This window comes from the organism of the source record quoted next, unplaced genomic scaffold (assembly GCF_019419815.1).
Source record: "Pyrus x bretschneideri cultivar Hongxiangsu unplaced genomic scaffold, Pyrus_bretschneideri_v1 Contig47, whole genome shotgun sequence".
Lineage (NCBI taxonomy): Eukaryota > Viridiplantae > Streptophyta > Magnoliopsida > Rosales > Rosaceae > Pyrus > Pyrus x bretschneideri.
The window spans coordinates 1,548,467-1,620,555 of record NW_025999784.1 but is presented as its reverse complement, the minus strand read 5'-3'; the positions used below and the strand labels follow the sequence as shown (position 1 = coordinate 1,620,555).

At 36.2% G+C, this 72,089-nt stretch overlaps 4 protein-coding genes, 1 long non-coding RNA gene and 1 pseudogene across 5 annotated transcripts in view; 2 read left to right on the top strand and 4 right to left on the bottom strand.

Annotated features, from left to right (window-relative positions):
• Positions 1-22,309: 22,309 nt before the first annotated feature.
• LOC103955242 lies at positions 22,310-26,787 on the top strand. The gene is made up of 7 exons (XM_048567942.1): positions 22,310-22,526; positions 22,620-22,703; positions 22,949-23,107; positions 23,308-24,110; positions 24,202-24,385; positions 24,481-26,603; positions 26,764-26,787. Exons 1-7 carry the CDS (start codon positions 22,352-22,354, stop codon positions 26,785-26,787), a joined length of 3,552 nt encoding a protein of 1,183 aa, XP_048423899.1. The 5' UTR covers positions 22,310-22,351.
• A 2,733-nt stretch (positions 26,788-29,520) lies between these two features.
• LOC108867788 lies at positions 29,521-30,394 on the top strand. Its single transcript, XR_007252204.1, has 4 exons — positions 29,521-29,580; positions 29,820-29,926; positions 30,032-30,157; positions 30,368-30,394. It is a non-coding gene; the product is annotated as an uncharacterized LOC108867788 (long non-coding RNA).
• Positions 30,395-41,306: 10,912 nt separating this feature from the next.
• LOC103963646 (pleiotropic drug resistance protein 2-like) lies at positions 41,307-49,048 on the bottom strand. Its single transcript, XM_048568094.1, has 18 exons — positions 48,323-49,048; positions 47,340-47,460; positions 47,139-47,227; positions 46,942-47,026; positions 46,567-46,857; positions 46,349-46,439; positions 45,368-46,259; positions 45,103-45,272; positions 44,858-44,961; positions 44,599-44,764; positions 44,296-44,498; positions 43,874-44,206; positions 43,409-43,783; positions 43,028-43,164; positions 42,719-42,943; positions 42,460-42,631; positions 42,123-42,377; positions 41,307-41,846 (listed from the first exon to the last, which is right to left on the bottom strand). The coding sequence occupies exons 1-18, from the start codon at positions 48,700-48,702 to the stop codon at positions 41,577-41,579; spliced, it is 4,359 nt and encodes a 1,452-aa protein (XP_048424051.1). The 5' UTR covers positions 48,703-49,048; the 3' UTR covers positions 41,307-41,576.
• A 12,206-nt stretch (positions 49,049-61,254) lies between these two features.
• LOC103955217 lies at positions 61,255-63,127 on the bottom strand (annotated as a pseudogene).
• LOC103955216 (histidinol-phosphate aminotransferase, chloroplastic-like) lies at positions 62,925-67,076 on the bottom strand. The gene is made up of 9 exons (XM_009367093.3): positions 66,626-67,076; positions 65,942-66,025; positions 65,638-65,792; positions 65,413-65,510; positions 65,115-65,223; positions 64,689-64,846; positions 64,309-64,451; positions 64,081-64,221; positions 62,925-63,895 (listed from the first exon to the last, which is right to left on the bottom strand). The coding sequence occupies exons 1-9, from the start codon at positions 66,851-66,853 to the stop codon at positions 63,761-63,763; spliced, it is 1,251 nt and encodes a 416-aa protein (XP_009365368.1). The 5' UTR covers positions 66,854-67,076; the 3' UTR covers positions 62,925-63,760.
• Positions 67,077-67,431: 355 nt separating this feature from the next.
• The window catches only part of LOC103963643 (BTB/POZ domain-containing protein FBL11), a 10,595-nt gene continuing 5,937 nt past the window's right edge, over positions 67,432-72,089 (bottom strand). Inside the window, 10 exon segments of the mRNA XM_009376476.3 lie at positions 67,432-67,794; positions 67,902-67,970; positions 68,061-68,105; positions 68,235-68,315; positions 68,518-68,573; positions 68,854-69,097; positions 69,498-69,845; positions 70,210-70,355; positions 71,017-71,292; positions 71,797-72,089. The exon segment at positions 71,797-72,089 is cut by the window's right edge and continues 184 nt beyond it. Coding sequence (XP_009374751.2) covers positions 67,621-67,794; positions 67,902-67,970; positions 68,061-68,105; positions 68,235-68,315; positions 68,518-68,573; positions 68,854-69,097; positions 69,498-69,845; positions 70,210-70,355; positions 71,017-71,292; positions 71,797-72,089 — 1,732 coding nt within the window. The 3' untranslated portion in view covers positions 67,432-67,620.

Sequence of the window (72,089 nt, the reverse complement as noted above, 5' to 3'; positions counted from 1 at the left end):
GGGGCTTCAAAACAGCCCTTAACTACTAAAAATTTAGTTACACATTATTCTCAAATAAAACCAAAGAAAGACATGGGTTTGAGAAAATAAAACTGAAAGAAGAGAATGCCAAGATTTTCTCCTTCATTTCCTTCCTTCCCCAATGCAGCAGCCTTGCCTTTTTTCCTTCCTTTCCTTCTTTTTTTTCTATCTTTTTCTTCACCCTTTTTTTCCCGCCTTTTGCCGATGCAACCTACATCCTTTTTTTCTTGCTTGCTGCCCCAGTTTCTTCTCCATAACTCACCCTACTAACAGCCATTTAGTGATGACAATAAGTGAGAGGAAATGGTAAAACAATTGTAAATCTTTAGGTAGCCTTTATGCCCATTACCCCCACTTAATTTTCCATTTCCTCTGATATTTGAATAGGTGTCGGCTGGTTTGTTCTTGGCTGCATCAGTTTTGGCTGCTAGATTTATTGGATTTATTGCTTTCAATGCTTTCTTGTCAGTTACAAACTGCTCAGCCTCTTAGGAACCTTTTAGTGTTAAAACAGCCATAACTTCTTCTAGAAAAATGATATTAGCAATCCGTGAAATGCTCCAGAAAATAGACATCCGTAGCTTTCCAAGCATATAAGGCTCATTCTCAATTCATTCTGAGCTGTCCGCAACTTGCTTCCAAAATCAGCTGACCTGCACAGGCAGTTTTGACGAATTTGTTACTTAAAATTCCACTTGTGCTATTTTTCTTTTCTTTGCTTGACAAATCCTAAAAAACACAAAAACAAAGTAAATAGCTCAAAAATATAAGGAACTAACTAAGAAAAGACAAGTGAATTTGATGTAAAATATATATAAATATGAGCTTATCAGAACATACTAACCCCTCGTTGTAAAACATGTATAGTTTCCATAAAATCATACTACACATAAGTATGAAAACAACTGTAATTAAACAATAATGCCAGACTATGCCAAACTACAATATTTCAACAATAGCATAATGAAAACAGGTTGCTCATCAATCTACGCTAGCACATGAGTTCATGCAGATAGTTTCTGACATGAACATGACTGGGGTGTAATATATAAGTACACTCTAGTGCTACAATCATGTGAAGACTAGCGATAATCGTGGTCACCTAAGAGTTGGAGTTGCGTAATGCAACCTGTACGACATGACTGGCACCTACTTGGATCCAAGGCGAGTGTGCAGTGCAGAGGTGAACATACACGTGAAAGACTAGCCTTGGTCCCGGGCAAGCACTAACACCGGTGTGCAGCAATGATAAGCAGACTACATGCATAAATATAAACTTGCCATAACCATTCAATAATTCTGATCAACATAATAAACGTACATGTGCATCTTGTAGGATTATTTTGGCATTTTCACAATAATATAACATTTTTTTATAACATATTTAATCATGGCATAATAGGCGTAATATCAATCTAAAAACAATAATCGCATGATATACATAATTCGATTCAAAAGCATTAGTGGAAACTATAAAGTTTATATATATATATATATATATATATGAAAACAAATGCCCATTCACTGATACGTGGTCGGATCGTAGCCTCCTAGCTTTGCTTGACCTTGTACGTCCTCGGGATAATTTTCACCTATATGTGAAATAACTAGACTAATAAATTAAATAGGACATATTCAAAAAGGCTATGTAAATCTCTCATACTTTGCTCAAACGGAAGGTTTGAATATACGAAAATGATCTACACAAAGTCACGAATCTCTACGTGTCAAGCACTCATTGGCCGATGGCCGGACGCGCCCTCATGCGCCAGCTAGCCCACGGCCACACGCGCCTCCACGTGCAGGCCAATGACTGACAAAGACTGATGGATGTTAGGAAAATTCCGTCAAAATTGATGAAATATTTCGTTAAATAGTAACGGCGTTACCTGACGCCATTAGAATATTCCATCAACTTTGACGGAATATTCTTTGTCTTCTCCAGTGAGTCTCGCCGGTGGCCGCCCCCGTCCAGTTTGCCGATTTCTAGGAAAATTTTCAAAATTGCATAACTTGCTCATTTCTCAACCATTTTCAACGATCTTTATATGGAAATGAAGCCCATGACGAGGGCAACAAGATTTCACGTTCCACAAGTCCAAAAATGGAAGGGAAAAGAGAGGAGAAAAAAAAATAAAAAAATTGTGCGACGAAGAGTTTTGTCGCGCAAGAACAATTCGTGAGATGAATAATTGCTGGCGTCGTGTAAAGTGAGCAATAAAATGTGGGGTAATTTTGTTTGGCGCAAAAAACTTGTGCTACGAAAAGGAGAATTTGGGCAACCAATAATTCGTCGCGCAAATTCCTGTCAGTTTTGACTATTTACTGCAGGTGAATCTGAGGAATTAATACCACATTTAATATGGGTGTTTGCACGACAAAGGCTTCATCGCACAAAGGTCCTAACCTACCTATAAATATTCATTTCTGCTGTTCTAATTCTTCACAATTCTATATCCATATTCTTCAAAATTCTGTTCGTGCTAAGATGGCGGATAAGAACTAGGGTGAGAGTGTACGCGATGCCAACCCGCATGATTTAAGGGATCATTTTGAGTTTGTGCATGCAATTGCTGTAGCCATGGGGAATAATTGTCCCACTGCTAAGTGGCGTTCTTGAGAAGATGTGCCTGAGAATGTGAAGAAGACTGTGATGGATGAAGTATTATAAATATATTATTCTTGATGAATTAATAATTAAGGTTGTGAAATTTGTAGTTATATGTTGAAATTAATTATTTGCCTATATGTGTAACAGTGTAAGTATACTCTTGATGATGATACGAACGAACAGTTGATGAAGTTGATGGATAATGCATTGGAGGGAGGTTACAATCGATAGCGTTATGAAGTCTTGCGGAATGGATTAGGATCATCCAAATAGTAGTTTTAAATTTATGTTTTGTATGACAATATTTAAATTTAAGGTGTTTTTTTTAATATGTTATGTATTCGAACTTAATTATGTTTCAATTATGTATTTGGACTTAATTAGGTTTCAAATCCTGTTGGTTTTTTTATTGAAACCTAATGTTAGCCCCCTATCCTTGGTTTATATGTGTTTACAATCTTCAATGAATATCGTACTTGTCACATCCCGGCCCGGGGCGAATCACTTCCCAGGCCCGCTCTACCACCGTAGCACGATATTGTCCGCTTTGGGCTTACCATTCCATCACGGTTTTGTTTTTGGGAACTCACGAGCAACTTCCCAGTGGGTCACCCATCATGGGATTGCTCTAACCCCCTTCTCGCTTAACTTCGGAGTTCCTACAGAACCCGAAGCCAGTGAGCTCCCAAAAGGGCTCGCGCTAGGTAGGGATGAGAATATACATATCAGGATCACTCCCTTGGGCGATGTGGGATGTTACAATCCACCCCCCTTAGGGGCCCGACGTCCTCGTCGGCACACACGCGACCAGGGTTAGGCTCTGATACCAAATGTCACATCCCGGCCCGGGGCGGAACTACTTCCCGGGCCCGACTCCACCACCGTAGCACGATATTGTCCGCTTTGGGCTTACCATTCCCTCACGGTTTTGTTTTTGGGAACTCACGAGCAACTTCCCAGTGGGTCACCCATCATGGGATTGCTCTAGCCCCCTTCTCGCTTAACTTCGGAGTTCCTACAGAACCCGAAGCCAGTGAGCTCCCAAAAGGCCTCGCGCTAGGTAGGGATGAGAATATACATATCAGGATCACTCCCCTGGGCGATGTGGGATGTTACAGTACTTATGCTGAAAATAATTGTATGGATTAAGTAATTAATTATATATAGACTAAATATTTAAGGCATTAATTATTTATAGAATAATATTTCAGGTATTAATTATTTATAGAATAAATATTTAAAGTATTAATTATTTTTAGAATAAATATTTAAGGTATTAAATATAATACCTTAAATATTTATTCTATAAATAATTAATATTTTATTCAACGCGTAATATATTGATTGATGATAACTTCGTCGCGTAAGGAATCTTTGTGCGACGAGTACATGTGTTTCTCGTGCAAAGCACGATCAGCATGCGTTCAAACCTTCCAATTAATTACGCATTGATGACGCATTTTGCGCAACGAACTTGAAATTTGCTTGACAAATATGTTCGTCGCGCAAAGGTGTCCTAGTGCTATATAAACACAGTTTCAGAGCCCTAGTTTTAAAAAAAAATTGTTTAAAAAAGAATGGCCGATTATGGGGAAGGTTCTAGCAAAAAAAACTTGTAGTGCGATAAAGAGGTATCGATGGAAGCAAGTGCCGTACTTTGAAGGCAAAAATTTGGCTGAGGCGTACGCCGAATTTAAGTATGACATTGGGAATTTGGTGCGGAGGGATTGTTCTGCCGAGTTTGAGTCTTGGAAAAAGGTCCCTGAGAAGTTGAAGAAGTCCATGCTAGGAGAGTTATCGATAAGTTTGTGGTAAATAATGAACAATTATTTTTGTCAAAACGTAATATTTTTTAAATTACTAATTTTTTGTTACTGTCATTAATGTAGGTTCATTGGGATGTTGATGAAACCGATGAGCAGCAACGGATTTATGTGGATGGGCTTTTCAAGCAGAGTTTTCAGCAGTGAAAGTTTGATGTGTTGCGGGGGGAGGATTGAAGTTGATAAGGGTTGTTTTTTTATTATTTTTTTTTAAATAAGATTTTGTGGACTTTATATTTAATTTAATGAATAAATATATGTTATGTGGATGAGTATTAATATTTGCATTAATTATAATTTCTATTTGGGATAGTTAATTAGTTTTGTTAATTAATTTAATGTTTAATTAGGTTTGAGATAAAAATTTACAATACATACAAATAAATAACAAAAATAGAAAAAAAAAATAAAAAATATGCATTGTGCAACGATACATTCATGTGTTGAAAAGAATAAATTGTAAAGTAAAGGACATAAAATGAAAAAAAAATGGTAAACTTGCGCGACGAATGCTTCTTTTTTCATCGTGCAAATGACATTTGAGCGACAAATACCATATTCGTCGCTCAATGGGTGTTTGCGCGACGAAGACGTTTTTCGTCGCACAAAATTGTTCGTTCAAAAGCGAACTTTTTAATCTGGATTCAGCCATGTGCAGAGGCAAACTGCAAGAAAAATTGCAGATTGTGCCTCTGCATTCATTCCTTCGATTTTGCTCAATCCGTCATCCGTCATTTCCATTTTCTCTTAATTTCATCATCTAATACTCCATCCATCTTCTTCTCTAGGTTGATCGAGCTATCTCGATGTGTCTGGTAAAGTATTAATGTAAATTCATACTAACGCCCTTAATTTCGTTGTCTATAGGGATATTGTGTGTGATTAGCAATTGGTGGAGAATGATTGAGAAGGTATTTTCTTCGTTTTATTTTTTAAACATATAAAACTAATTAAATTATGTTGAACTTAGTTTGTTAGGTTTATATTGTGTTGTGAAATTATATTTATATTATGTTGTTAAATTTGTACGTGACGTACAAATATGTGCTGTGATGTAAGGAGTTAATTGAAATTAACTTCGTACTTGTTTTTTTATTTTTAGTAAAACTTAGTTTCCCATTCGAGGATTAGTTGGATTTCACGCATGGATGAGAAAGCATGATTGCGGTCTAATTAACTCTTGAATTGTCCTATTATTTGGACAGTTTGTGAATGCACAGTTATGACGCGTAGTTTATGGTTGAAGGATTAGGTTTCGATTGTGGAGATTTTGGTGTCATCTCTGTACGTTCTTTAGGTTCTACACTTGAAGAATTGTATCGAGATGCTGCCAAAATTCATCCACGTCGAAATCTAATCTGATGTAGCCGTAAATTACATGACATGACTATGCATTCCCGAATGGGATAAGGCCCTTACCGGAGGCATAAGGTGACATTATCATTTTGTATGAAGTTGTTGTGATTGTTGTATTGTTATTGTGGTTCCAGGAATTATGGACAAGACGTGGATACAAAACCCGAATAGATGCGGAGATAAATACGTGGATGGAATTGAGGATTTTATTAACTTTGCACGTACACACAACCCAGGTGCAACTAGAATCCGGTATCCTTGTAGGAGGTGTAACAACATGCTAAGGGAGACAATTGAAAATGTTCAATTTCATTTAGTAAGGAATGGAATGATTTAGACATATAATACTTGGAACCATCATGGGGAACAATTAGACAATGCTTTGTCTTTAAACGCCACAAGAATGGATAATGTTGAACCTATTATGGATCCTAATGAACAAGTCATGGATATTATAAATGATGCTTTTCCATTTGCATCGACAAACACAAATCAGGAAGGGGAAGATGACGTATCTACACTAATAGACAATGCAGAGTTCGAATAATATGAAAAACTATTAAAAAATACCAACCAAGAGTTATACCCGGGGTGTGAGAGCTTTTTTGTTCTCACGGCCATTGTGGAACTAATGCATGGAAAAATAAAGTATGGTATGTCGAACCAGTGTTTCGATTACTTTTTGGGGGGTTTTCAAGAGAATGCTTCCAAAGGACAATTGTTTGCCGAAAGACCATAAAAATACGCAGAAGGTGTTGAATGGTCTTGGATTGGGTTATGAAAAAATTCACGCTTGCAAAAACAATTGTATTTTATTCTTGCCCTGTATGCAATGAGTTAAGGTTCAAAATGACGTCTTAGAATGGAACGACTAACATCCCCCAAAAAAGTTATGCGTTATCTGCCCCTGAAACCTAGGTTGCAGCGATTGTATATGTCGACGCATACTGCCACAAACATGAGATGGCATAAGGAAAAATGGGTAGATGACAATGTGATGCGCCATCCTGCAGATGGGGAGGCATGGAAAGAGTTCGATAGAACATTCCCCGAGTTTGCTGCTAATTCTCGTAACATTAGATTGGGACTTACCACTGACGGATTTAATCCGTTTGCGGTTTTAAACTAACGCCACAGGACTTGGCCGATTTTCGTATTTTCGTATAATTTGTTGCCATGGAAATGTATGAAAAAAGAATACATGATGATGACTCTATTGATAACTGAGGATCTTGGTAGGTCAATCGATGTATACTTATGGCCGTTGGTGGATGAGCTAAAAGATTTATGGACACACGGTGTGCACACATACGATAAATATATTGGCATGATGTTCACTTTGCGGGCTGCAGTGATGTGGGCTGTGAACAATTTCCCCGCATATGCAATAGTTTTCGGGTGGAACGCTAGGGGTTATATGGCATGCCATGTATGCAAGGAAGATGCAACATCTAGTTGGCACGCCGGAAAAGTTTGTTACCTTGGTCATCAAAGATGGTTGCCCTGGGACCACAAGTGGCGAGAGAAGGATGAAGAGTTTGATGGGGATAAAGAGCATCGCCTCAGACCCAAAGAATAGTCCGGTGCTCAGATTTTGGAACAGCTTAACCATTTGGATTTTGCTCATTTCGAGACCAATGTCAGTACAACAAGACCTTTCTACACATATGAACTGGAAACATAAGTCTATGTTTTTTAATCTCTCGTATTGGTCCAAACTAAAATTGAGACATAAACTCGATGTTATGCATGTTGAGAAAAATGTATTTGACACATTGGTCGGCATAATTCTAGATATTGAGGGCAAGACAAAGGACACGATCAAAGCTCGTCTTGATTTGGAACGAATGGGAATGCGACGAGGTTTATGGATGAATAGGGACAATGATAAAGCTACAAGGGATCTTGCATTTTTTTCAATGAAACCGAATGACAAGAAAGAATTTTTAAAGTTTTTATTGTCTGTAAAGTTTCCCGATGGGTATGCTTTAAATATCGCACGTTGCGTGAACATTGACAGGGGTAAATTAGCTGGCCTAAAGAGTCATGACTGTCATGTGGTTTTGCAACGCCTACTTTCTGTGGGTATTCGACATCTCTTGCCAGCAGATGCAATGAAACCAATCATGTTGTTGTCCAATTTTTTTTCGCAATTGACGTTAAGGACGTTGCGAAAAACAGATGTTAATCAGCTGCACCATGACATTGTGCAAGTTCTATGCAAGTTTGAGATGATATTTCCTCCAGCTTTCTTCACAAGTATGATACACGTAATGGTTTACTTACCAGAGGAGGCATTACTTGCTGGACCAGTCAACTTTTGATGGATGTATCCAATCAATATTAAATATATTATGATTAGTAATATGTGTATCGTATCGTTTTCTTTTGGTAGGCTTCTCGGAGACTTGAAGAAAAGTGTATGAAACAAAGCAAAACCCGAAAGATCCATTATAAAAGCTTGCGTGGCATATGAGGTGCTTAGATTTTGTGGAATGTATTTAAAGGATGTTGAGACAACTTTCAATTGTCCTCCTCGCAATAATGACAGGGTGTGAAAAAGGAGAAACTTTTAGTTTTTGCCCAAATCGCTCGACCATTTGGAGATCCAATTTATGGCAAGTCATTTTCCAAGAAGGACATGGAGGTAGCACATTGGTTTGTACTCAATAATTGTGACGAGACACTGTCATACCTAGACGAGCATGAAAATATGATGAAATAGGCACATCCTTCACATTTGTATGCCAAGAAACACCATGAATTGTTTCTGCAGTGGTTTGTCGAATATGTAAGTTTAAAGTGTTTTGTATTGGGCATATATATTGTACCAATTAAGTTGCTCGAACTAACAAATTTAAATGTTTGTCTAATATTAGGTGAATTAACTGAAAGCATTGAATTCCCCCACGTATAGTGAAGAGTTATATAACTTAGCGTTTGGACCAATTCACGTTGAATTGTACTCGGGTTGCCATGTCAACGACGTCAAGTTCTTAGCGGGTGCATGAGATGACAAGTTGTGTACGCAAAATAGCGGTGTTCATGTCCCTGGGGGAGGCGAAAGTACAGACATTGAATTCTATGGTAAACTAACAAGTGTCGTGCAATTGCTTTACAAAGATGGGTGCCAAGTGATCCTATTTAAGTGTCCATGGTTTGATACAAACCCAAATAGGCATGGAAGTGTGAAAAGAGATCATGGATTACTATCAGCGAACACTACCAAAACTTGATACGATGACGACCCTTACATCTTAGCAACCATGGCAAAACAAATTTTGTATATAGATGACCCTAAAGCCGGGAGAGGTTGGAAAGTTGTTCAGACGATGGATCATAGGAACATGTATGCTATACCAGAACAAAACCATACTGACGACGACATCGACAATGTTGCTAACCAACATCTTGAATCTTTGATGGAAAGTGGTGCGGAAACACTCCGAGATACTAAACTTATCCAAGAACCATTTTAGATAGAAGGAGTATCTTCAATCGAAATACCGATTTAGTCAATCACAATTGACCTCGATAATATCCCACGATACGATGGTCCAGTGCGCACAAACGATGATGGCGACATACTTATTGATGATGAGGAATGAGACACTGAAAATGATGATAGCGACGAAAGTGAAAGTTATTATAGTTCAGATGAAGAGTAAGGCAATTTATTTGTAACTTTTTTTTGTAAAACACATGAAATGGTTAATGCATTATATAGAGTGACGGAAATAATGGTACCAATGATTCCCATTTTATATGTGAATTACTTTGTAAATAAATTTGGTATGTTTGTATTTTACAATAAATTGTAAAAAAAATAAAAAAAAATTAAAAAACCATTTTAAAACATAATTGCGTGAAGCATAACAATTTTTGGTCGCGCAAGCTAGGCCTGGCAATTCCATCTTTTTCTCCAGTCGTCGCTACTTCGTCTCCAAGAGGTAATTTCCTCTTTATTTTTTATTTTTTATTTTCTTTATTTACAAATTGGGGGTTAGAATTAGGGTTTTTTTTCTTTTTCAAATGGGTTAGATTTAGGGTTCGTAAATTGGGGGTTACATTTAGGTTCTTAAATTAGAGTTTTTAGGGTTCTTAATTGGGGTTAGATTTAGGTCTTAAATTAGGGGAACGATTTTGGGTAATGAGGTTAGATTAGGTTTTCTTAAATTGGGGGTTAGACTTAGGGTTCTTAAATTAGGGGTTCTTAAATTGGTGGCGATTGTCATACTGCAATCAAGTTTATGTCCAAGTGCTCCAGAAGGGTTATCATAGTGAGGGATAACAATAGGTTTCATAGGTTTGAGGATGGAAAGTGCACATGCGAAGATTAGTTCTATAAACTTCCATGTGCTTCCCTTTGTTTTTGTTTTCTCTGTGATTGCACGTTGCTCTCTTCATAAAATATGTAGACATGAACACATCTAGAACATGGGTTGAGCGAGTTGGCATTTTTCATATTTCAAAATTTCATTTTTTGGAGAAAAGGTTCAGCAATTTGGGATTTTTTTTCATCCAAATTTGTGTTTCCTGGAGAATGATATCGTGTTGTAAGTTCTTATATTCTAGATGGGTACTTATTTGCTCTCTTGAAGAAATTTGTTTATCTTTTTTGGATACCGGGTGTGGTTTTTTGTCAACGAATACTTTCATTGCTAATAATGTCATTCTTTAACGAAAATACTTTCATATGATAAGATTATCATTCTTGATTTTTTTCAATTTTCAGGAGAAAAATCCACTAACTTTTGGACGCACACTTTGGTCACCTGCATTACTTTATGGTAATTTTAATTACTATTTCCATAATTTTGTTACCTTCCATTGCTTTCTAGTATTGTTGTTTGACTTCAAGTTCAAGTGGTTTGCTCGAAAGTAGTCCCATGGATTTTGATATTGTTGTGGTTGACTTGCTTTTATAAGGTTCATTTGATGAGAGCTTACATGTCAGGATTAGATATTTTGGTTACTATCTTTTCATTGGTTTTCTGATTGCATTCATTGACCAATACTGTGCTTCGATTTTTGAAAATAGAAGGTTATCATCTCTGCATCTAGGGAGATGCAAAGAAGGTTATCAGTTATCCTCTAATTCCCTTTGTTTTAATTGTGTTATAGCACCTGTTGTGTGTATTGGCATGATATATTGGACTTTGTAACTCCTAATATGTCTAATGATTTCTTTTTTTGGCTATGATGCTTGTATCCCTGGTTATTGTTGAATATGTGCTATACTTTTTTGTTTCCATCCATTCAATTGGGTGCATGTTCTTGGTTTTTGCCTACCCTCGAGGAGCCAAATTACTAGCTTGTGGCTTATTTGTCACTTGAATTCCCTGACACACACAGAGCACATACACACAGATTTTGCCTCCAACTACTCATTTATGCTAGTTTCTTCTTATAAGTTATAATTGCCGGGTCTATATCCTATATGAATTGATTAGTTTGTGTATAGTATATCAGTTTTAAGTTTTGTTTCTGCCAAACTTGAATTAGGTTTAGAACTAGCATTTTTTAAATTTAAGTTGAAATTATTAGCATGTGTACGGTAAGTTAAATCTTTGTATACAAAACAAATTGATTTCCAATTTTGTAGATGTCACACCTCATTAGAACCCGGAGGGCGATGACTTCTACACCTAGTCTGACGACTACACCTATTATTGCCACCACTGCTTCGGCAGAGATGGACCATAGGCCCGTCAATCCGGTTGACCCAATTGGTCCTCTAGTCCCACAGGCGCATGCATCGTCGACTTCTTTAGTGGCGTTGCCTGTTAACGCCTGATGTACTCACTGACGCCCCGGCATTACGAACCAGATGTCGCCATCGGGATCCACAACCGATGCCTCGAGTACACGGCCAGGTATACAATCCTAATTCACTCCCCTATTCTCATGTTAACGGAATTTTGTTATTTTAGGTTCAATTTGTTATGTCATGTCATGTAAGAATTAAAAAGTTTCCATTGTTTTCTCTTTTTTTGTTTGTAATTTCTTCACTTTCAGAAATGGGTTTTGTCATGAAATCGAAATTGTGTGTATTTCGTAATTCATGTCTGTTAATTTTTTTGTTTTTGCAATTTTTTTGTTAATTTATGTGTCATTTCTTAGTTACTGAAATGTGTTTCTCACGGAATTGAAACGGTAGTGCTGTGGACGAGATTTCATGCTGAGGAAATGGCGAAAACGTTTAACTGGGAAATGAAAACCTTGGTAATTATCATGAAACAAAGTATTTAGAGTCGTAAAAGTTTCGGTTGTGACTGTCAGATTCTTACAAATATCAATGTGGATGAGGTTATATGGAATTGTTTGCTACAGCAGCTTAGAATTTGTTGCCAAGCTTATTTTCAGCAATTTCGAGAGCATGCCTATGCAAGCTCGAAAATTGGCCGTCTTGGATGGCAGTTGTCACCATTTTTAGAAGTTTGTTGTGGTAGTTGAAAATGCTTGAATTGGAAATATGTTCTAATTAGGAGAAAGGAAATAGTAGCCTCAAACAGAGAAGTAGTTGTGATGCTCAATAAGTAACTTTCAGGAGAAATAAAGGAAGAAAATGTATGTGAATGTTAATTGATCAGTTTTGTTATTTTAGGTTCAATTTGTTAAGTTATGTCATGTAAGGATTAAAAAGTTGTCATCGTTTCAAACCTTTTATTAAACCGTTGTGATCATTTTGTTGGATGCGTATATTGTTTATGTTATTTTCAGGGTTTTGGGAAATGTTTTAATTATAGGGGAGGTTATGCCGAAATTTTAGTAGGATTAGTTATTAGTTTTGGGTTAATGATTTTTTTCTTCATCTCTTTGTAACGAAGAAAAACACCCGGGGACCTTGTCGGCAATTGAAGACGACGAAGGTTACCCAGGTGACCAACGGTCGTATCCCAATAGGATACGATGAGCGACATTGGGCAACACCAACGGCGGAGCAGGCCCACGACATTTGGCATATCGTGCGGACCTTTTTCCCTATGCGGTGGAAATCTTGGAAAGTGATGCCGAAGGAGACGATGAACACAGTGCACAACCAATTGTTCGTAAGTAGCATTGCCTTTTTAATGCTTTTCATGTAAAATTTATATATTTATATTTATTACTAATACTTTAAAAATATTTGTTACATTGCAGACAATCTACAATTTGGAGAACATGGACGAGGACATGTTCGCGTACCTCAATCGGCTCTTCTCCGAATGCTACAAGCAGTGGAAGAGTAACCTGCACCAATGTTTCCAGCAATTTGATGATCCGCATGTCGCTCTTGAGGAGGGTTGTCCAAAGGAGTTGGAGGACCGACAAGATAGTTGGGTTTGGCTTTACGGTCATTTTCAGGAGCCAGGCTATGTGGTGCGTTTTTAATTACGACTTCTTTCATTTTACTTTTTTTAATTTATACTAATGTTTATTATTATTATTTTAATTTTCTTTAAGTATTACAACTAATACGTTTATTTTTTTTATAATAGAAGAAGGCGAAGGCAAACAAGATCAATCGGGAAAAGAAGACTCTTCTCCACCATTCGGGTTCGAGGCGTTTCTCCTATAGGATGGAGGTGTGACGGAAGGTATATATTACATTTTTATTTCCAATTTTAAAATGTCACTAATAAATTTTTTTTTTCTTACTAACATTTTCCTTATCTTTTTCGATTTTAGGAGGGTTCAAAATTTCCCAAAGATTGACGTCTTTGCTGATGTTTATGTTTAGCCTGGGGATTAAGTCCCTTCATGAAAGTAATTTCTTATGCATTCAACGTTTATATTAATTATTTCAAATTGTTTTCTATTAATAATCCTTTTTTTTTTTCACAAGCGACTATGGTGGAGAAGAGTCAGTCGGTGCTTTAAGAGTTCGCCTCCTAATTTCCCTTGGACACGCCAATTGAGTCAGTGGATCCCCCTGAGGATGCAGGGTTTCACATCATGACAGAGGCATTGGACTAGACTTTCGGTTGGAGGCCAGGGACTTATTGTCGGGGGATGGGAAATGCCAAGCGGCGGGAGAGTAGAGCCTCATCATCCTCGCAGTCAAAAGGGCCAGGTCGTACTTTGATGTAAGAAGTCGCTAGCCTAAGGAGTGAGCTGGCATCGTACAAGTCTCAAATGTCTATGCTTGTACAAGCCCTCAGTTCCTCTGAAATACATCTCCCCAGTTTTTCTGCACCATTGCCCTCACAGCCTTTCCACATCGAGCAAGCACAACAATCAGGCCCGTCGACCTCCGACCCCGTCCCCAACTAGCAACAAGATCCTTCGAACAACATTCCTATAGATTTTTCCGCTTTTTTTTTTTTTCCATAGTTTTGTTCCTACTTTCTATTAAAACTTTATATTTGTACGTACATTTTTATTTATATTATAAATAAAAATTGTTTTTTTATTCATTAATTATATATTTTTGTCATTAGTATGACATCTTTTTTTTTTAATTTACCTTTTATTCTATTTATTTATTTTTAATAAAAATTACACTTGTGCGACGCCGACCAGTCGTCGCGCAAAATTAAGCGCGTCTTATCGCACAAACTTTTTGAGACGAACTAGTCACAAAGTGCACTTGTACCCTTTTATATTGTACGACGAAAACCTTCATCCGTATAACTTCAGCGCGACGAGTAGTAAAGTGTCGCTCCATTTTGTTTTGTGCGACGAGTTTGAAATTGTTCGTCCCACAATGTCTTTTTTCATGACCTTTGCACGACAAAATACGCGCGACGATTTTCTAATCACCTTGTTTTTGTGCGACCTAATAGTGATTTGCACGACAAAATCTTCCTCGTCGCGAAAACTGTTTAATTTTGTAGTGAAAATCCTCAAAAGGTTTGGCCTAAACTTTGACTCCTTGAACTCGTTTGTTTTGATGTCAACTCGACTCTGAACTTAGTCTAGGGACCCTAGGGGAGTTATGTAGAAGCTTCCACACGTCCTAAAACCTTGTAACTTGGCCTGAAACTTGTTGGAGCAAAACCCACCAAGTCAGACCTTCTGAGTTGACGGATCAAAACTTGGTCATTTCACCATTGGCAGCTATGACTGGGTTTGTGAGGACGAGAGGATCATGATGATGGTGATTTGATGCTCAATCTGTGAGGTTTTGATGATGACCCTTGGTGTTGCAGAGAAGAGAGAGTCTCGGGATAGAGAGAGATGAGAGAGAGTGAGACGATGTTTTCTGATTGGTGGAAAAAGGAAGAGAGAGGGTAAGTTTGATCGGTAGAGAGATGTGAATGATGGATTTGATTGGTGGGTGAACAACAAGTCACGGTTCCAATTTTAAAGAAGAAAAAGGATAGGATTTTGTACAAATGAAGTCAGACGAAATCTAACGTACCCTATCGAAAATAGTGTTTCCAACACTGGAATATTAGTACACACATGTACAAATTTACTCGTTGTTATAACACACTTTAATGTAACATAATTTTTTCGTTACAAGTCTGATTCGAGCCTAACTCGCGCCCAAGCATTCATAACAACAAGTACTATTTAATTACGATAACGAGAAAAATAATTTAAAGCCGAAAAACCACGTCCACATCACTTTGCCAATAAGGGCACAAATGTCAAATTACATACTCGGGGATAAAATTACATGGAAAATTAGGGACGGGTCATCACAATATATATATATATATATATATATATATAATATTGGAGAGTATAATTTATATTTTAATATTTTTAATCTTACAAATTATGGGTTTTATTTAAAATCTCGTTAATATAAACAATTATAATGTTTAATTTCTAATTTAAAAAATATAGTAACCTACATAGAAATATATTATTACATTAATGTTAGGGACTTTAATAAAAAACTGAAAATCAACAAGATTTCAGTAAAAAAACATTGATAGCTATGGACCGCATCCAAAGTCTCAATTTCATAAATAACTAGCTACTCTCCTTAATTTTCTTGTGGAGATAGAGAGAAAGGGGATGGGCAAGGTTGCCAATTAACTCAATAACTTCTACCAAGTAGACCAAACATGAGAAGTTTCTTTATATTCACTTGCCAACCAAACAGATAGAAACCCACCAAATTAAGCCAAAATTAAACCCTAATAAGTGAGACAGTTACAGAAATTAACTTTAATGATTGAGCAGTGACTGTGCCTGCTCTCTCAAATAGCAATGCCCAGTTGCTGTTTAGTGGATCCAGTTTCTGAGATTGAATGTTTACATAAATTGGATGTAATATGAATTGAATTTGTTGACAATGCATGGAGGCGTACGTACGCAGTAGAAAATGATGGCACGTCTATCTAGGGGTGGAAAAAATTCCCAAAAATCTCAAACCGAACCGAAAAAATCCCGATCCCAAACCAAAAATTTCCCAAACTGAAATTCCCGAAATTTTCGGGATGCTATCCCGAACCAATCCCAAAATTTCGGTATGGGATTCAGGATTGGCTTCTCAATATTTCGGGAATCCCATACCAAACCGAAAATATATAATATTAATTATTATATATATTTATACATATATATATATATATTATTCTTTTATAATTGATGCTAGTAGTTTCTAATTCATGCTCAGCAACCTAGAATGCCCTACACCTTGCATATTTTTCATGTTCTGTTTGATATTCATGTGGATTTTATTATTACTGCTGTCATGGCTGATGATTTCAGAAGGCTTGATTCTTTTGTCTCTCAACAGATTGCAAAAAGAGTTTAATTAATTTGAATTTTGACTATGATAAAAAGAGTCAAGCATGCCAGTGTTCAATTAAATGGTAGTGTGAATGAAATGAAATTCCTAGTTCATAAATGTGTTCTTGAATTATATATTTGAAGAACAATTCATAATTTCATATTTCAATTTGGGATTCCCGATTTGTCCCAAAATCTCCAAAATATTTCGGGATTCCCGAAATTTGGGATTCCCGAAAATTTGGTTTAGGATTGGTCTTCAAATTCCCGTCCTGAAAAATTTCGTTTTGGGATTCGGGATACTAGTTTCGGTATGGTATCCCATACCGAACCACCCCTACGTCTATTTAACCCTAAATCCCTTATTTATTAGGTTAAGTATACTTCACTGCCGAGTGTTGGTGCTTCTAGCCTTTTCAAAATGTCCAGAACACTTGGCAGTACGCTGTATATTATTATACTAGTGGATAAATTTTTTTTTTTCAAGTGTCCCTTCACTTATACAAAAACATATGATGTATGTGTTCGTGTTTCGAGCACCTGCAATAACAGATGATGCTTTGCAGCTTGCCTGATAGATATAAGTCCTTCCATGGAAAATTAATAAAATAAAAGTTACTCTAATTAAATACGTTATATATTGATATGTCAATGATTAGTAAAATGTTCTCCTGTTAAACTATTACCAGATTATGATTTACAGATCTCATGTGAAGTTATGTTTATTTTATAAAATTGTAAATTAAAACGAAGTACACTGCAAAAATCAACTTGATTAATATTCAAATTCACATTATGCAAGACATTTTGGTATAAAGACGCTTTCATTAGGATTTTGAGATGTAAACCCTCGTTTTATCAATGACGGAGCCACATGGAGGCCAGTGTAAGTCCAGACCCGTCCTAAAACTTTTATAATTTATATTTGTTTTTCATAAACTCAGCTTTATTACTACCCTTCCACCAATTTGCTACCGCTTGACAATATATTATTATATTGCATGAATATAATGTAACGTCACTTTATAACAATTTCTTTTTTTATCATATAAAATCTAATTCCTTTTTTGGTTCAATTCATATTCTATCTATATATATAAAGTGAGAGCCCCAGTTTGGTGAAGCATTCGATAATCCCTAAAATACCCTTACTTAATGACTCTGCGTAAATCAAGGATTTAATACCAAAAGAAGGATAAAGAGGTAATAACATTAACTATTTGAAACCTAATGGAAAGTGAAAAGGAAGAGACAGTTGCCAGTTCAGTTATTAGTCCTACTCCAACTTCCCACGATCGAAACCAAAGAACAGTTTGACGATTCCCACGACGAAACCAAAGAGCAGTTCAACGATTCCATGATCTGAGTTTAGTTGAAGGTTCAACAACTGCCCACATACCACCGCTATATACAGATGAATATTCGAAAAGAGCCCAATTTTCGAAACCAGACTTCGGGACGTCGTCTTGGAGCCCATCCTCTTCACACCTTCGATCCCGGACGCCCACTTTCAAGAGCCCAATCTCCTGGCTGTTGCTCATCTTCCCTTCTCTCTTCCGATCGCCATATTTAAGTAAGTTTTCCATTTTGTACAAATCTCTAACCCCAACTTTCCTTTCCATTTAGCTTTCGATTTCAACCTTTGATTCAAGATTTTTTCCAATTGCAGTTTTTTTATTTGGTCCCATCATCTGCACACTTTTTTTTTTTTTTCCATCTTTGATACAGTCTTAGATTTTTTGTATTTTCCTTGGTTCTTGGGGGGTTTGTTCAAGTTCTCGAGGGATTTCAAGTTTTTGGGTTGATGATTGAATTTGGAGCTTAATGTGTTTTTTTGTGGTATTTTTTATAGAGGTAATTTCTTGGTGGGTTTTGTGTTTACTGTAGTCAATTTTGGGTTTTGTAGATTGAGACAGCAAGACTGAAACTCGAAGACGAACAAGCAGAGGAGGAGGTCGGTGAAGAAAAGAGAAGCAAAAGTAAAAGGAAAAAAACGTGAGTTATTTTTTATTATTCTCCCTTTTGAAGAGCAATTTTTGGATTTTCTTTAATTTGTGTCAATCTCCATCTCTGTTCTTCCACTTCCTTTCCACCTCTGTTCGGTACTTTTTAATTTAAAAATGTATCTGTAAATTTTTTTCTGAATTGTATTTGCTTTCTGTAGTGTTTCGAATCTTCTGATTGCATCAGAAATGAATTAATATCCGCAAATTTGATTTTTCATTTGCTGGCTTTTTCTGGTAATGGGTTTTATTCATGAACATTCTCATTGCTGCAAATTTGATTAATTATTTTTTGAACCTTTGGATGTTACCAAGATTTGATTTTTGCTAAAGGATCTGTCTAATTACATTGGTTTGTGTTTTTTTTTGGGTTGATCTTTCTTTTAATTTAATCATCTTGAAATAAAATTGGAATAACTGCATGTTTTCATTTCACAGTTTACTTTTTAAGTTTTTGGATAGATTGACTTGACCTTCACATTTCTGTGAATTTTTGCGTTGGTTGGTATCCTTTCTTCCTTATCATACTAGACAAAGGGTGATGAACAAAAAGATGGTTGCATTCCGAACAAATGGGGGGAAGTTGTGTCTAAAATTACCTCTCAATGTTATATGTTTCCTTATTATTGAAGTCATGGTATTATATAGCTGCAGTTGGTTAGGTGCTTACGATCTTTTGCAGGAAACATGATAATAACTTAACTGATTTACTTCAAATGTATAAATTGTCTGTACCAATACTTGATGTGTGATAAAGTAAATATTGTTATGGAGGCTTTATATTTTGACTTTTAAGTTCTTTTGTGTTTTGGTACCAATACTTGATGTTTCAGTTGGCACCTCAGTCCTCCCCCTGAATTATTTCAGTTGACACCTCAGTCCTCCCCCTTTTTTTTATCCTACAACTTACTGTGTCGTCATGTTTTCTTTTTTCAGGCTCTTTCAATTTTTATAAAACAGATTCAAGTTATTAAAACAAATACAATTCATGTTTTGTTATGGTTTTACATACTCATTGGTTGCAGACCTATTCGTCGGAGATCGAAGAAAAGGAAAGGTGGGAAAGTCCATTCTTGCCGTAGAGCTCATGTTGGCAGTGAACCTTGAAGAAAACGAAAGGTGAGAATAGCAGAACAGTTGGCTTTTTTCTTTTAGCACTGACTTATTTCCAAAAATTCCCCTAACCTTAATTAGCATTGGCACTTTCAACACTTTCGGAATGTGTTTGCATTTTTTAAATAGCCTCCTATGTTATAGTTATCAGGAAACATGATAATAACTTAACTGATTTACTTCAAATGTATAAATTGTCTGTACCAATACTTGATGTGTGATAAAGTAAATATTGTTATGGAGGCTTTATATTTTGACTTTTAAGTTCTTTTGTGTTTTGGTACCAATACTTGATGTTTCAGTTGGCACCTCAGTCCTCCCCCTGAATTATTTCAGTTGACACCTCAGTCCTCCCCCTTTTTTTTTATCCTACAACTTACTGTGTCGTCATGTTTTCTTTTTTCAGGCTCTTTCAATTTTTATAAAACAGATTCAAGTTATTAAAACAAATACAATTCATGTTTTGTTATGGTTTTACATACTCATTGGTTGCAGACCTATTCGTCGGAGATCGAAGAAAAGGAAAGGTGGGAAAGTCCATTCTTGCCGTAGAGCTCATGTTGGCAGTGAACCTTGAAGAAAACGAAAGGTGAGAATAGCAGAACAGTTGGCTTTTTTCTTTTAGCACCGACTTATTTCCAAAAATTCCCCTAACCTTAATTAGCATTGGCACTTTCAACACTTTCGGAATGTGTTTGCATTTTGTTAATGGCCTCCTATGTTATACATGCAAATAGTTATAGTTATCAGAACATCTATCTGATGTTTTACCTCATCCAACAGCTTAATTAGACTCCCACTGTTTTGGTTAGAAGTTAATTAGAAGAGTCTTCATTCCATCGACATCCTTTCCTTCACAATTTATGCTGAAAATTCATCGCACAATGTAATATGAAACGTTTAGTTGGCATGTTAACTTTCAGAAGCATGAGATGATCAACAATGAATGTGCATGATACCTTTTTTTTATCCTACTGGGTTGTCTTCATCTTCGGTCTCAAAAGCCTTCCTTAACTTTTCTTCATCTAATCTCAAAAGCCCTCCTTGCATGTTTCAGCTTTTTAGTACAGCTTTTATGTTTTGGAATTTTTTTTTTTTTGGCGGTTTACCACATATTTGGCTGAGTGGAAAAAAAAGTTAGTAATCATTTATGACTTCAGATTCCTTGAATGCTCAATATTTTAGTTGGAATGAAGTGGTGTGCTCTGTGATTTGTGTGATTCAGAGATAGTTGGAATTGATTCCTTGAATATTTTTCACTCTCTTTTTTCCAATTTTGTAATAAAGTGGTGTGCTGTGTGCCTTCTTAGTTCGATAATTAAGCTAAGTACCATTTGGAATCATGCTAAATAATTGATAGAAGCATAAACTAGATCTCATTTGGAATATATTATGAAGATTTATGCATCAATTTTGTTTGCAGACCTATTCGTCAGGCCTCAAAGAAAAGGGAAGGTGGGGAAAGTGTATTCCTGGTAATGAAAAGATAAGGGAGAGCCAGTGACAGATATTGGTGAGGATCCGATCTTTCAATTGTGTATGAATTGTTGCCTTCACTTGGTTTCTTTGAGGACTCAAAATTGTAATATGTACCTGTGTTGTTTTATACATGCGTTAAGTTCCAAATCCAAGTTCAGATGCATCTCTAGGTTCATTTCTCTCATTTTTAGAATCCTCAACTCCAAAGGTTACTGATAGGGAGCAAATAAACACTGATACACGAGTATAACTAGAAGAGGCATGAATGTAACGAAACTCCCAATGTCATATGTACCAGCCTTCTAAAAAACTCCCAATCAAGCTATCTTAGTATCACACACTCCATTATAAATGCTTACAATCACAGAGTTTCGTCACATACCCTATTGATATGTTTACACCTTTACGTTTGTAAATGAATATAAATTTCCATTTTCTATTCGCATTTGAAACTGATGCTCAAAACGCTACCCAGTATCGAACTCTATCCCATATTTCATCTATTCCCACTCCCTTATAATCATAAAAAAAAAAAAATTAAACAAATTATGCTCCAACCAAATGCTTGACTTTTAAATATTTGACAATTATATAATGTCCATATATAAATTAGAGGCATTCACATTTCCAAGTTTTTAAGTAAATCACTTCCATTAATAGGAGAGGGAAACAGCTGCAACTTGGACATTTGTTTAACGTCAAATAGGTGAAGCATCCTATACATGTTTAAGTAATACCCCTTGACGTTAAACAATTAGAGGCATTCACATTTCCAAATTATTCATTGCTGTTTGAATTTGTCATAATTAAAATCAAGTTCATTATTACCTGGTGCGTGTCCTATAACTTTGACTGAAAACTTATGAATCTGAAAATTTTGATTTAAGGACATTAAATTTTATCAACATGTATTTAGAAATGAAATTACATGTCATATTTTCAGATTTTTTTAATCATTTATGTTTTCCCATTTTATCTTCGTTGTTGTTTTAAAGGAAAAATAGTAAAAATTGTATGAGAGATTACTCACATTTGTGCAAATTGGATGGAATATATGCTGCTAAATTCTTCAACGAACATGGCAATATGACAATAAGGCATGCATAACGATAACACCATTATCATAGTAAACGAAAATGATGTGTAGATAAATGTTTTTTCTTCTTCTGTTCATAGGCATCTACGTAGACTTTTTCATATTTATGGAATGTAACAGAATTTGTATTCAATTTAGGTTCATTTATTTTTTAATTTTTTAGATAAATTTTTCCATGGAGCGTGGCCAAAGTCGTGCAAGACAATGGCGTCAATCATTGAGTCCTGAAGAACATCAAAGATATCTAGCTCGACGACGTCTAATAGCACAAGAAAAAAGACAACAAATTCCAACTCTATATGATGATCATACTATGACATCCCCCAGTAACATACAACAAGAAATTCCTGGTATTTATTTCATATTCCTTTTCCTTTAACTCATACTAATGCAAAAAAAAAAAATCTAATTTCTAATTTTTCTTTTAACTATGCAACAAGTAGGTCCCAATAATATACAAGAACGGGTTCAGTTGGCTAACTATGATGTTGAGGTCGACCCCAGTAATATAGAACAACAAATTCCTGGTATTTATTTCAATTTCTTTATTTGTATTTGTTTCACACTTAAAAAATTAGGTTATTTTTTAAGAACAAAATTTAGTGAATTGAAATCTCATTGTATTCTTTTCTTCGATACTTTCATATTGATCTCAATGTTGTAGTTATTTTTAGTGGTAGTCTTACGAAATATTAGACTCACAACTAAATATATTAAATATTAAAGACAAATTTTTTTAACTAATCGTATTATAATGTGGTCTATTTATTAGAACAAATTGAGCATGAAAGCGCGAATTCAAGGGTTTTGTCAGATATCACAAATCATGATGACCAAACTTCTACTAGAATGCGTACTCATATGGGACAGTTAGCACATTCAAATAGGTCACAAATATCTTATGGGATGCTCTCAATTCCTCCCCACAATGGTGAGCTTAGTATATAATTTTATCTGTATATAGATATGTGATTAGTTACAAAGAAAATTTGTTATACTGAATGTTGGATATTCATGTAAAAATATCAGAAGAAGAACATGCAAATAGAACCAATTGTCATGTGCGCCAAACCAGAGGAAGAAGAAACCACAATTGTGCTAGAAATTATAATGAGAATCGGGGTATCCTAGGTTGCCAATTATCTGCTCCAACCACATGTCCGTACTGCTATGCACGATTGTTTGCTCGAGAAACTTTGAATATGTGTTGCTTGAAAGGAAGAATTGTTTTACCCCCAATACAATCCCCACCAGAAATGGTTGCTCTTTTCTCTGACCAAACAAATGAGGGTAGACACTTCAGGCAAAAAATTCGAGCTTACAATCATGCATTTGCATTCACTTCAATGGGAGTACACGTGGATGAAAGAATTAATATTGGTGGTCGTGGGATTTACACATTTCGTGCTCAAGGTGCATTATATCATAAGATTGGTGGACTTTTACCAAATGAAGGGAACAGACCGCGATTTTTACAAGCTTATATATATGACACTGAGCATGAAGTTGAAAACCGAATGTGTGAAAGTGAAGTTTTAGATAGACGTGTGGTTGAAAAGATACAACATATGTTGAACAACCATAATCCTTTTGTTCATACATTGCGAAGCCTCGGACAACGCCAAGATTTGCCGAATTGCAAGTTGATCCTAAAAGAGCAACCAATAGATCGGCGTCAGTATACTCTACCATCAGCATCACAAGTTGCGGCAATTATAATAGACGGAGATAATGCCACAATTGCAAATGGAAGGGATATCGTGGTGGAGACAATTAGTGGAAGACTTTCTCACGTCCGAGACTATGTTGGATTTTATGATCCCTTACAATATCCACTATTGCTGCCTTACGGTACATATGGATGGGATGTTAACAGTCGTGATGATGGTGGAAGAGCAATAACATGTTGTGACTATTATGCTTATATGTTACAGGTTTGTACTGATAACATAATTTACTTCCCGGTATATATAGATGAATGATGATTCCTATATTAAAAGCAATATATGAAATTTGCTTTTGTAGATACGCCATAATGGATCATCACTTTTGCTTCGAGGTGGACGTCTCTTGCAACAATATGTTGTAGATAACTACATTAAAATTGAATCACAAAAACTTAGATGGTTGCGTTCTAATCAAGCCACTGTTAGAGCGGATCTCTACAAAGGACTTGAAGACTCTCTAAATGCAGGTCAACACAATGCAGGTATATATATCGTTTCAGTCATCGTTATTTAGAAATATAACTTTGTTTAAAGTGTGTACAATATATATAGCTAATTGAAAATAAAATATTATTAGGTAGCATCGGGCGTAGAATTATTTTACCATCATCATTTGTTGGAAGCCCACGTGACATGTACCAACGATATCAAGACGCAATGACTTTGGTTCAAAGATTCGGAAAGCCAGATCTTTTTATTACCATGACATGTAACCCAAGTTGGGAAGAAATCAAAAGCGAATTACTCGCTGGACAAACTCCACAAGATCGCCCTGACTTACTCACTAGAGTATTTCGTGCAAAACTTGAGCAACTAAAAGAAGACATCATTGAAAAGGGGGTATTGGGCAATGTTGTTGCTTACGCATACGTTATTGAGTTTCAGAAACGTGGTCTTCCACATGTGCATATGCTGGTTGTGTTAGATGAAAATGATAAGATCAATAACCCAGATGAGTATGACCGAATTGTTAGAGCTGAAATACCAAATGAAGATGTAGAGCCTCAACTTTATAATGTGGTGTTAAAGCATATGATTCATGGCCCGTGTGGGATTCATAATCCTCTATCTCCATGTATGAAAAATGGGAGTTGTAAGAGAAAGTTTCCCAAACCATTTGCACCAGTCACCGTTCAAGGGAATGATTCGTATCCAATTTATCAAAGGCGAGGAAATCGATTGCCCGTCTCACTTAATCGACAAGGAAACATAATGGTTGATAATAGTTGGGTCATTCCGTATAATCCATGGTTGCTGTTAAGGTATGATTGTCACATCAATGTCGAAATTTGCGCAAGCATAAAAAGTGTCAAGTACTTATATAAGTATGTTTACAAAGGCCCAGACAGAGTAACAGTTGAAGTGCAATCAGACCCTCAATACGATGAAATAAAGCAGTTTCAGGATGCAAGATGGGTTTGCGCACCAGAGGCATTATGGAAAATATTCAAGTTCATTATTAATCGAATTTATCCATCTGTTGAGCGAATGCAAATACATCTTCCTAATATGCACCAAGTTCAGTTTCGTGCCGATGAAAGCATAACAAATATTCTACATGATGAGAGTACAAGAAAGACAATGTTGACTGAATTTTTTACACTTAATCATGTGGATGCAGAAGCGCGACATTATTTATACATGGAGATACCATCACATTACAGATGGATTCAAGCTCAAAGAAAGTGGTCTAAAAGAAAGAATCGTAACAAGGTTATTGGGCGAATATATGCAGTTTCACCTGCTGAAGGCGAAAAATTTTACCTTCGGATTCTTCTTAATCATGTTAGAGGACCAACATCCTTCACAAACTTGAGAACAGTTAATGGGGTTTTGCATCCAACATTTAAGCAGGCAGCAGAACAACGAGGTTTGTTAGAAAGAGATGACAGTATTCGACAATGTTTGTTAGAGGCCTCCACAATTCAGATGCCGTCGGCTTTAAGAAGATTATTCGTCACCATATTGGTATATTGTGCACCAATTGGTGTTCGAGGGTTATGGGATGAGTTCTGTCCATTCATGATGGAAGATTATGTTTCCATGACTAACATAACTCCCACACTTGCTACCAACATACTCTTGCGTGAGTTGAACATACTTTTGGTTCAATTTAACAAGAGTATAAACGAGTTTGATTTGCCCCAAATGACAAGAGGAAATGAATCAAGTTCAGGAATGACGGGATGTATTGAAGATGAAATATCCATATGTATTCCACAACAAGATCTTGATGCAATTGAACGCTTAAATGATGACCAAAAAAGTGCGTTTAACATAATAATGGGTGCAGTTCAACGATCGGATAATGCAACTTTTTTTGTGGATGGTCCCGGTGGAACTGGAAAAACTTACTTATATCGTGCATTGTTAGCAAGCTTGAGAAGGTTGGGGCACATAGTATTAGCAACAGCATCATCTGGAATAGCAGCTACGATATTGCCTGGTGGGAGGACAGCACATTCTAAATTCAAGATACCACTTAGTCTCGATGCATCATCGATGTGTTCGATCGGTAAACAATCTGATTTAGCAAAGCTAATACAAAAGGCAAAGGCAATTATTTGGGATGAAGCAACAATGACGCATCGTCATGCATTTGAAGCACTCGATCGAACGTTCAGAGACTTAACAGATATTGACTTACCATTTGGGGGGAAAATAATGATATTTGGGGGAGATTTTCGACAAGTTCTTCCTGTTATCTGGAAAGGAACCAAGTCCGAACTAATCCAAGCAAGTGTTGTTAAGGCATCATTTTGGTCACAAATAAAGATTTTAAAACTCAAACAAAACATGAGATCCATAAATGATTGTGAATTTTCAGAATTTTTACTTCGTGTTGGTGATGGGAATGAAGATGTTATTATGGATGATATGGTAAAACTACCTGAATGCATGGTGATACCATGGGAGAGTGAGCATTCCATTAATCAATTAATTGCCAAAATCTTCCCTGACTTAGAGGATCATATAAATGATGCAACCTACATGGTGGAAAGGGCAGTGGTAACTCCTACAAATGAAGACGTTGATATGTTGAATGAAAAGATAATCAATATGTTTCCGGGTTTAGAAGAGACAATGTATTCATTTGATTCAGTTGAGGATGACGCAAGGAATTTGTATCAGCCAGAGTTCTTGAATTCAATCTCACTTGGTGGTTTGCCTCCGCACAAGTTAACTCTGAAAAGAGGTGCTCCAATCATGCTTTTAAGAAATATTGATCCGAAATTGGGATTGTGTAATGGTACAAGATTATTGTGTCGTGGTTCTTACCGAAATCTTATTGATGCTGAAATTCTAACTGGACAATTTGCCGGATCCAGAGTTTTCTTACCAAGAATCCCTCTCAAAAGTACTGATACTGCTGGGCTTCCATTTGAACTTACAAGAAAGCAATTTCCAGTGAAACTAAGTTTCTCTATCACTATAAACAAATCTCAAGGTCAGACAATACCACATGTAGGCGTTTACCTTCCAGATCATGTCTTCAGCCATGGACAATTATATGTGGCTTTATCGAGGGGGGTCTCAAAGTCAACCACAACCGTGTTAGTAAAAAGTGGCTCCATAGTAGGCCAACAAGGTGTATTTACACGGAATGTAGTATACAAAGAAGTCTTGCTTCATTCCAGCTAATTATGGTGATTCCTAATAGGTAACAGCTTTATTAACGATAACCTTTCAGTATGCATTTCTCACTTATCAATTAACTCTTTTTATTTGATTTTTAATTTTCTCACTATCGTTTGTAGATTGGCAATGAAAATTTGAAGCATCAATCATGAACAAATGGGTGGAAATTGCAGCATTGATGTCAATATGTAAACTTTCTTTAAAAAAAAAACAGTGACATATACACTCTATGAGTATTGTGAATAATGTACATATTGTTATGTAGGATTTATATTTTGACAATTAAATTGTTTTGTATTTTGCTACGAGTACTTACTGTTTTCATCTACTATTTTTTTTTTATTTACATATACTTGCTATCGTTCATAGGCTTTAGGTAGGAACTTGCATCTAAAATCGTATATTGTTTGATAAGTGCATGAATAACATTTAAATCATTACTTTACACAAAGTAAAAATGAAAAACATGATAACTTTTTAGGACGTGCATGATAAAAAAAAAAGTTCCTCTTTGCACAATACATTTAAAGTATATCTTGACAATTACAATGGGAAAAACTAACACAATACACCTTTAGGGGCGCGTAGCGCCCGTGATGCAAAAATGCCTCTCGCACGCACGTTAGTGCGTGCAGAGAGGCTAGTATATACTAAAACCCAAATTCGGGTGGCACTGTTTTAGGGCAGTGTGTTTCCCTTTTTGCCCCTGCTTGATTTGTTTAATTGCATTTGTGTCATGTTTCACACGTGTTGGTCATCGTGCTCCCTTCTTTTTGTTTTTACTCTTCCGGACTCTTTTGGTGTATTTTAACCTGGTGTCCAATAGAAGTCTCTCGACTTCTTCCTTAGAAATCGCAGAAATCCAAAAAGGAAAAAACTGTGCTCTGCAACCGATTAACGATTTCGATTTCGCTTCATGAGATTTGTTCGATCTTTGCTTCCTCATCTGTTCAATCTCTTGGCCGCGCCATCGTGCTCCCAATTTAGCCTTTGACAGGTAATTAAATCTCACTTCTTCTCAACTACCCAAAAGCCAAATATTTGACTTTTTTTTTTTTTTTTTGTGCTTTGTTACTTCGTTGTTGAAATTTGGTGGTGAAATGTCTTCCATTTTGTTCCGTCTCTTTTCCTTTTCATTTGCTCTCTCCATCTCTTCGTCTGTCTCTCCGTTTCGATTTTGATTCCGTCGTCTAGAAAGGCATTTTGGATTTTTTTGGCTGTTTTCCAGAAACCAATCCCGCCGTTTTAGGTGTGTTGCTTCATCCGCATCTTATTTTCTGTTTGGTTAGCAAGAAATTTTTTTTTAATTGATTAGTGTAAAATTCAAGTCTTGCCGTTTTGTGTTGAGCGTTTTCTTAATTTTTTTCGTACTTTGTGTGTGGATGTTTGATCTGATTTCATTTTTTGTTGCAGGAAACATTGGTCTTTGAATTTTAAGGTTTTATTGTACAAGCTTGCAAGCCCTTTCTGGGTGAGGTATATAATTTATATTTTTGTTCTTAAATCTTTTTCCAACAGAATTTTTAATTTTTTTTTGGTCCTGTTTCGTTTTTGGTGGGATGATTAATTATTGGGGTTTCCTTTGTCTGTTTGGGTTTTTAGTATGGGTTGTGATTTGGTTGTTTTTTATTTCCAGGGAGAAGTGTTCATGGTTTATGAGTTTGGATTTTTAGTGTGGGTGTATGATTTGGTTGTTTTTTATTTCAAGAAACGTTGCCGTTCGAATTTTATGGTTTTTGTATAGAAGTTTGCAGGCCCCTTCTGATTAAGATATATAATTTATGTTCCTCCTCTTATATCTTTTGTTGAACAAAATTTAAAATTTTTTTGGATCGTGTTTAGTTTGCAGATCTATTTTCTGTAAAAAAAAAAAAAATTGGTGATAATTAATTTTGGTACAGAAAATTGGTGATAAATAATTTTGGGGTTGTGTTGTATATGGATTTTTAGTGTGGGTAAATGATTTGGTTTTTTTATTTTTAGGAAGCAGTGGCCATCGTTTTTGCCGCTTTTGTATGTACGGTTCCAGATGCTTGAGGTATAGAATCTTCAAATTGCTCACCTTAAGTGGACAGCGGTGTGCATATGTAGTTTATCATTGAATAATCAACCTCTCATCACTAAATTATCGTTTAAGTTTGTTTTTAATTTAGTTCACAAATGAATCAACCAAGTTTTCATGCCATATTGATACGAAATTATAAAGCAATGTCGACCATATTTTGTTTGTTTTTTTTTTTTCATTCTTTTGAGATCTATTATTCATATATATCATAGATGATGAAGAATAAAAGAAATTAAATGCCGCTTTGGATGATAAGTTGATGTTGATGACAAGTACTATTGATGATACCCATCGTTTCTCATCTGTACTAATGCTGCAGGTATGTATATTATGTAACAAGTTCTCTATCAGTTTGTTAATATCCATAACCAATACAGGTTTTCAAACACTTACACAAGTTTGTATTTCAATGAAAAAATTCTAGGAAAAACAAAAGGAGGTTGAGCCCATCTACATAGGGAGTCGAAAGAAAAATTAAACTCAAAACTAGAGAATGAGAATGCGTCTGATGAAAAATAGGAAATGAACACATATAAGGTAATGTCACAAGGTGAGATTTCAGTTTTAAACCAATTGGTATAGATTCTATTTTTAGTTTCTTTTGCTTGATCAATTTACATTACTTTTTTGAACCAAATGCAAGTTCCAATATTGCATTGATAACAAAATAAATTAATTGAAATTGAAGCTTTTTCTGATTGAGAAATCTCTTTTTGTTTAAATAGTGTTACAAGTTTTGTCTTTATTATTTTGCCAATAGGTGGACTTAAAAAGGATCAAGTATGCAAGGGAATGGTAATATCAACATATCAAAGGTAGAGATTGACTCTTTCTCTCATGTTAAACTTATACTGTGATGTTTATTATTATTAAATTTTGGAAAAATAATTGCTTATCATAACCTTATCACAATACTAAATAACAGGGAGAGAGATGAAAAATAGAGAGGAATATATTTGATTGTATGTTTACTTTGGAGATTTTGGATAACAGTCATGAATTATGGTCTTAGTGCATCTCTATTTTTTTTCTTCACTTTTTGCATACTGTTTATAGCTAAATGATTTTTATTTGGGTCTTCCAAATTTTTAACTATTACTCTGAATCTCTGATGAAGTTTTATTAATTTTTTATTCATTGGTTTCAAGTATGGCCGTTGACTATGTGAATTTTAAGTTTTGCACAGTTAAAGAGACTAGATGGTAATGTTTCATTTCTCTCTTTCTCCCTTCTTATTTTCTCAGCCACGAGTCTTAATAAGATACGACTGACTAAGAATTTGTTAATCATTTTAACACGTATGACATAAGATATTTACTTTTTATGATACATTTCTAATTTTTGCAAATTACTTACTTGATTTACTATTGTTATATGGTTGGCAGAATTTTATGTTAAGTGTGTCACTATATTTTTGTAATAGTTAAATTGGATGTAATATGAAGTGTTGACATAAAACTAGGCACAACTAATTATCTTTCACTTCTTGAGATACAATCATTGTTTGATTTAGCCTATAACTAATAAATCTTTAATTATAATTGGTTTTTTTAGTTTACTTGGATCAGAACTGATAACCGTATAAAAAGGCAGTAAAAATTAAAGTCTGCTTGTTCTGATGACAACTGATAAATATACAGGTCTGCACATATACTAGTTGATGAAAAGGTGAGCAATCATTACTTAATGATCTTAAGTAATAAACACTTAGTATTGCTCGTTGAAAATTTGTTAATTGTTTCAATGCATATGATCTAACGTTTCGTAAGAAACACTATCTAGGATCTTTATTTTTTGGGTCAAAAACACTATTTGGGAGCTTTTTGTCATCTTTAGACATTGCTTGATTTTGTATTGTCAAATGATATATATTTTCATAATCATTGTGTTTGTATATTATATGGATTTATTTTTTATAATATTTAGTGTTCTATTCTTTGTATTAGATCTTTTTATACTTAAAACAACTTTTTTAAAGTGTTAATTAAAATGTTAATTGATAGTTAGTGTTTGCTTATGCATATTATTGCGTAGTATTTACTATGCACATGCATATTCATGTTATGCTATATGTAATGTTCACTGTTATTCACTTATTCACATGATATTTAACAATATTTTTTTCTTGCATTTTTTCCCATGCTGAATTGTCAAGCGACAATCAATATAAACGTATGAATTTTGTTTCTTCATTGTTAATCTACTGATGCTAGGGATAATTTAAGCTTCTACATTCTTAACATTTTTCATATTTGACTTGCAAGATTAGTGTCAATGTACACATTTCCGCAACTATTTGTTTTGTCTTTTTCCCTCACTCTGTATAATTTTAGTCAAATTGAACTACTTTTTAAAACTTCAGATTTAACTGAAGTGCCAAGAACTTAGTTAAATGAAAGTTTACTTTGGTTTGATGACATTTACATGATTATTAGGTCCACAATCATTGGATGCATTATCTTTTGTATGTTTTAATCATAATTTGTGATAAAATTTTCAATCCCGCAGCAACACGCAAGTGACACTTCCCGCAACAACGCACGGGTCACACTTTCTAGTAAAAGCTAATTCCCCATATGATCAAGCAATTCGAATGTCTAGCCTGATCCATCTGTAATATTTGCTCAGGGTTTCAAGAGTACTGAAAGTATTCTAAATGCTCAGAAAGAAAGAAAGAAAGAAAGAAAGTAAGTAAGAAAGAAATAATAATACTTCAGTATTATAATTTATTGGTATTTATCTTCATTTGAATGTGAGAGGTTTTAGATTCGATTCTCGTCAAATGCAAATTTGCATTACATTATTATTAGCCCATTGTAAGACTTAACTACCCCACCACCCCTTAATGTAGATAATATCATTTTATTCAAAAAAAAAAAAACCTGAACTAGTCCAATTTTGTCCTTAAAATAATTCATAGTATGGGTTGGCATATTAACATATTTTTCATGGAATAATCATAATGATTTACAGTGGACATACTCAGAGATCACTTCTCAGATACCAAAATGAGGATGTCAATCTAAAGGACCATTGGCTTCAAGAGCCAATAAAATATATACTTGATTCCAATATATACTTGTATAATTGGCATCCATGCATGTGTGTAGTACGTGCTACAATAACAACAAAGTCTTATTTACTAAATGGGGTTGGTTGTATAAATCTTGGAATGTCACTGCGCTCGGTTTTGCACTAAATCTTCTGTTAGCTCCAAACTCTATGTCTTTTCTTAAGGTCTCTTGCCAAGTCTCTTTCTGTTAGCTCCAACAACAACAACAGAGTCTTATACCACTGGTTGATGATTTCTTTTCTCTTACTTTGGCTTTGAGCTATCATTGAAGACATCTAATGGCCTGTAACTTCTTTCTCTACCATAACCTGGAATCATGTTTATAGTGAAGCCAATTTCTTTTCGGATACTTGTTTAGGCTAAAAATACTATGTGACTTATAACTATGGGCCTTTATTTTTACAAAATATGAACAGTGAAACCAACTTAAAAATATATACCAAGTCCTTGACTTACAACACAAGAAACGAATCAAGAACGAGTCAGTATCCCACTCATGACACAATCTTTTGATTAGAAGTTAAAATAACTTGTGATGCAAGACTGGAGGGAATACCATAATTCGGTGAAGTAGCGGTAACTTATGTAATAAATAATTATTTTTTTACAGATGAGACTACTTTTTTTCTTTCCATGCATTATAGAATTAGTTACTTTAGGTTTAAATTAGTAGCACTTTCCACATCACCATCACTTTATGGCTTGGTCACCTTCCGGGTGACGACCATCACAATTCGGTCGAGGTATCCAGGTAGATATTTTGGCTCAGAGTGTGTTAGTTTGGTATTAGAGCCAATAGCGGCATGCCTAGCATTCCAACACACAACTTGGGACTTTCATCCAGTCTCTAATTGCCATTGGCTCAAACCTTTGAGAGAAAGGAACTCTCAACAATGCCATTTCTAGCAATGGGTTTTCTATTCAAGATCCTCACATTTGCGAACTTTGCTACTCAATTGCTATCTCCCTCGATGCTTTTAGGCCTTTCCATAAAGTTATACTTTTAACCGGTGTTACAGTATACACCAATTCGATCCCTGGCTGTTAAATCTTTGACCACAAATCCAGCCCTCTACCCTCTATCGGTTGCTCGCAATCTGAAAATATATCCATAAAAGATCACTGCTGAAGGAGCCTATCCTCCTTGCGCGTCCAAGAATAAAGAACGAATTCAAGAGGAGGTAGGCAAAAACCATATTTAAACGTGATTTTACATCTAAAATTTGAATCTCTTTGTTGGAGATTTGCTCCGATGTATGTTGGGAGAAGTTCCTTACAGCACATTTAAGTAATCGTCAATCTTATCAAAAGAACACACGATCCATGTGCAATCGGAATTCATAATCATTCATCAAGAGCAAAGTTTCCAAAACAACAAACCGGTTAGGAACACTTTAAACTCATCCATAGCAAGATACATGAAGATTACGATCAGCTACATGTTACAAATTCCCCACAACTCATGGTACCTCTTAAATTTTTAGTTTCAACTATTTGTGCATTTCATCATGTGAAGTAAAGTACAAGAGAGAAGCTCTTATAGAGAGCTCGAGAGTTACTTAAAGGCCAGTGGACAAAGCCTGGTAACAGGCCACATAAAGAACCAAAGAATAAACTAGCTAACCCTAATTACAAGTTTTAAGGAGAGCTAATCCTAGTTACAAGTTACAATGAAACACAAACCCAACAATTAAGGAGCAAATTAAGGAACAAGTAGAAAAGTGGCGGCTGCAACTCACACATGTGATTGTGAGTTGAAGAAGCAACTTGAGCCTGTACATCATATCCAGTACATCACTTCCAATACTCCCCTCAAGATGGATCAAGAGGGTTAATGGATCCAAGCTTGCACAACAACCATTGAAACTATGTAGAGTCTAGAGCTTTCGTGAAGAGATCAGCAAGTTAATCATGGCTTCGAGTGTACACAGTGTTGATGACATTGGTTTGAACTTGTGTACGAATGTAATGACAATCAACTTCAATGTGCTTCGTCCTTTCATGAAATACAAGATTAGAAGCAATATGCATGGCGGCCTGGTTGGCACAAAACAACGACATTGGTTCTTTGCTGGTGAAGCCAAGATCAAATAGAAGACTCTTCAACCATATGAGTTCGCAAGCTGCTGCTGTCATGGCTCTATATTCAGCTTCAGCATTGTATCTTGCAACCACGGTCTGTTTCTTACTCTTCCAAGTAACAAGGTTACCTCCAACAAAAGTACAAAACCCAGTGGTGGACTTCCGATCAAGAGCATTCCCCGCCCAATCAGCATCAGTGTATGCCATGATGTGATTGGACCCATTTTTCTTCAGGAGTATGCCTCTACCGACTGAACCTTTAAGATATCTAAGTATTCTCTTGACAATCTCCCAATGAACTGATGTGGGGGAGTGCCTAAACTAACTGACAAGGTTCACTGAGTAAGCAATGTCAGGCCGAGTAATCGTGAGGTAAATAAGTTTCCAACCAAGCACTGATAAACAACAGGATTGGAGAGAGGCTCACCTTTGGCATCCAACTGAAGTTTGCTAGCAACGGGAGTGCGAGCTAGTTTACACTCAAGCATGTGTGCTTCATCAAGAAGATCAACTATATACTTCCTTTGATTTAAGAATAACCCCTTGGAAGAAGTGGCCATCTCAATGAAGGAAAATTTGTGAAAAACATGTTCATTTAAGCAACATCAATAGCATGCAATTAACAATTAAAGGCGGAATCATGCTTGTATGCACTTAAAACAAAACATTTACCCATGAAATTCAAAGCCTAGTAGATAGGTGAATCAAGACTCAACTCAAAACAAAGTGAGTTGAGAAATCAATACCTTTGTAGATTCCTCTTTGCATAAGCAAAGGCTAATCACCCAAAGAGAGGGCCTTCATTCCTTGCATCTTAGATCCATGGATTTGGATGGATGAAAAGGTTTCTCCAAGTTCCCAAAATTGAGAACCTCTAAGTCTCCACACCAAGGTATATTGTAGAAGAAATGAGTGACCTAGAGGAAGTAAGATTGCTAGCTATTCCCCTCTAGATTGGCCGGCCTCTTTGAGAGCAAAGGGAGGTTTTTGTGTTCTCATCTTTACTCCCTAGAAAACCCTAAGGATGAAATGGCTATAAAGATGTCTTTATACCACCTCACAATGGAGTGGCAAACTTGCAATTAAGCCAAGTTCACTACCCTCCTCTAAATGGCCGGCCTAAGGGGATTTATTGGGCTATTTGGGCCTTTGTGAATCATTATTCATTAAGTTGTCATACAACTTAAGTCAATGGACTTGACGTTCGAAGCCCATTGGGCCTTAAGGTCCAAAACTATCCCGAGGTCTTCAACGAACTTATTCGTTTGATTAATAATCATATTAATTAATCCTTGCCATAAATAATTAAACCATTTAATTATTCTTACTCATCTCCGTTGAATCTTCAAACTCTACCTTACACGGTGTACGATCCATTAGGTTCCTTTTAGCGAGGCAGTAGGCGATTCAAACTCTTTCAAATCGATTGTGAATTGAAACTTACTTTCAATTCTCCCATTAGTGATAATACACTTTTAGGGCTTCCACAAACCATGAGTGACACCTAGCAGCATATCATGGTTACCCAAGCTAATCAGAAGAGGTGGAGAACCTATTCAGTTTAGGATTACAAATGCAATACGGTCTTTCTCTAATACAATACTCTTGACCACATTGTTTGGTTTGATAGTTTATTCATGTCTACTATCCAATGTGAATCCTGTACTTATATGATTACCTTGAATGTGATCTGGAACGCATTCCAACATCTCATTCATACTCTGGCCAGAGATTCTAAATCATATCATAGAGTATTCTCCCTCAAACAGTTTGAAGGTTAGAGATCCCTTGTTGCGCATTCACTTGCCTCCATGGCTAAGTGGCTTAACCCCAACGATGCCGTGGACACCCTGATAGAGTGACGTTGACATAATCAAAGATTAAGGACCTAACCACAAGACAACTGTGATGCCTCAGGTCAAAAGACTAATTTGCATTATCCCAACCATGAGTTCTCATGTGACATGAATATGAGAACTCTTCGTTGATCGTGTCCAGTGAACTCATTCTCTATTGAGCACCTACGTACTTGTCTTGATGTCACACACACCAATGACTCGAGACTAGTCACTCTCCCTGAGAGAAGACATAGCACGTACTGATCTTAACGGACTGTCAATGCCCAATTGACAATCCTATGATCAGGAACGTTTAGGATGTGTCAACGAAAGAATGGTCTCATGAATCTAACTTCTTTAGATCGCATTCTTCCAATCACATATTCCTTGGACTTATCGTTTAAGCATATAACATTTATATTAGACGGCTCAAACAATAATCTTTGCCCTTTACATTTAAACTACATTAGTTTGAAATGAACTACATTAGTTTGAAATGTCCGTAAAGTATCATCATATGATTGGTTTTAGGGCACATTTCCAACACTCAATGCCAAGGAAGTATTTCAAGACTCCTAAGTCTTTAATGGCAAATTGTTGATGTAGTGAGCACTTAAGAGCCTGGATTTCATTCACATTGTCCCCCGTAAGTATAAGATCATCAACATATATAAGCACAACAAGCTTGCCTAGGACACCACTGCGAACAAATAGGGAGGAGTCAGCATGACTTCGTTTGAACCTTGCAGCTTCAAGAACTGAGCTCAGTTTGGAATACCAAGCTCAAGAAGATTGTTTGAGTCCATATATAGCCTTATGGAGCTTGCAAACTTTGTGAGGTTCACCTTCTCGTGGATGTCCATGAGGTAGCTTCATGTACACCTCTTCTTCAAGGTCACTATGGAGGAAAGCATTTTTTACATCCATTTGAAACAAGGGCCACTCATGATTGACTGCCACTGATAGCAACACCCTCACTGTGTTCATTTTGGCAACCGGGGCAAAAGTCTCCTTGTAATCAATGTCATAGGTTTGTGTGACCGGGCTACCAATTGAGCCTTGTGTCTCTCAATGGTATGATTGGAATTGAATTTGGTCTTGTATATCCATCTACTCCCTACAGCCTTCTTACCTGTGGGAAGATCAACCACACTCCAAGTTTGATTTTTAGCCAATGCTTTGAGCTCTTCATGCATGGCATTTTGCCACACAGTTGTACACACAGCTTCTTGAAAACTTCTTGGCTCAAGATTGTTTGACAATTGGTTGAGAAATAATGCATGTGATGCTGACAATTTTTGGTAAGTAATAGCTTCAAAGATAGGGTAACTTGCGAAGTGTGTAAGTACTCTTGTAACCTTCATGGAGGATGTCGATCTCTAGCAGGGTTCCTTCTTAGAGCTACCACAGATTGTGGAGTTACAGCTTGAGGTGCTGGAGCACTAAGTACTTCTTCACTGACCACCTCATCAATGTAGGAATTTGTGATAGAGTTTGGGGGGTTTGCATGAAGTTCTCCAGGAGTAGGCAGTGGAAAAGTGTCCATTAGACTCTCCCCCTGAGGATTATTCTCAGAATCCTTGTGAAAGAAAGGAGTGAGTTCATTAAACCGAATATCCCTAGAGACAGTAAGCTTCCTAGTGTGTGAGTTATAACATTTGTATCCCTTTTGAGAACTAGAGTACCCCATAAACGCACATTTGACAGCTTTAGGTTCTAGTTTGTCACGATGAGTAGCTTGGATGTGAACATAACAAGTACATCCAAAGAGCCTGAGATGCGTCAAATCCACGGTTCTTCCTTTCATGACTTCAAAAGGTGACTTGGCATTCAACACACGAGTTGGAAGTCTATTAATGATGTAGGTTGCAGTGAGAAGTGCTTGGGACCAAAATCTCTTAAGAACTTACATCTGAAACATAAGAGACCTTGTTTTCTCCAACAAATCCCTATTCTTTCTTTCAGCTACACCGTTTTGTTATGGTGTACCAACATAGCTAGTTTGATGCAAGATACCATGATTGCTCAAGTAATTGGACATGTTATTGGATGTATACTCGGTGCCATTATCTGACCTTAAGGTATGTAGTTTTGAGGAGAATTGATTTGTTATTAATTTGTGAAAGTCTTTGAAAGCTTCAAAAAGATCACTTTTAAACTTTAAAAGATACACCCAGGTAACCCTAGAATAGTCATCAATAAATGTGGCATAATATTTATACCCATGGAATGACTCAACACGAGAAGGTCCCTAAATATTTGAGTGTACAACTTCAAAAAGCTTGTTGGTTCTAGACTGAGATGGTACAAAAGGCAGCCTAGTGGATTTTGACAATTGACAAATCTCACACTCATGTGTGTTTTTACAAAAATTTGGAAATAACTTAGACATCACTGATTCTGAAGGATGAGCAAGATGTTGGTGCCAAATTTGGTACTCCTGGGCATGACTTAGGTTGGCAATGGGTTCCTTAACAAGATTGAACTTCATTGAGAGGTAGTATAAGCCATCTAAGAAGTACCCTTCACCAATCTTCTTCTGAGTGACTCGATCCTGAAACACAACGTTATGAGGAGAAAATATGGCAAGGCAGTCCAAAGTTTGCGTGATTTTTCCTATGGACAAAAGCTGGAAAGGAAATGAAGGTACGTAAAGTGTAGTGGACTCTACATCATTACCCATCAACCTAATTTTTCCTTTTCCTAGAATAGGTTCCCCTTTACCATTAGCTACAGATACATGAGTAAGATTAGTTAATTTTTGAAACTCATGTAGACAGGATGTTTTATTTGTTATATGATCAGTGGCACCTGAGTCTATAATCCAAAAATCATGTGTAAGATGTACATTGAGAGCAGTGGATAGTGCACTGATAATACCTGGGATATTGTTGTGTGTTATGTGGTATCTGAACCTGACAAAAAACTAGCAAATTTTCCAAGCATGGCCGTGGGGTTTTCCGTGATCATCTTTTCATTCTCAGTGGTCCCGTTCTTTCTTTGAAAAGGCAGCAAATTCATTAATCAAGGAAATTGGATTTGACGTGAAGTTTGCCATCTCATCAGCTGAACAACTAGTTGCATGGAGGCTTTTAGAGCAAACCCTTTCCCATCTTTGATCATTTTCCCTTCCTTGCCAAACTTAGGTTTTAACTCAGGATGTAAGATCCAACATTTTTCCCGTAGGTGCCCCTTAGTGTTACAAGATGTGCACTTCCAGTCAGCCTTCTTCCCATTGAAAAATCTTGCACTAGAGATTTTGTGGTTACTAGTGAAAGCCCTAGCCTCAGAACTAGACTTGGGCTCAATATGCAGTACCTTTCTTCGAGTTTCTTCCCTTTAAACTGCATGACACACGCTGATGAATGATGGTAACTCTGAAGTCATTAGCAAATGACTATGAAGATCTTCATACTCAGCTCCCAAGCTTGCCAATAGTTGAAACACTTTATCTTCATCAGCCCTTCTTCAAGAGCACAACGGATTCGGTTGTGTGTGGACGATATAGATCCAGCTCATTCCACATAGACTTCATGCTTCCAAGATGTTGAACGAATGATTGGTCAGCTTGCTTTAGGTCAGCGAGGCTCTTTTTCAGTTCAAATACACGAGCAGCATTGTTTTGGCTTCCATACATTTCCTTGACAGATTCCCATAGTAGGTGTGAAGATCCTAAATAGCTGAAGAGTTCCAAAATTTGGGCTCCATCGAGTTAAGAATCCAAAACATTACAAGCTGATCATTTGAGTGCCATGCATCAAAAGAGAGTGAGGTGGATTCTAGAGGATTGATGGTTCCATTTATGTACCCTAGCTTCAATCTTCCTCCTAGGGCAAGAGAGACGGCTCACGACCAAGGCAAATAATTGAACTCGTTTAACAATACTGAGCACAGCCGTTGGTTTGGATTGATCTCCCCGTGAATCATGTTGGTTGGTATTGAGGTTGAGGAACTTGTAGCCTCAGAACCGAATGGATTGTCTTTTGCCATCTCAACAAATGATGAACAGAAAGAAAAATGAGCGGAAAGGAAAGCAACAGATGCATGACCCTATTGTTCTTGCTCTGATACCATCTTGAATTTTTAGTTTTAACTATTTGTGTATTTCATCATGTGAAGTAAAGTACAAGAAAGAAGCTCTTATAGAGAGCTCGAGAGTAACTTAAAGGCCAGTGGACAAAGCCTGGTAACAGGCCACATAAAGAACCAAAGAATAAACTAGTTAACCCTAATTACAAGTTTCAAGGAGAGCTAATCCTAGTTACAAGTTACAATGAAACACAAACCCAGCAATTAAGGAGCAAATTAAGGAACAAGTAGAAAAGTGGCGGCTGCAACTCACACATGTGATTGTGAGTTAAAGAAGCAACTTGAGCCTGTACATCACGTCCAGTACATCACTTCCAATAGTACCAAGGATAACCCGATTCAAGCATCATTAGAATTACATTTTGAAGAACAGACCCAACCATTATTCAATCTCCGCTGGCACAGCCCCTACAGCCACAATGCACACACTCGATAACCTTCTCCTCCCTCAGATGCTTAGGAACTCGGCAAACGCATGTGGTGGCAAAGTTATGGTCTCGGGGCTGCATGCATCTTAAACAGAAGAGTCGTTCGTAACCAGGCTACATTTCAAACACAAACTATATGTCATCGCATGTTGTTAGATAATAGACTTCAGATAAAAGACACAAGCTATATGAGCATGCAATATTTTCCTTTCAATATCCTAATTAGAGTAACTGTTATCCAACAGTTTTACATACGAGCTGCAAATATAATACGACCTTATTTAATATCAAACACTCAGCTTCAGCTATGTTTTTCGTACAAGTAACACTCGTACAAAAGAATACAATAGGGAAAACAGTTTTGGTTGGTTTTCCTCCATTACTTACAAAATGCTAATCTTAACACTCTCCAAGACTTTCTAAGTCGATTTGCAGTAGTATGTAAATTTGGTTCTTTCTTTATCTCCTTTGGAAGTTAAGGAACTTGATGCCATAGGCAAACACAAAGCAGAAAAGGAGAACCCAACCGACGTGTGCGGCGGCGACGGCAGGAAGGAAATCATACTCAAAACCGAAGGCATCTTTGAGGAACATCTTCAATGGCATGGTGCCATATCCAGGAAGGACAATGTCAACATTCTTGTCACCCAGTTGGGACATCACAAGGCCATAAAGTGTCCAAGCCACAGGGGAAGCCCAGTAGTACCACCTCCACCAGATTGGTATTTGCTACAACACAGATAGACATTCAAAGTTAATGTGGATTTTTGAAACTATGGACTTTCATATAGTGTGGTTAAACGGAAACAATGAGCATCGATCGCGTATTTAGGGTTATTTAGGGATTGATTTGGCAAAAAGCAATTTTACTTATAAAAGATTTTGTCATAAGTGCTTCTTAAAGAACCATATGGCAGGTGTTTCTCTAGAAACCGCTTCTATGGTAGACGTTTCATCCATCCCAGAGGCAATCCTGAATAGGCCCTTAATTTTGATATCACGTACCGGTCTTGGAATGAGGAAGCCAGAAAACAAGTTCCAGATAATGAGGAAGAATGACATGACAATGGCAGCAATCTGATAGCCTGGAGTCAGTGCAACGACCATCATGCCGTACATGGTGAAGTAGATGAAGCACATTAGGATATAGTAGTAAAACCATAAGAATTTGCCGATTTTCCACTCAAATCCAATCATGGAGTAGAGGAGAAGTGTATATATGAATGTTTGGATTGCAACATAGATTGTCTCTATAGCCACCTGCAAAAAAAGAAAACTTGTCAATCAAGTAATATGATGTGTACAACAAGTCTCTGAGGAATTTGTCAATTTTATATATTACCTGAGAAAATGCATAAGGCAGTTCAGAATACATCCCGGCAGCTCTTTCACGGTAAAAAACTGTTCTTTCAATGGCAACAACAGATTGGACCGCAGAAGCATTCGTGGCTCCAAGGAAAAGCACAGCAGCAAACAAGGCTCCCAAAAGGTTCATCAGATCTTGTTGTTGGGCTCTGTTACAAGAAAACTTTCATTTATATTAAATAGAGATGCTAATAACATGATTTCGTCAATTATGCAGTTAACAAACCAGATCTTACGTCTGTTGTCCCTTCTGCCAGAAGATAATACCAAATAAGACACCGATGACAATGGTTATGAAGAATCGGATGGCATTGTACTGAGGGTTTCTCCAATAAGACCAATACATTTTCCAGAAACAAGCTTTGCACTGAATAGAGAAAGGTTGGGAGTATTTGGTTGGAAAGTAGAGATCTTTGGACCCGGGAGCCGGTGTACTAAGCTCTTTTATAAGCTCCTGGTTTCTCCTAAAAGAACATCAAGAGGAAGAGTGAGAATCTTAAAACTAGAAATCATAGAATACCCGATTGATAAAGATATTGCGACACTTACTTGTAAGCAAGGAGTTTGCGTAAATGTCTGCAAAGTCCACATCAAGTTGAGCTTCAACGGCAGGAGCAGTGACATCCAGCATCCATGTAGCAGGATTACAACCATCCTTGATCTTGGTCACACCCGGGATGGCCTGTAGAAGGTTAAATATACGAGTCGAGACTGCATTAAAATCACAGGAAATGACTTCCCCACATGCATTTTCTTCTTCTGCACACCTCGTTTATTTTTGTCACTTGATTCTCCTTTGATTTACTCAATGTAAAGACTACAAATAAACAGGGGTGTGCAAGAGAGAAAATGCACGTGCGGAAACCACTTCTCTAAAATCACTAGTGAAAGACGTAAAAGAAATAAGAACTGAAGGGAAAACTCACTTTAAAATGCTCTACAAGCTTGTGAGAATGGCAGCCAAGGGGTCCACCATAAATGATTTGCCCTCCACGTTTCATCAGAAGTAACTCGTCGAAAGCTTCAAAAATATCAATGCTTGGCTGGTGAATTGTGCAGACAACAGTTCTACCTGTGTCCACCGTGTTTCTCACAGTACGCATGACGATAGCAGCAGCCCTGGCATCAAGACCAGATGTCGGTTCATCCATAAAAATGATAGAGGGGTTAACAACCAGCTCCACAGCTATGGTTAGTCTCTTCCTTTGTTCTGTTGAAAGACCATCTATTCCCGGGAGGCCAACAAGAGAATCCCTTAGTGGATTAAGCTCAACCAAAGCCATGACTTCTTCAACAAACATCTATATCACCATTAAGGAAGAAACTTTTGGTACTCGAGAAGATTGAAAATAGGATTTCATGAAGAAAGGAAAGATTCCAGTGCAACATACCTTTCGTGTTTGTGTATTTACATCAGAAGCAAGACGGAGCCAGGCTGAATACAAGAGAGATTCATAGACAGTAACATGTGGAGAATGGATGTCATTCTGTTCACAATAACCACTGACACGAGCAAATGTTTCTTGGTTCTTTGGATAACCAGATATGTTAATGGTCCCTTCGATATACCCACCAGTCTTTCTACCTGCCAATACGTCCATAAGAGTTGTTTTTCCAGCTCCACTAACACCTACAAGGGCTGTCAATATTCCGGGTCTAAAAGCACCACAGACATCTCGTAGTAATTGAAGGCGATCTTCTTCAACTCCATGAGTCTTCATTTCCTGGAATCAGTAATCGATAGAAGTGTATTTGTTGATCAAAATGAGTATGTAAAGCATCCGGAATAAAATGTCTAAAATGAATAACTTACAGAGGGCATATCCACGAAGTAGTTCACATGGTTAAACACAAGCGAAAGGGGTTGGAAGGGCAAAGCCATTCCTTTCTTTGGTGCATGATCTGAATCACCAACAATTTCTGAAGAACTTTTCACTGTCATTTCTTCACTTAACGACTTCTTTCTCTTTCCTCCACTTTCTTCATCAGATACGACAGCTTTTTCATCCCCGAGAGCTGCTTATGGTTTTCCAAAAAAGAAAATGCGGGTGTGTCAGCTCCGAAACTTTATTCCGTTAAGAAAAGAGAGTAAAGCTTCAAAATGAGATGAACTTACGGTTCAGAAAAGTCAATGCTGCAATGAACAAAATGTTGAAGATGAGAGAAAAACCAAATAGTGCTCCAATACATATCCAAAACCAGTATTCATCTGTGAAGAATCCTTTAGACTTGAGGAGGACTTCCCCAACTGTAGTTGCGTTAATTCTTGGATCTGTATTTGGCTGCAAAAGAAGATAAGAATTGATTAGATGAAGGTGTTTTTATGGAACGAAAAATCATGAACTGAAGACTATCAAACCACAGTGAGATTTAACTGCGCTCCATCTTTTGTCAAGGAATTCATTCATGACGATCGCATTCTGTCCATACATCATAGGGAAAATGTAGCAGCCCCATAGCACCCAAGGCTCAAGGTCATCTGCAAAGAAAAATAGCCTAGAAACTAAACAATCATAAAGAATTGGAAATTTTCAAGAAATTTGGAACAAATTTAAGCATGCTAACAACTTGCTTTAACTACATTAACATGGTAAAGTTAGATATAAGATCGATTACTTACTTTTGGAAACAATAAATCCTCCCAGAACGAATACCATTAGCAAGGTAAAAACACCAAGCGTGTTGGCAACAACTTGTGTTCTTCCAAGTGCAGCAATGAACCGAAAGAGGGATAGAGCCATCTGATGTATGCCAAAGAATGCCAATAACTGTTTGAAAAATCTGGAGCAGTGAAGAAAAAATCATGTGAGTTGTTAATCCGGAAGGATATAAATTTATAAGATGGAAACCGAAAACTGTGAACATTACTATTTACCTGCTAGCATGCTGGCGCAAATCCAATGGTGTAATAGGTAAGAATGATCCAAATCCCAGATTCCATGAACGAAAGCGGGATCCTAAGGACCCAAATTGGTAATCCGAAAGCCCATGCAGGATAAAACAAGAAATCCCTCTGCTTATAAAAAACAGGAAGTCTGAAAACAGTCATTGCCAGTTCTGCCATACCATTAAACATCACATTGATCAGACTGAAGAACAGTGCTCCGAAAAATTTCCCTCCATCTTTTACTGTCCCCACAGGCATTTCTGTTCTAAGGAACACAGTCAAGGCGATCAATGACATTATCGTTATCTGCGTGGTCTTAAATATGTACACGAACGAATTGCGCTTCATTAGCAGCCACTCCCTCGAAAAACATGCCTTGAACAATTCCCAGTGTGAAATGCCATACTTCTTTGTGACCAATGCAGCCGGATGAGCTCTGGACTTCTCGTAAGGAACTCCGAGATCAGCTACAAGCTGTTGGCCAATTCGAAAAGAGTTGAAGGCCTCCACAAACTCAGGAACCGAAATATATCTATAAGGTTGACCTTTTTTTAACCAATACTGCTCTTGGTCCTTCCTGGATGTCACTTCTTGCAAAAAATCAACAACTCCTTTCCTCTCCGGGCACTTGAATCCCATGTGTTCGAAGAACTCGAGGACACTCTCGCGCAGACCTTGGTACACGATCTGCCCTTCCGAAAGCAGGATTAGGTCATCAAAGAGCTCAAATGTCTCCGGCGCAGGCTGCAGAAGAGAGATGACCATGGTAACATCCATTATGTGAACCAATTGCCTCATGTATCTGCATATCTGAAAAGTTGTGGAACTGTCTAACCCTGTTGATATTTCATCCATCAGAAGAACCTTTGCTGGTCCTACCAACATCTCCCCTACACATTGTTCAATCAATTAGTCCCTAAACCATAATTATAAGAAGATTTGATAAACAAAATTAATAGCATGGTGCGAAAAAATGTACCGGTGGTCACGCGTTTTTTCTCGCCACCGGAAATACCCCTCCTCATATCATCACCAACCAAGATATCAGCACAGGTATCCAATCCAAGTATCTGTAAAAACTTATATACTAATTAGTCAGATTTTCCAAAAATCATAATCCAATAGAGATTTAAGGGACAGAAATAAACAGAGGTGTGCGAAAATCGTTTGTCTTAAAAAATGAAGGCAGTCACAAACCTTGAGAACATAATCTGTGACCAAACTAGTCTTCTGGCCTGAGACTGAGGTGGCTTTCATGAATGCATCAATCTCGGGGTCTGGCTTGATTCCGGCTTCTTTCTCTCTTCTTGAGAGTTCAACCAGCATTTGGTATCGAGTTCCGACACCTAAACAACGTCCCGAGAAATCCAACGTCTCTCTCACTGTCATTTCTCCACAGTGAAGATCATGCTGACTAATGTAAGCACATGTTCTTCTAGGAACAAACTCATGCAGTTCATGGCCACAATATGTGACTTTCCCAAAAACCTGCTCATCATTTTCGAAGTAATATCAATAAAAAAGTTTAATTATGCACACTAATTAAAAAATTTAGACCGAAAAAAATCTCACTCTTAGATCATCATCAAGCTTTCCTGCAAGTGCTAGTAACAAGGTAGTTTTGCCTGCACCTGGAGGACCCAAAAGTAGGGTCATCCTGGGAAATTATCAAATCAGTTAACTGTTGAGAGCATTCACCTATGCACCCAAGGTTCCGAGTTCGAACCCCATCCCCAACACAAAACTAAACAGCTGATGTAATTTCATACCTGGAAGGTCTGATGATTCCACTGACATCTTTAAGTATCTGGATCTTTCTCTTTTTTGATGGAGCAAGCTTTATTAATCCCAGAACACTCTACAACTCAAAAAACTAATATCTTGAAAAGATAATAATTTAAAGAAATTTAAAAAGTTAAGCAAGAAAAATTAGTTTTGCATAAAATTAGTTAAACCAAGAGAAATCAAACCTCAATGGTGTTCAAGGTAGCATTAAGTAGAGTAGGCAATGCTCTGCTCCCAACATACACATCCCCATCTATAGACAAGTTCTCATATCGGACTTCAATCTTCGGAATTTCGATCCCCACACTACAAAAATCACAAAAATTAACAAAACCCAAAACATTAAAACATTAAAAAAAATCCTAAAAAAACCAAAAAAATATTAGCTCGGTTTGGTTTTTCTTTTTTTTTTTTTTAATACCAAAAGTTGTTTTTTTTTTTTTTGAAAAGATACCAAAAGTTGCTTTACTTTAAAGTCAAGTAGTAAAAATGTAATGGTAAAAATAAAATATTTTGTTTATTTTAAAATCAATAGTCTCCAAACAACAACTTATAAAAGCAATCTTCATGTTGCTTTCATAAAAAGTGGAGTTGAGTTTTTAATGAATAATTTCAATTCTTGTAATATTCTCATTAGTTATTTAAAAATGATATTATTTATCTTTCTACACACATTTTATCCCTTGAAGAATAAAGTGACCACCCCAACTGCCACCAAGACCACAAACGGCATCACCACCGCTACGGTCTTCCCTAGCACAATTGCTACCTCTACACTCCAACCACCACACCCCACAATTGGCACCACCACTATCATACCCCCAACATTGATGTCACCATCACCACCACCACCACCACCCCCACCCCTACTCCCATGTTCATTTTTGCCGCTATATACAATTATATATTTTTCCTATTAAAATTTACCAAATGTTTTAAAAAAAAAACAAAAACAAAAACAAAACAAAAGCAATCCCAAACTGACTCTTAATTTCCTAGTTTTTAAGAAAGCAAATATATGATTTTCAAGACAAAGTTTCGTAGATTAGGCCAGTTCACTAGGACAGTCCGTGACCGCCCATACACTCAAATTTGAATCCTCTGTAAATTTGAGTAGTTCATAATATCGCTTTCTACTAAAAAAGAAAAGAAAGAAAGAGTTTCAAACCTATCAGTTCTGTCCCTAAGGCTTCTCAAGAACCTTTCGTTATCATCTCCCACAACCTTCAATATACTCTCCACCAACTGCTTCCTGTCCTGCATTCCCAGCTTCGTCACGTCCACCTCATCAGTCACCACCCTCCCATTGTCCAGCACCCGCCTCAGCATCCCTCTTTTCAACCTGTCATACGTCGGCAGCCGCTCGATCGCCGCCCACCGCAGCTCCTCCTCCTCATCCTGCCGCCCACTCCTGTTGAACACATCCGGCGGCGCCTGCCACACTTCACCGAAACTTGTGGACGCCCAGCTCCTCTTGCTTCCCAACCCCAAGCTTCTCCGGCCGCTGGTCGACTGGGCCAGATCGTCTCTCACCGAAGTGGCCGCCATTTTTGATCTAATTCAACACAGCTTTTGCTTGTGTCCAACTTATCGATTATTTGCCACGTTGCTCATAAAATCGTGGTAAAAGGAAGCAACGACAACTGAGAGTTCGTTATATTAACTGAACTGTGCCGGTGCTTTGGATATTATAGCAAACTCAGGTGCTTATCTTTGATCTAAATTAACTCAGGGTCTTATAGAAATGGTGGGGGGTGGTGGGACTTAATCATCGTCGAGGAAACGGCGTGCCACGGTGGTCCACTGGTGGCAATAAAAGAGAGTGAGTGTGAGTGGTTTGGGAGATTTTTGGTGAGGGTTTCAATTTCATATGTACCGGCAGGGGATGCAATGCAGGTTTTGAATTTAAGAAGCTTCCCATGTGTGCTGATGTTGAGTGCTTATATTTAGGGAGACTTTGGATGCGGTCATTAGCTATCAATATTCTTTAATTGAAACCTTGTTAGTTTGTAATTTTTTATCGAGGTCCTTGAAATTAATGTGATAATTTATTTCTTTGTACGTTACTATATTTTTTAAATTAAAAATTAGAAATTTTAGTTGTTTATATAAATGAAATTTTAAATAAAAATCCATAATTTGTGGGATTAAAAATATTAAAATATAAATATACTATTGTGTGTGTGCATATATATATATATATATAAACATGGCTAAATTCATCAAAATTAACCAAAAGACTTATTGTATCAAAACATGGGTACATTCTTCAAAATCACAAAAAAATAAAGATATTAGGCTTAATAACATTAGTAAATTTTTTTTGATTAAACTTGATATGGATACATTTTAAAATCAAAGAAAAAAGAATGTACCCATATAAGTTTAAAAATGGATTAGAAAAAAAAATTGAATAGATTTTATATAAAAAAAAAATGGTACATTTTACATATAACAAATTGGTATATTTAAGAATGACTACATTTTAAGATTAAAAAGTTTTACATGAATGGGTGCATATAATTAGCATGGGTACATTTAGCACAATAAAAAGTACAAATAAAAAAAAATATGGGTACAAATACAAATAAACTTTAAAAAATATGGGCGCAAAAAAGAAATTAATATATAGGTACAAATTAAAATTGAAAAGAAAATTGGTACAAATTAAAAAAAATTACAAATTAAAAATGGGTACAAACTAAAACTAAAAATATATGATAAAAAATTTAGTCATAAATATAAATATATTAATTGTAACATTTTTTAATATATTTAGAAATTAAAAAAATCTTTTATTATTGAAATAATTAATGATGTTATTAATACCCAAGGACCTTGTTCAAAAATTGAAAATGAATAGGATTTTAATCAATGGAATAGCAAAATGAAGGATGAGAAACTAATTTCTCCTTATATTTATTTCTTATCTTAAACAAAGCGAATGCATAATCTTGAGTGTCATACTACAATATAATGCTTTTTAATGAATTGAGTTAGAAGTTATTCCATGACTTTGAGTGTTTTAGTTGAATATATGTGGGTTCTTGTAACTTTTAACTCATTGCTCACAAATTGATACTTACTCGCTAGCTGCAAGTGGTCTTGTTCATTTTCTTAGATTAAAAGATATCTGAAATAGTCATTATGTTCAACTGATTTTAAAATTAATAACAATACGAAATTGACTTTTAGAGCTCTAAAATTAATGAGGATCCTCTCCAGATTCTCTTTGTGAGGATTTTGGGAATCCTGAAATCGTGTCCGTTCATCATAAACTTAGAGTACACAACTCTAACACAAGTGTTGGAGAGACAAAACAAGTAAACAAATTACTTGTATTACACACACAAAATTAAATGTTGGAGAGATAAACTCTCGTTTTATCAATGAAGAAACCACATGGAGGCCAGGATAAGTCCAGATCCGTACTAAAACTTTTATAATTTATATTTCTTATCTACTACTTTTTACAATAAAGAAAATGCAGTTCATTAAGTAGTGAGTAGAATTTGACAATTACATCATGCCATAATTCAGAAACTTATGGCTGCCAACGACCCTTCGTTTTTCATAAACTCAGCTTTATTACAACCCTTCTACCAATTTGCTACCGCTTGACAATATATTATTATATTGCATGAATAATTGAATATAATGTAACGTCACTTTTAACATTTTTTTTTTTTTTACCATATAAAAACTAATTCCTTTTTTGGTTCAATTCATATAAAAACTAATTCCCCATATGATCAAGCAATTCGAATGTCTAGCCTGATCCATCTGTAATATTTGCTTAGGGTTTCAAGAGTACTGAGAGTATTCTAAATGCTCGTTACAAGAAAGAAAGAAAGAAATAATAATACTTCAGTATTATAATCTATTAGTATTTCTCTTCATTTGAAAGTGAGAGGTTTTAAATTGGATTCTCACCAAATGCGAATTTAAACCACATAATTACTAGCATATTGCGAGACTTAACTACTCCACCACCCCCCTTAGTGTAGATAATATTGTTTTATTCAAAAAATAATAATAATAATAAATAAATAAATAACTAAATTAGTCCGATTTTGTCCTTAAAATAATTCATAGTATGGGTTGGCATATGACATATTTTTCATGGAATAACCATAATAATTTCCAATGGACAAACTCAGAGATCACTTCTTAGAGACCAAAATGAGGATGCCAATCTGAAGGACCAATGGCTTCAAGAGCCAATAAAATATATACTTGATTCCAATATATACTTGTATAATTGGCATCCATGCATGTGTGTAGTACGTGCTGCAATAACAGAGAGTGAGTGTGAGTGGTTTGGGAGATTTTTGGTGAGGGTTTCAATTTCATATGTACCGGCAGGGGATGCAATGCAGGTTTGAATTTAAGAAGCTTCCCTTTTTTGGCGCTGATGTGTGCTGATGTTGAGTGTTTATATTTATTTCTTATCTTAAACAAAGCGAATGCATAATCTCGAGTATCATACTACAATATAATGCTTTTCATGAATTGAGTTAGAAGTTATCCCATGACTTTGAGTGTTTTTAGTTGAATATATGTGGGTTCTTGTAACCTTTAAGTCATTGCTCACAAATTGATACTTACTCGCTAGGTGCAAGTGGTCTTGTTCATTTTCTTAGATTAAAAGATATCTGAAATAGTCATTATGTGCAAATGATTCTAAAATTAATAACAATACGAAATTGACTTTTAGAGCTCTAAAATTAATGAGGATCCTCTCCAGATTCTCTTTGTGAGGATTTTGGGAATCCTGAAATCGTGTCCGTTCATCATAAACTTAGAGTACACAACTCTAACACAAGTGTTGGAGAGACAAAACAAGTAAACAAATTACTTGTATTACACACACAAAATATTACAACACACAAACTCTCAAGGACACTCTTTAAAAGCTATGACACTCACTCTTTCTAGAGACACACTCTAAACCACTCACACTCTTCACAAGACTACTCACTTACAAGACTTCTTACCCTCTTACTTAGCTCTCTCTTCTTGGCTACTTTCTTCTTTGATTACAAGCTTAGCTTACTTGGTTGATTGGTTGATTACATAGCAATACACACACTTCACCTATTTATAGGTGAGGTTTGTTGACATTGGACATTGCTAGATCATTCTAGCTACTAATCATGCATGCCACCGGCATATGGCTAATGGCCATACACACCCACTTAACAACTTGCTAAAATTATCTAGCATTTTATTTTAACTAGCCTTCATGCACACGCGTACTAAAATTATCTAGCATTTTATCTTAAATTAGCCTTCGTGCACGCATTCACGCACGTGCATAAGGCATTTTTTAAATTACGATGTGCTGCGCGCGACTAGCCTTCGTGCACGCATTCACGCACGTGCATAAGGCATTTTTTAAATTACGACGTGCTGCGCACGACTTACATGTTTTAAATGTATTTATATGCGTAAATTGACAAAGGGAAATTCAAATATTTGAAATAAATGAATCATTTTAGATCATGCTAGAAGTAACCTCTCATAAACCAATTAAAACGGCTGAATTCACATAATAAAATCGGTCTCTATAGAATTTACATTAAGAATAGAGAAAATAATATTTAATAAACAATTGATTGAATCACATTATTGCTAGTCATTGTGAGACCAAGCTCACCTCCTCCCCTTTAGTGTAGATAATATCATTTGTTTAAAAATAAAAATAAAAACAATCATTTGACAATTAATTTAATCACATTATTATTCGCATGCGAAAGACCTTTTATATAACTGGAATTACACGCTTCTTAGGATGTTTTGAATGTGTTTAAAAATAGAGAAAATAATATTTAATAAACAACTGATCGGATCACATTATTGCTAACCCATTGTGAGGTTAAGCCTACCCCCTCTCCTTAGTGTAGATAATATCGTTTGTTACAAAAAAAAAAAAAAAAAAAAAAATCATTTGACAACTTATTTAATCACATTATTATCTGCGTGTGAAAGACATTTTTTTATAACGGGCATTACACACCTCTTAAGATGTTTTGAACGTGTTTAAAAATAGAGAAATTGAATCACATTATTACTAGCCTATTGTGAGGTACTAATTAAAAAAAAAATTAATAGCACCAAAAAATTAATTATTAAAAAAATACTGTTAAAATGATGAAAATGTCTCTGCCTTATTTGATGCATTATTTTGAGATGCCTTTGAATTTTTTTTGTCTTGGGGGCATTTTTGTCCAAATATTTTTGTTCAAGCTTGGTGACACCAACGTGACTTACACGTTTTAAATGTAAGAAGTAACCTCTCATAAACCAATTAAAGCAACTAAATTCACATAATAAAATTGGTCTCTAAAGAATTTACATTAAGAATAGAGAAAATAATATTTAATAAATAAATGATTGAACCACATTATTGCTAGCTATTGTGAGGCCAAGCTCACCCCCTCCCCCTTAGTGTAAATAATATCGTTTGTTAAAAAAAAAAAATTTATTTGACAATTCATTTAATCACATTATTATCCGCATGCGAAATACATTTTTTATAACCAGCATTACATGCTTCTTACAATGTTTTGAATGTGTTTAAAAATAGAGAAAATAATATTTAATAAACAACTGATCGAATCACATTATTGTTAACTCATTGTGAGGCTAAGCTCACCCCCTCCCTTTAGTGTAGATACTATAGTTTGTTACATATAAAAAAAAAAATCATTTGACAACTTATTCAATCACATTATTATCTGCGTGTGAAAGACCTTTTTTATATCACGTGGGCACCATTAACTTTGTCATTTGTTTATTATTTTCTCTTTTCCCTTACATTTTTTTATTCTTTACACATGCGATGAAAACTTTGGTATCACCCACTTTGACAAAAAATAATTGGACCAAAATGCCCCTCAGCCAAAAAAGTCAAAACCTGCCCAAAATCATATTTCAAATTATGCAAGAGTAGATTGGTAATTTTGTTACCAAAAATCTGATCTTAACTGTGTTGCATTGTTCATCACACCTCCGACTTTATATATAATAGATATACATGCACCTTTTATAATGCACCACCGACTATTCAACTTGCTAGAATCCTCTAGTACAATCCTATGCATGATTGAACTAGAACAATCTAGTTCCCCCATACCGACTAATTTTAATGGGTTGGTGTTGATCTTTAACACGTACACAGTAAAAAATTATTTTAAATACTTCTATTTAAAATTAAATATGAATAGTACTTGATAAAAATTAACCGTACGATATACGATGAACGGACACGATTTAAAAATCTTCAAAATCCTCACAAAGATGATCAAAAAAGGATCCTCATTCCTCTAAAATAGTCGTCATGCATGCCTTTCTCTATATTTTACGTCTGACACAAAAAGTTCACTATAAATCTATTTCTAGGTCACTTTAAGAGATATATTTCTCAACTCCTAGGAGAACGAGTGTTACAGATATTTAAATGCAAAAGTTTGTAGGATATTGCTCATTTTATAAGGGAAAATTAGTATCCAATTCTTAGTTATTCATGTCCATAGATTGAGACTTTATTAGTTTTCATATTTTAATTGAAGTCTTTAGTGTTAATGTAATAATGAATTTATAGGTTAGCTACATAGTTTTTTAAAATAAAAATTAGTAAGTGATTAGAGTTTTAATACTCACACCTTTATTAAACTCCTAATTAATTTTCAATTCAAACATTTCTAAAATAAAATTAGAATAAGTTTTTTTATTTTTTTTATTTTTTTTAACAGACGATATTATCTGCACTAAGGAGAAAGGGGTGGACTAACCCTCATAATAGGCTAGCAATAATGTGGTTCAAATTCGCCTTGGCAAGAATTGAACGTGAAGAGGAATATCACTAAACCGTCCGTAATACTAAGTGGCAAAATTAGAATAAGTATGTACCCATTAGATTTTTATAAAAAGATTTTCAATTTTTTAATCTTAAGTTTACCCATTCACATAATTTTTAAATTTTTTTAATCTTAAATGTACCCATTGTTAAATATACGAATTTTTTATATGTAAACTATACCATTTTAATGTAAATTGTACCCAATTTTTTTTATATAAAATTCATTCAATTTTTTTAATCCATTTTTAAACTTATATCGGTACATTCTTTTTCGTTTATTTGAGAATATATATATGTCAATTTTTTATATTAAGCCTTTTTTTTTTGGGTGGTTTTGAAGAATGTACCCATGTTTTGTTATAATAATCTTTTTGTTTGTTTGTTTGTTTTTTTTTTTGTCAAACGAATCATTTTGTTAATTTTGATGAATGTAGCCAGGTGTGTGTATATATATACACACAAACCCCGACCGGAGTCTAGGCATGCTGGCCGTCACCCTAAGGTGACGTAACCAATAGTGTAAGTGATGTAAAAATGTGAATAAATTAAAATCAAAATAATAACTAATTTAAACTAATAGAGTGAGTGCGCAGTAGTGGGTAGAACCCATAGAATACAAATATTCAAAGCATAGATGACAAAGAGTGTGCAATCGAAACTAGTTAAGTACTTAGTACACAACAGGATAAGTTCCTACACTTAAATAGGGATATGTCAGAATCGCCGACTAATCCTTGCATGCCACAGAGTAATTCTGCAATCTAGGACTTGGAGGGGCGTAAAACAAAAGGGTGAGTGGGCAAAAACAAAAGCTTATAAAACAGATTTATTTTCAGAACATACTAACCCCTTGTTGTAAAACATGTATAGTTTCCACAAAATCATACTACGTATAAGTATGAAACAACTGTAATTAAACAATAATGCCAAACAATGCCAAACTACAATATTTCAACAATAGCATAATGAAAACAGATTGCTCATCAATCTACGCTAGCACACAAGTTCATGCAGATAGTTTTTGACGTGAACAGGACTGGGGTGTAATATATAAGTATGCTCTAATGCTACAATCACGTGAAGACTAGTGATAATCGTGGTCACCTACAAGTCGGAGTTGCCTATTGCAACCTGTACAACAGAACTAGTACCTACTTTGATCCAAGGTGAGCGTGCGATACAGAGGTGAACATACACGTGAAAGACTAGCCTTGGCCCCGAATGAGCACTAACATCGGGGTGCAGCAATGATGAGCAGACTACATGCATAAATATAAACTTGCCATAACCATTCAATAATTCTAATCAACATAATAAACGCACATGTGAATCCCGTAGGATTATTTTGGCATTTCACAGCAATAAAACATTTCTTATAACATATTTAATCATGGCATAATAGGCGTAATATGAATCTAAAAACAATAATGGCATGATATGCATAATTCAATTCAAAAGCATTTGTGGAAACTATAAATTTCATATATATATATATATATAGACACAAAAACATGAAAACAAATGCTCACTCACTAATACGTGGTCGGATCATAGCCTCCTAGCTTTGCTTGACCTCGTACGTCCTCAGGATAATTTTCACCTATATGTGAAATAACTAGACTAATAAATTAAATAGGACATATTCAAAAAGGCTAAGTAAATCTCTCATACTTTGCTCAAACAGAAGGTTTGAATATACGAAAATAATCTACACGAAGTCACGAATCCGTACGTGTCAAGCACTCGCTGACCGGTGGCCGGACGCACCCTCACGCGTTAGCTAGCCCAAGCCACGCGCAGGTCAATGACTAACAAAGATTGACGGACGTTAGGAATATTCCGTTAAATAGTAACAGTGTTACTTGACACCATTAGAATATTCCGTCAACTTTGACGGAATATTCTTCATCTTCTCCTGTGAGCCTCGCCATCCGGTTCGTCGGTTTCTGGGAAAATTTTCAAAATCGCATAACTTGCTCATTTCTCAACCATTTTCAACGATTTTTATATGGAAATGAAGCCCATGACGAGGAGAACAAGACTTTACCTTCCAAATGTCCAAAAATGGACAGGAAATGGCCTGAAAAATCCTCGAAATGTTCGGCCTAAACTTTGACTCCTCGAACTCGCTTGTTTCGATGCCAACTCGACTCCGAACTTAGTCTAGGGACCCTATGGAGTTGTGTAAAAGCTTTCCCATGTCCTAAAACCTTGTAACTCGGCCTGAAACTCGTTGGAGCAAAACCCACCAAGTCGGGCCTTTCGAGTTGACGGGTTAAAACTCGGTCATTTCACCATCGGCTAGTACGCCTGGGTTCGTGAGGATGAGAAAATCACAATGATGGTGGTTTTATGCTCGATCTGTGAGGTTTTGATGATGATCCTTGGTGTTGTAAAGAAGAGAGAGAATGAGAAGATGAGAGAGAGTGAGATGATGTTTTCTAATTGGTGGAAAAAGGAAGAGAGATGGTGAGTCTGATTGGTAGAGAGATGTGAAGGATAGATTTGATTGGTGGGTGAACAACAAGTCACGGTTCCAATTTTAAGGAAGAAAAATGATAGGATTTTGTACAAATGCAGTCAAACGAAATCTAACGTACCCTATCGAAAACAGTGTTTCTAACATTGGAATATTACTACACACATGTGCAAATTTACCTGTTGTTAACACACTTTAACGTAACGTTACTTTTTTGTTACAAGTCTGATTCGAGCCTAACTCGCGCCCAAGCGTTTGTAACAACAAGTACTATTTAATTTCGATAACGAAAAAAATAATTTAAAGCTGAAAAACCACATCCACGTCACTTTACCAATAAGGGCACAAATGTCAAATTACATATTCGGGGATAAAATTACATGAAAAATTAGGACTGGTCATCACAATATATATTGGAGAGTATAACTTACATTTTAATATTTTTAATCTTACAAATTATGGGTTTTATTTAAAATCTCGTTAATATAAACAATTATAATGTTTAATTTTTAATTTTAAAAATATAGTAACCTACATAGAAATATATTATTACATTAATGTCAAGGACTTTAATAAAAAAACTAAAAATCAACAAGATTTCAATAAAATAACATTGATAACTATGGACCGCATCCAAAATCTCCGTTTCATAAATAACTAGCTACTCGCCTTAATTTTCTTGTGGAGATGGAGAGAGAGGGGATGGGCAGGGTTACCAATTAACTCAATAACTTCTACCAAGTAGACCAAACATGAGAAGTTTTTTTATATTCACTTGCCAACCAAACAGATAGAAACCCACCAAATTAAGCCAAAATTAAACCCTAATAAGTGAGACAGTTACAGAAAATAACTTTAATGATTGAGCAGTGACTGTGCCTGCTCTCTCAAATGGCAATTTCCAGTTGCTGTTTAGTGGATCCAGTTTCTGAGATTGAATGTTTACATAAATTGGATGTAATATGAATTGAATTTGTTGACAATGCATGGAGGTGTACGTACGTAGTAGAAAATGATGGCACGTCTATCTAACCCTAAATCCCTTATTTATTAGGTTACGTATACTTCACTGCCGAGTGTTGGTGCTTCTAGCCTTTTCAAAATGTCAAGAACACTGGGCAGTAAGCCGTATATTATTATACTAGTGGATAATTTTTTTGTTTTTTTAAGTGTTCCTTCACTTACACAAAAACAGATGGTTTATGTGTTCATGTTTCGAGCACTTGCAGCTTGCTTGATAGATATAAGTCCTTCCTTGGAAAATTAATAAAATAAAAGTTACTCTAATTAAATACATTATATATTGATATGTCAATGATTAGTAAAATGCTCCCCTGTTAAACTATTACCAGATTATGATTTATAGATCTTATGTGAAGTTGTGTTTATTTTATAAAACTATAAATTAAAACGAAGTACACTGCAAAAATCAACTAGATTAATATTCAAATTCACATTATGCAAGACATTTTGGTATAGAGATGCTTTCATTAGGGTTTTGATATGTAAACTCTTGTTTTATCAATGAGGGAGCCACATGGAGGCCAGGATAAGTCCAGACCCGTCCTAAAACTTTTATAATTTATATTTGTTATCTGCTACTTTTTACAATAGAGAAAATGCAGTTCATTAAGTAGTGAGTAGAATTTGACAATTACATCATGCCATGATTCCGAAACTTATGGTTGCCAACGACCCTTCGTTTTTCATAAACTCAGCTTTATTACTACCCTTCTACCAATTTGCTACCGCTTGACAATATATTATTATATTGCATGAATATAATGTAACGTCACTTTATAACATTTTTTTTTTTTTACCATATAAAAACTAATTCCTTTTTTGGTTCAATTCATATAAAAACTAATTCCCCATATGATCAAGCAATTCGAATGTCTAGCCTGATCCATCTGTAATATTTGCTTAGGGTTTCAAGAGTACTGAAAGTATTCTAAATGCTCGTTACGAGAAAGAAAGAAAGAAAGAAATAATAATACTTCAGTATTATAATCTATTAGTATTTCTCTTCATTTGAAAGTGAGAGGTTTTAAATTGGATTCTCGCCAAATGCGAATTTGAACCACATAATTACTAGCTCATTACGAGACTAAACTACTCCACCATCCCCTTAGTGTAGATAATATTGTTTTATTCAAAAAAAAAAAAAAAAAGACTGAACTAGTCCGATTTTGTCCTTAAAATAATTCATAGTATGGGTTGGCATATTGACATATTTTTCATGGAATGATCATAATGATTTCCAGTGGACAAACTCAGAGATCACTTCTTAGAGACCAAAATGAGGATGCCAATCTAAAGGACCAATGGCTTCAAGAGCCAATAAAATATATATACTTGATTCCAATATATACTTGTATAATTGGCGTCCATGCATGTGTGTAGTACATGCTACAATAACAACAAAGTCTTATTTACTAAATGGGGCCGGTTGTATAAATCTTGGAACGTCACTGCGCTCAGTTTTGCACTAAATCTTTCGTTAGCTCCAAACTCCATGTCTTTTCTTAAGGTCTCTTTCCAAGTCTCTTTCTATTAGCTCCAACAACAACAACAACAACAACAACAGAATCTTATACCACTAATTGATGATTTCTTTTCTCTTACTTTGGCTTTGAGCTGTCATTGAAGACATCTAAAGGCTTGTAACTTCTTTCTCTACCATAACCTGGAATCATGTTTATAGTGAAGCCAATTTCTTTGCGGATACTTGTTTAGGCTAAAAATAGTATGTGACTTAAAACTATGGGCCTCTATTTTTACAAAAATATGAACAGTAAAACCAACTCAAAAATATATACCAAGTCCTTTACTTACAACACAAGAAACGAATCAAGGACGAGTCAGTGTCCCACTCATGACCCAATTCTTTGATTAGAAGTTAAATAACTTGTGATGCAAGACTGGAGGGAATACGAGGATTCAGTGGAAGAAGCTGACTGTTCTTCAGTCAAAGTAGGTAACTTATGTAATAAATAATTATTTTTACGGATGAGACTACTTTTTTCTTTCTATGCATTATAGAATTATTTACTTTAGGTTTAAATTAGTAGCACTTTCCACATCACCATCACTTTATGGCTTGGTCACCTTCCGGGTGACGGCCAACACAACTCGGTTTGGGTGTCCAGGTAGATATTCTGGCTCGGAGTATGTCAGTTTCGTATTAGAGCCAACAGCTGCACGCCTAGCATTCCAACACACAACTTGGGACTTTCATCCAGTCTCTAATTGCCATTGGCTCAAACCCTTGAGAGAAAGGAACTCTCAACAATGCCATTACTAGCAATGGGTTTTCTATTCAAGATCCTCACATTTGCGAACTTTTGCGACTCAATTGCTATCTCCCTTAACGATGCTTTTAGGCCTTTCGATTAAGATATACTTTTAACCGGTGTTACAGTACACACTAATACGATCCTTGGCTGTTAAATCTTTGATCACAAATCCAGCCCTCTACCCTCTATCGGTTGCTCACAATCTGAAAATATATCCATAAAAGATCACTGCTGAAGGAGCCTATCCTCCTTGCGCATCCAAGAATAAAGAACAAGTTCAAGAGGAGGTAGGCAAAAATTTAAATTTACATCTCCCTCGGAAGCAAAAACCATATTTAAACGTGATTTCACATCTAAAATTTGAATCTCTCTGTTGGAGATTTGCTCCGATGTACGTTGGGAGAAGTTTCTTACAGCACATTTAAGTAATCGTCAATCTTATCAAAAGAAAACACGATCCATGTGCAATCGGAATTCATAATCATTCATCAAGAGCAAAGTTTCCGAAACAACAAACCGGTTAGGAACACTTTAAACTCATCCATAGGCTGATACATGAAGATTACGATCAGCTACACGTTACAAATTCCCCACAATTCATGGTACCGAGGATAACCTGGTTCAAGCATCATTAGAATTACATTTTCAAGAACAGACCCGACCACTATTCAATCTCCACTGGCACAGCCCCTACAGCCACAATGCACACACTCGATAACCTTCTCCTCCCTCAGATGCTTGGGAACTCGGCAAACGCATGTGGTGGCAAAGTTATGGTCCCGGGGCTGCATGCATCTTAAACAGCAGAGCCGTTCGTAACCAGGCTGCATTTCAAACACAAACCATATGTCATCACATGTCGTTAGATAATAGACTTTAGATAAAAGACACAAGCTACATGAGCATGCAATATTTTCCTTTCAATATCCTAATTAGAGTAACTGTTATCCAACAGTTTTACATACGACCTGCAAATGTAATACAGAAGTTCCTTCAACGTACTCAGAGCTGAAGATGCAATGCCAATACGGCAATACATGTAGCAGGAGAATTTCAAACTGTGAGTTCAAGCAATGTTGTATTAGTCCGTTGATCTTTGCCATCATAGTCGACAACTCAATGCCGTAACTACCCATGTCCCGTGTCTATGTTTACTTCAATTTTCTTATATTAGATATTCATGGTTATGTTCTGTTAATCTTATTTACCGGTTTTTCATGATTAATAACTAATCTCCAATTCAAAGTGCGACATATCATGCAATCAACTCCAAATAAAAATAAATAAAGCACTTGTTTCAAATTGAGATAGAAGAGATCCGAGACAAACCTTTTTCCATTTTGCAATTAGATTGCGATCAGCATAGCCTTGGTCCAGACAAAACTCATATAACTCCTTGGAAATTTCTTTTCTCCGGTGGTAAAGGTCGAAAATGTAGCGGCTCTTTTGATGTGCTATTTTGAAAATAGGCCACAAGGTCTCACATTTTCTCTTACCATCATGAGTATCATTCTCAGCTGCCAAAAAGTTAAATACCGAATACACATCAGAATACTTCCGGGCTGAACAAAGTAATAAAAACATGGTAAATTTCATACCCTCTCTCATCTTAGCTTGCAGTTCGCGAAGCGTAGGCTCAATTAGTTCCCAACCTTCTGGGTATTTGACTCTGTTAGTCTTTACCTTCGGCATTTTATTCCTGTTATCCGTCGCAACACATAACCAATTACTAGTCTGGAAATTCTAAAGCCATAATCAACAATTAAAACCAAAAACCCAAAATTCATCAAAATCGTACGATAAATTTTCGACCTGCTAAGCAATAAATTTCATGGAAAAAAGAAAGAACAACCTGTAAAAAAAACTACATATCGTGCATACAACGATTAAACTGCAAAACCCAAAATCCCAAAAAACTAAAAATAAAAAGAAAAATAAGGGAAAAACAAAAGGGTTAAAAAATTTCTCCGAATCGCACACTAACAAGCAAAAGTTTCACTCTTTAATTAATCAACGATTTATTTCGCATTAAGATACTTTAGCAATTCGAACAAACCTAAAAGAGAAAAATTGCAAATTCAAAAATACACATCGCTGAAAAAATTAGTTATAGAAACATTTACGTTGGTTACCTGATGAAGAGAAGAGAAGGTTGTGGTGGTGGTGGCGGTGGCGGGAAGCGAGGCGGAGCAGAGCGAAAGGGGGGTTTAGGGATTTGGAAATTTATATCTGCGTGTTCCCTTTTACTACGAGTTTCCAACAACAAAAAGAAAAACAATTTGTTTTGCTTCAAAACAGAAAAAGGCGAAGACACGACAACATTAGAGACGACATGTCGTTCGTGGCTCAAATTTTTTTTGTTTTTTAACAAACGATATTATCTAGAAGAGGGGGTGGGCTTAACCTCACAATGGGCTAGCAATAATATGTTTCAAATTCGCTTTAGAGAGAATCGAACATAAGACCTCTCACTTACAAGTGAAGAGGAATACCACTAGACCGTAGTACTAAGTGGCCATAACCCAACATTTTAAAAGGCCAAATTTTTGGGGGTGGGGGGCGCTAACCTCGCACCTCTTTCAACATTCCGTCGTTGGATATAATGAATTAAAAAAGAATCATAAGTACAAAAATTAAAATGAAATGTGTGAAAGGTAAAAATGTGTTTATAACACTACCCAAATTTTAAAGTTCAACCGGAGGATGAGAAAGGAATTGAATGGAAGAGGCACTTGACAGCAGGTGAGTTTAATTTCATAATTATTAAAGTTGCTTAATTATACCATCGAGACTTTCAAGGAAGAATAATATTGATTTCGTATAAGTTGTCTATTAATTCAGGAGTCTATGTCTTCCAAAATCAAAATTTTTAGAGTTAATCAAGCAAAAAATGTTCATACAAGAGGTTTTTAATAATTATATATATATGTTTTAGGTTAATCCCAAGTAATGGTCCAAGGTGCTGCATTAAGACGACAAGCTTCTGAGGCAGTCCATCAATGCATCTGTGTGTTCAGGCTTCCCAACAGATACGCGAACATAACCCTTCAGCTCTTTGTTGTTGTAGTGACGAATCATCACTCCCATTTTCGCAAGGTCCTCCTGTATCAATCAAAATTGAAACCTCGCTCGCTATAGAATGAATGTTCAAAAGAAATATAGGGATGGATCTACACGTATGTTATTTAAGTTTCGGTGTTGAAAAGCACGTCGAAAATTATGAATTGGTGGATTGTGTAAATTGGATGACATAACGCTATGTTGAGGAGGAAAGGATGAAAAAATACCTTCAGCTTCTTAGCATCCATTCCCGGTGCAACCTCACAAAGAATGAAATTGGAATGGCTTGGATACGGGTTGAGAAACGGCAGCTCCTTTAGAAGGTTGAAAAGCCTCTCCCTCTCTTGTAGCAAAGCTTCTTTCACCGTCTGGTATATGTTGTGACCGATATTAGAAATACACTTCAATTGTTAAGAGTCACAGGAAGCATGGGGAGAAATCTGAAGAATCCTAACCTCAAGATAGGTGGGATTCTGCAATGCTGCACAAGCAGAAACTTCAGCAGTAACAGACACATTATATGGTTGCTTAGCTCTCCACAGGTATTCAATTATGCTCAGCGGAAATGCTCCATATCCTACACGGAGTCCAGCTAAGCCTGCACCATTGCGCATCGCCAAAGAAACAAACCATTTACATAAAGGTTGAAACTAGAGAGTTTAAATTGACAAACAAAAGAGAACCAAAGTTTGTATATCGAAAATCTTGTTACTGGAAGTCATTAGAAGTGCCAATAGTACAGAAGCAGAAGATTTCATTATTCAATAGTACCATAACGGAATTATATAAAGCAATGTTCACAAGTAATGACTTCTCAAAACAAAACAAAGAATACCAGCTCGTTTGCTAAATGTTCGCAGAACAATTAAATTCTCATGCTTTTTCACCCATTGCATCTTTGATTCGAGTCCTGAAAACTCAATATATGCTTCATCCAGCACCACCAATATGGGAAGCTCAAGAATTTTCAAGAGAATCTCATCACTGATTATACTGTCATCAAATAAGTAGAACATGAAAATACAAAGTCTTAGAGTGACACTCAGATTATAGAAACCATGCATCTTATCTTATGATAAGACAGTATGTGGGGTCATTAAGTCGGAATAAACCATCTCAAATCGAAGTAGGCTAAAGCATATATGACTGTTCATTGTGATAAAGAATATAAGAATCAGGAACAATTGTATCAAAGTTTTCATAACTGAAGATGCAATCCGAATATCAGGCATATGTACAGAAAGGGACAATTTTCAGTTACCTCCCATCTGGATTGTTGGGAGAAGTTAGGAATATGCATTTTGGTTTTTCCTGTAAAACAACATCTGAAATGACTTCTACATCCAAGCTAAAATCCGACTTCCTTGGCACTGCACAGTTCCACCGAAACACATAGGATTATGCACACATAATGTACGTCTAAGTATATGAGCTGAGGTCTTTTGTATTTGGGGAGAGGGCAGATAAGCTAACAGTTTCACATATATGCAAGGATAAGCTTTCTTGAAATATTCTAAAATTATATTTTCCATGGAAAATTAAGAGGAAGTTAACTTTACCTTTAATGACAGAAGCTGCGTTTACTGCAGCATCAAATTCATACATTGTGAACGTTGGTGGACAATCAACAATCTTGTCACCAGGATCAAGCACACATCTTCAGCAATATTTTAATAACGGACAAATGAAATAGAAGATCAGGGAGTGATAGACAAAAGTAACAATAATAATCATAAAGGATAGCATTGTTAGAATCTTATACAAACATAATAATCAGTTCTGACCTCATAATCAAATCAATGAGCTCATCAGCACCACACCCAACGAGAATATAATCAGATTCAAGGCCCGAATCCTTTGCCAGGGCAGCACGTAATCGACGGCTTTCAGGATCAGGATAAATATATGGGAATTTCAATGCACCCAAAGCTTCAATAACCTACAAATAACATGAAATTTCAGTAAGAACATAAAGCGGCATAAAAAGCTTGGAATGATGGCGCTTAAAACTAAATAACTCCATAAAACCATATGTAGTATCAACATTTTTTTGCTATGAAACCAAGTGAGGTGGCACGTATGACTTACCTCCGGAGGAGGACCATATGGGTTTTCATTTGCATCTAACTTGATGATGTCCTCAGGCTTCCTTCCAAGTCTGGTTGACAAAACCTATAGCAAAAGAAACTTATTCGTTGGTTTGGACAGAAATTTACTAGCAGAAAAAGTTAATGAAACAATGGAACAGATTGAACATAATCCAGTAACAACCAACTAAGAGATATCGAATTCAACCTAAAAAATCCATTACAATGATGTATACACAGCAACCAAAATCCCAAGAAACAAAAAGAAAGCATAGATAAACAATTTCTTTAACAGAATGATCATCATCCTCACCCGGACAATCTCATCCCTGGGAAAGACCTCATCATCCTCCCCTGGACAATCTCATCCCAGGCAAAGACCTAATCTTTACAAGTTCAAATAACAATTAAGATGAATCAAGATGGGATAAACTCAAGGGTTCATTAAAAGCATGCTGCTCCAGCTCGATTTTGTCAACACTAGAACCATATCATCATACATTCGCGATAATAGTACGAAAATATCAGTTCCAAGATAAAAAATTCTCAACCTGCTCATTGAAATGCATTATACAGCTGACTAAATCCACATAAACAAAAAGAAACTTGGAAAAATAGTGATAACCTAAGTAACTTCATACCAACCAGAGGAAGAAAAATCAAAATCTTTTGGATTTGAAATTACCTCGAATGGTAAAATGGGCTGATAAGGAGACAAGTTCCTCAAATGGGGTCGAATGAATGAGTCGCCAGTCAAACGCTGTTGACCGTCGTTGACTTCTTTCTGCTGCACAGGGATTGTGGACGCCATAGCCACCACCCTCCTCCTTCTGCTCCCTTCGATTCCACAGCTGGGCCTGCGGGTGGTGGTTAATCGGAGCGAGGAAACGTTGTATATATCAATGACACCCATCAACCTCTACGAATTGATGGCGGCGACGGAGGGTGAGAGCTCGGAGTGGAGGTAGGTAATGGCAGCGACAACCTGTGCTCGTGGCGGCGGCAGAGAGAAAAACCCAGTATCCCAGTTTCCCAGTGTTCAAAAGAGTTTGGTGTTGAATACTAATCCGACTCTTCTGCCAGGCGCCGGCGATTGTTTTCGTACTACCAATTTTAAACCTTATTCCACAACGACCGTTTGCGAACCGTTCGTTTTCAGTTTACTTTTCATTTTACTTTTACTTTTTCTTTTTTCTTTTTTAAATAGTCGTTCGGTTTTAAAAGTTCAAATCCAATTTGAATAAGTCATTTCGTATTACGGTCATTTCGTATTACGGTCTATTGGTAAGGTTATCAGTTCGATTTATCGTTAAAGACAAATTTGAATCACATTATTACTAGCTCATTGTGAAGCTACGCCTGCCTCTTCTCCTTTTAGTGTAAATAATATCGGTTGTTCAAAAAAAGATAAAATCCAATTTATGTAACGCTTATAAGAGGTTAGAGTTTCAAACGTTCCCGTAGAGCGGTGGAGCTAAAAATTTGTTGTAATGGGAGAGAACTCTACTGAGGCATTTCATCGAACACCTTCTTTCTTCATTTAAAAAACTACTCACTATTTGGGTCAAATTATATCTTAACCCCAAAATTACTCCATTCTGGCTTCAATATCTCCAGTAAGTGTAAAGAAGAAAAGAAAGAAAAAAAAGAGAGCGTGAGATTGTTCGCCACTGTTGTTAATTAGAGCCTTTCTTTCACCACTGTCCTGGCGACGGTGCTGCTGTTCCATACCAGTACAAGGGTTTCTTTGTGCACCCGCCTCCTACGAGCCTCGAGAAACACAACGTTCCGGCCACACTTCTCGGTCTTGCATCTTGCAATCTTGACAGTACTTAAGAAATACCTATCTGCATACTACAGCAAACAACGTAGATCCCTTTAGGTTGTTTTGAAGGAAACACTTAACGCTTGAGTGAAAAAGGTCATGCGCTTGTGCGCGTGAGAGAGAGAGATTAACTTACACTCGGAATGTCAAAATCACCTTCACTGGCATCACACAAGTCTAACGATACTTTCCTAAGCATTGGAATCTGAACTCAACACAAAAGACACGCGATTGTATTAACTTATTAACCGTTAAACTTGATACCTCTAATTGAATACAAGAACTGAGGTATTACCTTTGAAGCGGCGTCGAAAATAAAGCTTCTCTGTATCCCAGGGCCCTGTATAAAGAGAGTTTTAGTATTATCGGAAGGTATACGATGTTCCAATTGCAATATATGTAGTAGCAGCACAACAATATTTATCAGATGTGAATGCAAGATGAAAAGAAACAGTCACTCAAATCTCACATTATGACGCAGCAGGAGATCTTCAAGAGCTTTACATCTAAAAAGAGAAGAAACCCCCTTCGCTGTCACTTGTCCACACTCCTAAACATCAAAATCAATCACATTTGTCATACATGGCACACTGACAAATATGGTTAAAGTAGTGCAGGGGACCTCCAAAAACACAAGAAGAACAGAATTTTAAAATCACACGTCGAACTGATAATTATGTGTCAAGTGAACCAGTCATTGACACATATAAGTATCATGGCTAGAAAACAAGCAGCACTTGAAAACGGCAAACCTCAAGATGGACTGAAACCAAGCCTGGCCATCCATGCGAAATTATCCGTTGAGACTCTGCAAACAAGAAAGAACGGCAAGTTAAAGTGGCATATCAATTACCTCAAAAGGAGTAGCTACTATTTTCAATTTGCTTTAGAGGTACACTCGCACACAGATAACACAACAAAGGATATTCCTGTAATGGAATAGAAAGAAACCAAGAACAGGTTACCCACTGAAGCACTTGTTATTGGGAAATAGAATCATGAATTAGATATGACTAAGGAAATGTCTACATGCTGTGTCAATTGAAGGCAAGCTCAAATGATACCCTTTGAAACAAATAGCTCCTAACCTGAATTCAGAAGCGTACACCCTAGCAGCGAAAGCTCAACCAGATTTGTACAGCTTTGAGTAAGAATAACCAAATCATTGTTGGTCATCCAAGGGGTCACCCGCTCAAGTTTCAAAGTCCTCAGGTTTGGCATGGAAAACTTAAAGCTTAAAATAGATACATCACCAAGACAGTGATACAAAGCAAAAACTACCAAGTTCTTCAGATTTTCCATGATGCTCATAATGGTACCATCAGATATTACCTGTAAAAGTATCAAAATCATTGTACAAACAAACAATAACTGTATATTTCATATTCAAATGTAGGTTTTGATGCAAGAGAAACATATATTTTGAAATCGAAAGAAGAAGAAAAAAAAGTGTGTCTTTCGCCAAAACTAATATCACCAAAACTGCATGAATATACCTAAGGAGACATCGGTTAACTCATGCTGATCTGATCAATAAGAATTTATCTGATAGGTGAACTAAACCAGCAAATAGGGGAAGTGTCTCTCTCACAAAATTCAATATTTAAAACTAGTTGTCCCCGAGTACTTTTAGTAGTGATGATGTTACAGCTAATGCATGTATAACAGCATAAGCCACAAGGGATGTTTCAGGTATTGCCTACAATTGTCTCAAAATCCACAAACAAGTTACCTGAAAATAAAGAATAATTGACTCCAGCATAGGAGAAATAGTTGGTAGTATTCTCAGTCCATCTTCACCTAATGATCCACCTAAGCCCACAGTTATTTTCCTCAGTGATGTGACTGCGGGTTTCAGAGCTTCCAAAGAGGAGTAAGAAAATCCCCATCCAAGTGCAATTTCTTCCAGTACGCAAGTTCTTCCTATTTCATTATGCAGTTCTCTGCAAGAGTAGGAGGAAGCAAATGCTCGCTTCTGAGCCTCACTTTCCTGTTGAGACAAATTCCTGCATCCTCTCGCCTTCAAACACTTTAAACCTGGATTTCCACTGATGAGATGAGCTAAAGCAGCTTTTGAAACCTGAAATTTACAAGCACATAATTACCATGGTTACATGATAATAGGAACACGGATGGGTTTTACAGGATGTCTTATATCCATTACCAAATTGAACTTTTCGAAGAGTTTTACATCAGCTTCCTTCTGTTGATTCCCCAATTATATAAACCAGATTTATGCAAGAAACAGTGTGTTGTCTATGTTAATACTCACAAGGGTTTATGTGCAAGGCCAATTGACTTCATAGATGCATAGGAACCTTAGGAGCATACTAGGATGTAGTTGCAGGATTAACTTACCCGCTAAGGGAGTATAGCCATGTAACTAACTTATTTCTCACAATCACATGCATATGTGTGTATAATCACTAAATTTGATGACTCACCCCAGTATTAGAAACATCAAGCATCTCCAAGGAAGAACTTCTGAAACTATATAGAGCACCATCAGAAAGGTAAGTATCACTTAAGCAAAGAGTCTTCAGCTTTTGCATTTGAGACATAAGCTTTACAAGAGATGCTTCATCAACACCTGAGAAACAAAAACGATTGACCATACAGCATACATGTCATCCAGTGAACTTTAGGCATTTCCTTGGTCCATTTTTACGTAATCTAGACCCGGAAATGAAATTAACGCAGCTTATCTGAACTGGTTGGATTTGTTACAGCCACCATTTCAAAACTTTTTAGGTCCTAGTCTCCTAGATCATCTCAAATCATCAGTAAATACAAGAAAATGACAGAAATTGTGTTAACGGTCAATGATGAGAAAGAATTTCATATAATAGAAGATTATAGGACCAACATATATCAGAAAGACAAAGAAAGGCCTTACTACTAACCTCAAGTACCCAATAGCAAGTACAGTTAAGCTAAATCTTAGTCAAGCAAATTCTCAAAGACTTCTCAGTTAGAAATTGTTACTTCTCTCGGGTTTTATATTTTTATTTTTTGTATATGGAAGCACTGGTCAAAGACAGAGAAGCTATACACTACACTTTCTGTGAACTATATGGACAAATGGTGCCATTATACCAAGTATCTCAATTCTCAAAAACGAAAATAATAAAAAATAAAAATGAAATCCTAGAGTTTCTGCCTGTAGAGAATGAGGATGGTGATGGACATAAGTCTTCAAAGTTCAAGTCATAAACTCCCAAAGCAAAAGTAACAAGGGAATTGACACTCACACTTGCAGCTTCCCATGTGAAGTGTTTGAAGATTATGTGCCAGGGAATCCAATTGCTCGTTTTCAATTTGTTGGACAGCAATATGATTGGAAGAGCTAGAACAAAGAGCTAAAACTGAATTAATCCCGAAAGAGGTGTCACACACTAAAACGGAGTGCAGCTTAATACATCTGTGTAGAACACTTGCTATGCCAACATCAGTTAATGAAATACACCCTTTGAGGTTTAGGTATTGCAAGCAGACACAGAATCTGGAGATGTACTGAAGATCTGAATCTGGCATAAATGTTGAAAGGAAATGTTAGTGGGGTGAACAATGATGCAAAATCAGGCGCCACCAATAAAAAGGAAAAACAAGTATAGTGCATTATGGGCTTCATGTGTGTGCAACTGCGCATTCACAATATTGAACCTTTCCAGGGCTAATTAAATTACAAGGAAACATACTTCAAAAAAGAAATCCAATATTTCCACCATTGCAGCATTCAAATGTCAGAGTTGAACATTTCAAAATCCCTGGCCCAACATTATTAATAAATGTGTATCATATGCTTTCATCAATAGCATGCTACAGATAGGCCCAAATTTCCACTTTATGGACTTTACGATGATATCATGCCTTATATGCAATAGAATGGTACGCATTTTTCCACTAACTTTGTCCACAAGTCTAACAAAGACAACTGTCAATGATATCAGTATGCCAAACTATCTTTTGGAGGTACGAAACATTAACGACTTTATCCACAGAAAATCTGGAACTATTGAAAAATATCTCACCATAGAGATCGCTTCGGCCCTCCAACGTGAGTTTTGCAAGAGATGGTCCAGAGTAAAAAGAAGTCATATCCCGACAATTTAAGGGCAAATTTGATATTTGCGGTGTTATATCTGGACTTGAGGATACAACAGACACTTGTGATGATATAATTGGAGTAGTGTCAATAGTCAAGTCAACTTCACAGACCATGGGGCATTTCAGCACCAGTTTGCGCAAAGTGCTTATCTTGAAGTTCAATAAAAAAGCTGCCTTCAGTGTTCTTAAAGATGGAAATGATTTGCAGAAGCATTCA

Coding starts and splice junctions, on each gene's coding strand:
- LOC103955242 (XM_048567942.1), top strand. CDS start 22,352: ATGGAGCGTGGCCAAAGTCGTGCAAGACAATGGCGTCAATCATTGAGT. Junction 23,108..23,307: donor CTCAATTCCTCCCCACAATG/GTGAGCTTAGTA, acceptor GGGGTATCCTAG/GTTGCCAATTATCTGCTCCA. Junction 26,604..26,763: donor ATTTTCGACAAGTTCTTCCT/GTTATCTGGAAA, acceptor ATGGGAATGAAG/ATGTTATTATGGATGATATG.
- LOC103963646 (XM_048568094.1), bottom strand. CDS start 48,702: ATGGCGGCCACTTCGGTGAGAGACGATCTGGCCCAGTCGACCAGCGGC. Junction 47,228..47,339: donor CTACCTTGAACACCATTGAG/GTTTGATTTCTC, acceptor TTTGAGTTGTAG/AGTGTTCTGGGATTAATAAA. Junction 45,273..45,367: donor ACCATTGGATTTGCGCCAGC/ATGCTAGCAGGT, acceptor ATTTTTTCTTCA/CTGCTCCAGATTTTTCAAAC.
- LOC103955216 (XM_009367093.3), bottom strand. CDS start 66,853: ATGGGTGTCATTGATATATACAACGTTTCCTCGCTCCGATTAACCACC. Junction 65,511..65,637: donor CTCATTGATTTGATTATGAG/GTCAGAACTGAT, acceptor ATATTGCTGAAG/ATGTGTGCTTGATCCTGGTG. Junction 64,847..65,114: donor CCCAACAATCCAGATGGGAG/GTAACTGAAAAT, acceptor ATTTGATGACAG/TATAATCAGTGATGAGATTC.